The sequence below is a fragment of the Rhamphochromis sp. 'chilingali' genome, assembly GCF_963969265.1.
Source record: "Rhamphochromis sp. 'chilingali' genome assembly, chromosome: 19".
Lineage (NCBI taxonomy): Eukaryota > Metazoa > Chordata > Actinopteri > Cichliformes > Cichlidae > Rhamphochromis > Rhamphochromis sp. 'chilingali'.
In genome coordinates, this window is record NC_137946.1 from 18,549,309 (window position 1) to 18,621,397 (window position 72,089).

At 41.0% G+C, this 72,089-nt stretch overlaps 2 protein-coding genes and 1 pseudogene across 3 annotated transcripts; 1 reads left to right on the forward strand and 2 right to left on the reverse strand.

Moving 5' to 3' along the window:
* The first annotated feature begins 2,132 nt into the window (after positions 1-2,132).
* ubl3a (ubiquitin-like 3a) lies at positions 2,133-39,204 on the forward strand. Its single transcript, XM_080867850.1, has 5 exons — positions 2,133-2,870; positions 30,811-30,919; positions 33,744-33,830; positions 36,143-36,220; positions 37,874-39,204. The coding sequence occupies exons 1-5, from the start codon at positions 2,844-2,846 to the stop codon at positions 37,924-37,926; spliced, it is 354 nt and encodes a 117-aa protein (XP_080723976.1). The 5' UTR covers positions 2,133-2,843; the 3' UTR covers positions 37,927-39,204.
* Positions 3,539-7,411, reverse strand: LOC308387258 (uncharacterized protein). Its single transcript, XM_080867209.1, has 2 exons — positions 7,370-7,411; positions 3,539-4,738 (listed from the first exon to the last, which is right to left on the reverse strand). Exon 2 carries the CDS (start codon positions 4,663-4,665, stop codon positions 4,003-4,005), a length of 663 nt encoding a protein of 220 aa, XP_080723335.1. The 5' UTR covers positions 4,666-4,738; positions 7,370-7,411; the 3' UTR covers positions 3,539-4,002.
* Positions 39,205-62,025: 22,821 nt separating the features above from the next.
* Positions 62,026-63,375, reverse strand: LOC308387269 (olfactory receptor 1500-like; annotated as a pseudogene). The gene is made up of 2 exons: positions 62,768-63,375; positions 62,026-62,148 (listed from the first exon to the last, which is right to left on the reverse strand). The product of its transcript is annotated as an olfactory receptor 1500-like (transcript).
* Between the last annotated feature and the right edge of the window lie 8,714 nt (positions 63,376-72,089).

Genomic DNA, 72,089 nt, shown 5'->3' on the forward strand with positions numbered 1-72,089 from the left:
AGCCAACAAAACCACTTCCACACTTTACTATGCTTGTACAGGCATGCTGATGGTTGTGTGTGTGTGTGTGTCTGAGTGTGCGTAACTCACTTGCCCTCTTCACTCTCCCTTTATAGTGGGGAGATTAGGTAGTTAATCCAGTAGATCTCTGAGAAAAAGCCTCTCCTGATGCCACAATGGATTTCATTCACTCCACCAGAGAGATGACAGACCTGCTGCCGATGCATATCTCGACCCCTGACGGAAACAAGGCCACACAAGTGCGCACACACATGCACATGCACCCACACAAGGCAGAGCACTCCATGAAGGACAGGATATTATATTACATGTATTAGATGTATGCTATAAATAACCTGACAGCTATATTGAATTCATATTATAAAGCTGTCATGTTTTTTCACTTCTTAATCAGATTACTTGTTAAGTAGTCCATTTATTGTATACAGTACTAACGATGTTAAATGTAAAATATACAGTACTGTTTTATTGCTGCTCTTTACTCTTCCCTGTGTACTGAATGTCTGATTTATTGATTAAGGAGGATTACAGGAGGATCCTTGTTGCCTTGTCTCATCGTCTAAGTCACAGCTCACTAATGGAAGTGATGTCACACAGTCCTGTCTGCAAGTGCAACTGTACAACTTTGAATCCCCTACCTTTAACCTTTCCAGAGGGGGCACTTGCAAAGAAGGGTATCAATCAACACGATATATTAATTTCATTTAGTGACAAATGATTAAGAAAGGCTTTATTAACTGAGATTTTGTAAATAAAGACAAAAGAAGAATAAGATTACAGCAATCTGTGCAAGATTGGATATGCCCTATTAGATTTCCACCTTTGTCCCTCCTGTGTGTTCTCTGCCCTTCTTGCTGCTGTGGAAGTGTGATTGGTTATTCTTCCACCAAACTGCACTGCGCTGTCTTCCAATCCACGGTCCCACTACTTTTATTAAATATGTTCAACACTCCCTTTCCTGATCTACCCTCCAAATCTAGCTACTGACGCCATGTTAAATAAAAAAAAAAAACGGCGCCGACATCCGGATATAAGCTAATTCTTACTTCAAAATAAAACAAAAATGAACCCTGAGATATTGGTTGAAAATTTCTGAAGAATTTGTGGTTTTCATAATATATATATATTTTTAGTGCCAATTAGTTCAACCAAAATGTTAACCCTGTAGCAGCCCACTCTTCCATTATTATTGCTCTGTCTATTACTTATAGATAGGTAATAGAGCAATAATAATAATAATAATAATAATAATAATAATAATAATAATAATAATAATAATAGTAATAATAGTAATAATAATAATAATAAGGTCTGGGTTCAAATCCACCAGTCCGTGAGGAGGTTGCACATGCATGTGGAAAACTGTTTTTTCCCACAGTCCAAAGACATGCATGGGTCAGGTAAATTGGCCACAGGTGAGTGTGACTGTGTCTTTGCGTTGGCCCAGCAATAGACTGGTCAAAGAAATCAGATGAATAGAATAACTACGAATGATAACATGAGGCCACTTGTGCCCTACAAGTAAGATAATTTTTCATTTGGGATTTTCAGGTCACGGTGCACTGTCACAGCTCATTAAGGATAATGAAATATTTGATGAATGTTTAATAGGCTGTTGTATAGATGTTCTTCAATAAAATAGCTGTGCAGCTTACATGAGTAGTTTTCCTGAGTAATCAGACAAATTACCAGTGAACAACTAAAACAATAGTATAATATACTATAATAATAGAAAATAGGATTAGTAGTGATGGATAGATAAGATACTTTTATTTATTTTTTTTATTATTGTTCATGAATTAATGTGTTTTATATTTATTAATATTATTACTTACTTTAGTGGGAGGAGACAACCACATAATGTTTGAGAATCATCATTTAAGTGGGAAGTTCTATGATATGAAAAAAAAATGAAATGATAGCTAGATAAATAGATAGATAGACAGATAGAAACCCCAGCATGCTAGACTAATGTCATGATTTGTACATTATTTTTTTCCCCAATTTTTTCAAAGAAAAACTTTCACACAAAAAGCCTTTAAGCGGTTACATTCTTTTATTTTGAAAACCCACACCGGAAGTTCTGAATCGTTGGCTAGCTTTACTCTGACTCGAGGCAGCGGAATGACAGCTGAACGGGTCCTAAAGGTGCAGCAGTGCAGTCTGAAACGCTAACAGCGGTCATACCCGCGTTTTAAAGAGCAGGACCGGCTCATATCACCGTTTCGCCTTTTCACGCCGACCGGCGGACGTGTCCGAGTTTATCAGAGGACGGCAGACGTTAACCTTGCGGATGTTTTTTTGTTCTTTTTCCACCCCGAGAGAACAAGGTCCGCGTCCGGATGTGCCAGCAGTATTGGTTTTTTCGCATGTCGCAGGCACCTCTGTTTTTTCTGAATCGGGATATTGTTGATGTTTGAGGGTCAAAGGAGGCCCTCGGGTCGACAGTTTGCCCCTCTAATCTTAAGTATATTTCCCCAAATCAGTGATTTGTGAGGGAGAGACATTAACGAAATGATTGTGCAATAGAGAGGAAGAGGCATTTTCACACGTCTCGGCTACCTCAGTGTTGTGACTGTGGGAAAAAAAAAAGAAAGACAGACAGAGATAGAAAGAGCGAGTCGCCGGGAATAAAAAAAAATAAATTCCTGCTTTTAAAACACCACAAGGACGCGTTTGTCAGAGCTGCGGGGAGCTTTTTTACAAGTGCGAGAAAAAGGAAGAAAAAAAAGAGAAGGAATATTGGCATCTGCCCTGCGAGGGAGATTGTGAGTGTGTGTATGTGCGTTTGAACACCTCCGAGTACCGGGAGAAGCTTCACGATGACGGGCAGCACCCCAGCGGACATGGTAAGAGAAATGCCTGTCAGCTCCTCCGCTGTTTTAACATTCACACCCATTCATTTCCTCAGGCTTTGGACTTGAAAGCAGACGCGTCTGAGTGTATCCTGCCCACGACCGCTACTTCTGCTTTTATTAATTCAGCTGTATGTGTGACCCTTTATGGCTGATCAAATTTGGGTCTCCAGAGGTTCTCTGGAAATAAAATGTGGAAGTTTAACTTTTTTCTTTTCTTCTTGCTGACTGTTTAAAAGTACATGTTGTAAAAAGTTTTAGGCTGCCATTGACTAAGTGTGAAGCTCCTTTAGCAAGCTCTGGAAGCTTTATACTCCATTTACAATCCATCATCAAGTGTACCTTCATTTTTATGCATCATATTATCTTGCTGTGGTGAGGCAGTTGCATCCAGAGAGAACTTAAAAAGTTAGGAAATGTGAAGAAAGAAGTTGATTGTGGAGGTTAACAGGCAGTTTTGATCATGACACAAAGCTTAACATTACCTGGGTCCAGCTTTTGGAAGAAATCAGAACCTCAGACCTGAATTGAACATATTTAGATTGCAAACTGCTGGACCGATCATTTGCTCCACTTGAGCTCTGGTCGGCACCCTTTCGTAAATCCTGAGGCTAAAGAAAAGTTGAGTTAATTGCACATCAAATCAAATCAAATTCAAATTTTATTTGTCACGTACACAGTCATACACAGTACGATATGTAGTGAAATGCTTGGACAACTGCTCGTGACCTAAAGAAAACAAAAAAAGGAAAGGCTATGAATAAGATAGGAAATAAATATGAAAAATTAAAAAGGGTAAATTTAACTAGGAAGGAATAAAATATAAATTAAGGTTAAAAATGAAATAACTGTACAACACAAATTAGAATGAAGGGTAAATTTAACTGGGAAGAATAAGATAAAATATATAAATTAAAGTTGAAAATAAAATAACTGTACAACAAAATACACAATACACAATATAGAACTATATAAGAATGTATGAAGAAATCTAAATATAAATAAATATATACACAATAACAGCAGCTGTACAAGTATTAACTGGAAATGAAGAATATAGTGACCAGTGTTGTGCAAAACCAAAGTCCAGAAAGTCCAGTGTGTGTGTAAGAACTGTATGTGTGGGTCAGTACTGTGTGGTGGTGTGATTGAGAGACCGTATCGCCTGCGGGAAGAAGCTCCTCCTCAGTCTCTCTGTGTTGGTCTTCAGGGAGCGGAATCGCTTTCCTGACCTCAACAGAGAGAACAGTCTGTTGTTGGGATGGCTGAGGTCCTTCACCATCTTCCTGGCCTTAGTCCAGCACCGCCTGCTGTAGATTGAGTGCAGGTCAGGGAGCTCGGAGCGGATGGTGCGCTCAGCTGATCGCACAACCCTCTGTAGAGCTCGTCTGTCCTGCATGGTGCTGTTCCCGAACCAGGTTAAGATGTTTCCCGCCAGGATGCTCTCTATGGTGCACGAGTAAAAGTTCCTGAGCACCTTGGAGGGCAGTTGGAAGTCTCTCAAGCGTCTGAGGTGGTAGAGACGCTGACGGGCCTTTTTCACCACGGTGTTGATGTGACAGGACCATGACAGGTCCTGCGTGATGTGAACTCCGAGGTATTTGAAGCTGTCCACTCTCTCCACTGGGCACTCGTTGATGACGGGGGTCTGGTAGTTCCTCTCCTGCTTAGTGCTGAAGTCCACTATCAGCTCCTTTGTCTTACTGACGTTTAGAAGGAGGTTGTTCCTCTGGCACCAGTTCTCCAGATTCCTAATCTCCTTCACGTAGGCCGTCTCGTTGTTATGCATTACTCAAGAAAGTTACAAGGGTTTAGAAATTCATCTTCACGCTGCAGAGGGAGCCGTGGAAGACAATGGCATCCTGGAAACGTTAGATGAAGTTTAAAAAGATCAGTACATTTTAAAACACACACAAACGCATGAAAAAAGAAGGCAGTGCATGCACAAACATTTGTAAAACATGAGCAGAAACTGCAATAACCAGCAGCACGATCCTGTGGGAACACATACTTTTAATTATGTTGCTGTGATTTATCGTATTGCGATTACTCTGCATTTCCCAGTTTGATGATACTTCCCGCTCAGATCTGTTCCTCATGCCTTTATCAGATTGGAGCCATCGCAGAAAGCCTGAAAGCACCCTGGAGTTTATAAAATCAGCGTCATACAGCGACATGTCACACCTACTGATGTAGACCTTAAAACAAAGGCAGTAAAAAGTGGTCATCAGCAGGCAACTCTTTCAGTCACTATGACATCTTAACTTGTTTTACACTAGCTTACTGGCTGTCATGTGTATTATGAGCTCTCCTCATAAGGATTTACGTCAGCTTCCTGTCTCCCCACTGTCAAAAATTAAAAGCATCACAAAGTGCATTTAGCTGGGTTTGGGTCTTTGACGTAATGCTTCCCTTCCCGTGGGCATGACAGTTTTATGGCTGTTATCTTTGCTGCCAGCGTGTGGTGGCACTAAGAATACTTACAGGTCTATGTATAGAAAGGATAAACCGTGTAATATGGCCCCTCCGTGAGATCAGCTATCCCAGCTGTGGCCCTGCTCCGGCCTGTCCAAGTTCAGCTGATCCCCTTAGCTGCAGGTCCATAATGTTGTCGGGATATTTGGATAATGCTCTGAGGAAGTAAATGAGACGTCCACTGTGTATATGTGTGTTAGAGCATCTCAAAGTGTAGCTAATGGCGAGATATTCTCACAGATTACAGACATAATTATGAGCCGGATCTTTCATCTTTTGACCTGTGAAGTACTGGAAGCTGAATACTAAAATATTATGTCACCTTGGCTGTGGGTGTGGATATTATTATTTTAATTTTTTTATGGTAGCACAAGAGCATCGTTCAGCCAGTGAACTTTGGTTTTGAGCCACAAGCCTCCTGCTAAATTGTCTTCAAGCAACTCAGTGAATCCCTGCCAGCTGGTTTATGGCTCTGCCTGATTTGTTCTCTGAGAATTTCCCCCGTTGGGGAAGTATCACATTATTATTACATCATTTATCGGCAGTGCCGGCCATAAAGTTCATTTCTTAAGAGGTAGAGTAATAATATTCTTTTCACTTCTCCAAAGTAGTAATCCTTTCCCCCTTTTTTAAATCGTTTTTTTTTATGCCTGCTCCAGGCTTACGCTATTAAAATGCCTGCAGAAGAAACATAAAGGTCAGATTCGCCACATGAGTAAGACACTTCAGGTTTTCTAATCTTCCCTTTTGTGGTGTGGCTCAGTCGATACATCAAACTGGCCCCTTGGGTTCCCCACGGAAATTTGGGGGGAAAATCTCAGCTCTCAGCACTTAGCTGATCCTGTGTGGCTGAAATCAGCAGCAGATGCACATTCTCCCCAAGCCCCCCACCTCAATGTTCACTCAGCCTGAGGAAGAAGCAAGTGTATACACACAGCCTCATAAAGGCTGTATAGAGTGGGAGTGAGAGTAGGAGGAGAGGAGATTGCTGGTGCCAAACACTGAGGGTGAATGAATCTGACAGAAAGAATAGGAGAAGCAATAGTCATGCCTCTCGAGAATGGAGGATGGGATTTTTTTTCCATCTTCGAATGGGAGAAGAAGAAGAAGAAGAGGAGGAGGAGCAGGAGCAGGAGGAGGGGAGGATGGGTAGATAGAAAGACTGCGAAGCATGGGAAGAGGGGCAAATTGCCTCTCTCCGGGCAGATCTTAGAAGTGCTGACAGGGTTGAAATAGTCCCCATGGCAACAGTGAGACGCTTGAATCTGAGTCTGGGTGTGTGTCTGCGTGAAAGTATGTAGAAGGATAGGTCTTTGTGCACTGCAGGTATGTGTTGTGGCAACAAGACGAGACGAGAGACGGAGAGAGTAGCGGGAAGAGGAGAAGATAGCAGCGCCCTTTTTCAGATAAGCCCAGCTGAATGAATACACCACAGATGAGAGTGAAAGGCCCACAGAGCAGAGTGAATTTCAGACATCGCTGCTTTCGATATGTCCCAGCTTAACAGGCAAGACGGGGAGCTTCAGCTTACATAGACTTGTAACAGACCATGAAACAGCAGCATTTGTATGCTAATGCTTGTTTTAAACCATTAACAACAGCAAGTTTTGGTTTAACCTGTTTGCAGACCTCTTAATCATATCGACACATCTCAGATTTTTGTCAGTGATACAGAGGAGTTTTGGTGACTGGGTCAGTAAAGGGTGCTTCCACAAGTCAGCGAATTAGCCATTTAGCTAGCTGCTATTTTAAAGCAAAAATGCAGCTTTTTGAAATCATCCACTTGGTCCTTAAGAACTTGCGGACATTTTCCAGCTATTTTATCAAATAAGCAGTCATTTAGGAATTAGCTGTTTGATCGACACAGTTTTGTATCAACTGCTCCTGCAAATTTTAAATGAATTTAACTGTTTGGTCCTTCTTCCCGGTTGGACGAGGTTACTACTACAGGAACACATGCGATCCTGCTATGAGATGATATGAAGAAATAAAGACTGTGATCACACATACTCACTCACACACAACGAGTGTAGTATTCAGACACCCCGTCATTTGTGGACTGGCGAGAACATGTTAATTTGTGTTGGAGGAGGTGATCGCAGCTCTGACTCAAAACAAACCATGTGGTACAGTACAGTTCTAACTCTCGGGAGTTGGACTGAGGTGGCAGTAGGCTAAGCAGCATTTTCCGGTTCCTCCTGAGTCTTCCCCTGGGCTTCCTCCCAGCTGGGCGTTCCCAGAAAGCATTCTGAGGAAGCCGCCCACCCGGGAGGCATTCTTATTAAATGCCAAACCACCCAAACTGGCTCGTTTTGGCGTGGAGGACCTAGCTTCATTACAACTTAATCATTGAAACAAACAAACAAAAAAAACAACAACATCAGTGTGAGCTCCTAGTCAATAATTACTGTTATTAAGTCAATGAAGTCTTCTGTCTTTTGCCTGGAAATGCTGCTGATGTGGTTTGATGGAGACATTGAAGTTGGTACAGCAGTGTGTGGATGTCATTGAGCAAATCTCAACTTAAAACAGACTTTTTTTTCCACTTATTGTTAATTTTTTTCTTTGTTCTGTCTATTGACTTATGATGACTTGATTAATTGATTCATGGCTAAATCCTTATTGTCGATCCAGTTGTTTTGATTGCGCCACTGTGACTATATTTAAAGCAAAAGAAATGCTGTATATCAGATTTGTTTAGTGGTATTAGGACTGGATAAATCTACTCTGTGTGTGGTTTCGAAAACAGCGCAGTGACTTGTTTGGGTACACACACACACACGCACGCACACACACAAAAGAAGTCAAAGGTCAGGGTCAGAGGCCACTGTGTGTCGGTGGCAGATGAGGAATGAAAGAAACAATGGGTGGGGAATCCTTGCTGCAGAAAACAACACTACCGGTTCTGATGTTCTGATTCCAGCTAGAGCTTAGCTCAGGACGTATGCCACAGTGACAGATCCGCAGGCGTTGTCAGCTTCAGGCTGGAGATGCTAACAAGGCTTTGATTGACACTTTCAGAGGGAGCGAGAACATGACTGAAGCCTGACAGCGCCAGTTGGAGAAAGCATGTCGTTGGATATGTGTGTGCTACCAATGCCATGTACTGCCGGTCTTGAGTCACAGATCAGGATTACGTCATCTTGCCCCCGTGCAGCAGTTGACATATTGACTCTGGCATCGTCACATGCAGGCCTCGCAGAGCCATGGAAAGTTCTAATGGTAGTTCTGAAGGTGCAGGAGCTGTGTGCCTGATTCCTATTAATTTCAAGCCAGTCAGGAGATTCGAATAGATACAGCAGCTAAAATATATATATAAATATTTTAACAAACATAAATGAACCAAATACATTTAGCCGATATTTTGATTGATGGGATTGGAAAAGAAAAAGAGTTGTCAAGTTTTTTATGATCTGTTTGTGGACTGTGTGGCTGTATTTATAGTTAATTTGTGAGGGGATGCTTTGTCGCTGCAAAATGGACTGTATTGCTCTTCAAAGCTGTATTTACAGTTAATGATATTAGAAAAGCTCTTGTCAATGTATATCCCCAGCAGTCCTCTGTATAGAGGTAATTTTATTGCATTGATGCATGTCAACAACACCAACAGGAAGTCCAACTGAGAAGCTGTCATCTATCGATTGGTTATGTAACTGTTTTTTGCTTACGTTTGTCTGCATGTTCTTCATTGTGGCCTGTGTCTGGGCATGTGCATCCTGTGAATGTGCTGCAAATATGTAGTGCTACGTACTTGTTAGTTCTCCCTGATCTCTTTCTCCCAGCTTGTCTGTTTCCTTTGACGTGTTGTTCTATTAAGCAGTGTTGTCCTTGTTAATGTAAAAAATAGGAATTTTTAGAACCTCATGAACATAACCTTTTAAGAAGCTGCAAGTTTTCTTCTATACATGTATGGTATCGTGCTTGGAGAGTTAGTGTAGTGCTGTAAGTGAACACCGTGTTTACATTCAGCTCAACCATAGACTGTACGTAAATGATGCACTGATGGACTTGCATGCAGTATAAAAGATGGATGTAGCATCGATAACATGATCACTGACTTCTAACTCTGCATTTTGAAATCTAACCTTTAGTGCTTTGGGGGACGCCTTGTTCTTTTTTGTTTTTTTTGGGGGGGGGTTGACGCCGGACGTTGTCTTATGGGTGGAGTGATAAAGGTGACAAGCTTTGGTTAGCAAGCTGCATTGATAAACTGTAACTGTCCAGTGCAGATATGCACATATCAGCTAATTAGTGGTAAGGGACAGACTAATAAATACTGAATATCAGTCACCAAAATTAAAGCACAAACGTATAGGCTGGTCTGTAGTAGAAAACAAGGAAGAAAATTAGACGGATAATACTTTAAAAATGCTCCAACAGCACACACACAGAGTGAACAGGTCCAGTTTAGTTACTGGAAGGATGTGGATGAAGCCTAGCAGACACTAATCCGGTGCCATTATTGGGATACCTGTCAAAACAATTTAGCCATGCCCTGAATTTATCCAGGGAGTTGACTTGTCCATAGACTGTCCATAAAGGTTCAAACTGTTTTTGGACCAGGCCATAACCATGCTTTCTAATGCTGTTAAGTTATTCATTTTGGGGATTGGGTGTCTTTTGGAGCCAGCCTCAAGTGACACCTAGAGGACCTGCAGTTGTTGGACATTGCCCACCCATCCTTTTCCATGCCATCCTTTATAAACTGTTATTCTCCCTGTGGGAAAATAATTGACAAACTGAACATAAAAAAGGACTGGCCTTTGGAAAGAATGCAGACTTTTCTGACCTGGAAGCTGGGGGCCATCTTTTATATACAGTTGATGATTAACCTGCTTTTTTGTTTCTTTTTTCTTGGCTGCTCCAAACCAAAGTAAAACATTATGGTTGAAGAATGAGTAACATATGGAGCAGCTGTGGAGGAATAAAAAAACTCCACTTATAAAAAAGCAATCTCATTGATATTTAAGTTCCCCAAAGCAAAAACAGTAAACATCAATAATGATAATCAATTTGTTTTCTGCAGAATTTAGGTTTCCCTTCAGCCTCTGTGCTGTTACAGGTGCTTTTAAACATTAACTCCACAATCAAATACTGTGGAGTATAAATAAAGTGTTACTTCCTCGTTTGGATCCTTATAATAAAGTTAAAGTTTTTTTTTCCTATTTTTGAATTTCAGGATTGTCACAGATTTTATTAAAAGAGGGAATAGTTGTTTAAGTCACCCCAAGGAATTACAAGGAAAAAGACAGATTGTGCTTGTGTTGGGATAAGCACGTATTACGTTAGAAAACCCTCCCCTTTTCAGCAGTTGGTGTTGGCAGGTATGGCTTTGCACAGGCTGAGGAATGCGTTGAACTGCTTCATCATTTTGGGGGCGAGTGGGGGCTGGTAATTCAAGATGAAACTGGTCTACTCGTCTGATTCTGATCCTCTTAATAGTCTTAATAGTAGACAGGCAGCTGTTGCATGCAGTTACTAACTAACACTGAAACTAAAACAGAACATTTTTAAATGACAAAAGCTAAAGTGAATTTAAACGGCTATAACTACACTCAGTTGAAAATACAAAACTGTTTAAAATTCAGGTTGTAGTTGTAAATGTTTGTGTCCTTGGAGCAATAATAGTGATGTGACAACTGTGATTTCTTGGCATTGAGCTCTTCCAAAACAGAAATGTTCTTAGTAGTAGATGCTGGACACAAAACACCTCAGGACAAAAGTAACCCGAGGACACTCTTAGGCTTTTGTGCCAAATGGTTCAGTCCAAGCATGACTTAAATAAGGGGGTATGAATGTAAGTCGTACACAAGCGCTCGCACACTCAACAAATGAATCCCCGTGCGCTTGCAGCTGCTTTTAATGTCGATGTGCATGTTTATTTTTTGACAAATGTGAGCATGTGCATATTTGCATGAAGGAAGCAGCGAACGCACAACCTCTTCTTGCTGTTAAATGTGACGTATTTGCTGTTGGTGTTGCCGGTGGAGTAACACCCACACCAGCTCACCTTTGCTCCAGATCCCAGGACAAACTGGACTGGCTTCAAAAAGCCGCTGTTTGCATGTAATGATGCTGTTCCTGTGCTGCTGGCACTGTATCATTTAACGCCTTATGTCACTGGCTAGCCATACAAAAAGACACTGTGAGTCTATAATCACGCAAATGTCACCAATACATTCAATTATGTTTCCTGTAAATTGTAAATCTCCCAACTTGACGTAGCTAAAGGCCCATCCCATGATGGCGCAAATATATCTCTGGCAGAAAAACACCCAAATGCACAATCCCAACACTGTTCTTCATCTGTTTTAAATCGCCATAAACCCAGAAATATAATCAAAGACAGGACCACAATGTATTTTAAGTTAACGTCTAAGAAAACAGCAGCTTAACTGTAAAAGAGAGATAAGGAGAAGCTGAGCTGCCACCTAATACTAAAGGAATTAAATTCATGCTTCAGCCGGCTGAATTAAGAAGATGAAAAGAGGAAGAGAAACACGAGTTGAGAAAGGGCCACAGAGTTAGACGTGAAAAGGAAGATGAGCAGTCTAACAAAAGCTCATTATAATGTCCTTTACATAGAAAGTCTTGTTTTCCAAAAGGAGACCGAGTGAAAACCTTTTGTTCATTTATATCGTTTTCTCAACCACCCGAGGCACTTGTGCAAAGGGGGTATGATAGCGTCATTAAATATGCTGCTCATTGTCATTTTTTTCCCCAACCGGCAATGTGAACTAATGTGAATCATTAATGCAAACTGGACGCTTTTGTATTTTTCCATCCCCCCCCCCCCCCCCCCCCCCCCGCTGATGAAAATTCTGCACAAACATGTTCATTCTAAATGAGTAATGCATTTATTTCAGGTTTACACCAGGCATTAACTACATTTGCAGACTTTTGGGTCCTCTTATAATGTCATGCTTTATATTTAATGTCATTCAAACGACATTACACGATGAGGACTTTACTTAAAACTGTGACACTGTTGTTTTTTCGGTGTATAATTTAAGTAAATCTAAAAAAAGGCTTACAAATGCAGAAAAATACCTTGTGTTTCTTTAGAAGTATTATGTCGAGTATAAAAAAGGAGCGTGTGTGCTGGTTGTGTGTAGGAGAAAAGGGGGATGGGGTGGGGGTGTTTAACTAGCTCAATAAAAGCGGTCTTTCAGCTACGCTGGAAACAATTTCCAGCTGAGGGGACATTTATATTAAAGCTTCGCTGTGCCAGGACAGGCTCTATGTATATGTGTGTGTCTGCGCTGTTCATGTTATGGAACAACACAATGACTGGATCAGAGACTGCCATGCTCTGCCACTTTATCAGTAATAACAGGTTACTAATAAACTCGTTAATCTGCTGTTTATCTTACCCTATACTCGCATGCATGTTATCGTATGGTAATTCTATGGAGAACATTGTATTGATCTTCCTTCTATTTGAGCCAGCGAAGGTCTCAATCTGTGCACTTGTCGTGTCGTTGTGCTGCCCTGATTGATGCTGCAAATTTCATTGCACTGGCTCGGCTTTGTGTGATGACAATAAATTGAATTGAATAGAACCGGGCATGAATCAAATAGCCCTCTTTCTCATACATTTCTGGACAGGCTGCCGTTTCTACATCAGTGCTTAAATCTGTCCTGATATTCAGACACCCTGTGCCAGAGCACTCAGACAGACAGCACGTACCGAGAGAATTAGAGGGTCAGCGTTGAAACTCTTTGGGCCCCAAACAGGGGAGGTGTGAGCCATGGAGCAGTCATCCAAAGGTTAAGCCTCATTGACTGGATGTTCCAAAAGGATCCGCTGACCTCAGGTCATCAAACACATGTCTTTGAAACTAGACTTGTACTCCGTTGTGGTTGTCAGTCATAGATTTTCCTCTCTGTGTTTTCAAAATGTAAAAAGTCTGACACAGCTTCTTGTTCTTTTTTTTAAATCAACCCAGCCTAGTGTCATTCAGAAGCAGCTTGGGGAGGGCAGTTTAGCCACATCATGATTATGAGGATGAAGATGATTTTATGTGGTATGACCAAGATCCAAGATATGAGTCACGATTCACCCAACAGATTTAGGTCTCATGATTAGCTGTGAGTTTAGATGTGGACTTCAGCATCATCATCTTTTACTGCAGCTGTAGTGGCTGTTTGGCAGTCACCTAGTTCACGGTGTCGTAGAGGTGCTGGTTAGAGTGGTCCTCCAGGTTGTAGGGTATCCCCTGTAGAGCAGACCCATCCCATCACCAGCTTCTGAAAAACACCGAGATCTGGCACAACAGTGACATGGTCAGTCTGCTGGTAGGTAGAGAACAGGGTTAGATAGTTACATATAGCACAGTTAATGATAAGGTAATGGCTTTCTCTGAAAAGGAGATGATATCATGTTTATTGTCTGCAATCATCAGATGATGAGCACCATGCCATGCTTTGACTTGTCTTAATTGTATCATAGCTAGAAGAGGCAACAGCTGATAATTGTTTCTGTAAGCGTTTCTGCTGCTGTGATTGTTTGATAATTGATTCATTTATTAAACAGTAACTTTGTTATGTTATTTGAAAATCCTAAGCTCAGAAGAGTTTCAGAACATGATATTTGTGTGATTATAAACACAGGAAAGAAAAAATTGAGCGGCTGTAGCTAGAAGAAAATATTTGGCCAGAATCAAATCCAACTTTATTTCCGTTTTGCCACTTTGAGAACGGTCACACCAGCATTCCGGCTTTTTTTTTTTTTCCTCAGCCGCTGAAAATCCCCTCCGTGCAACTTCAGTTTGCTGTGTGAGTCCTCGCACCGAGCCTACTAAGAAACTCCTGTGTGTTTGTGTACGGGATGTGTTCTTAATACTGAAGTAATGTCAAGCTTATGCCGAACAGGATGTAACAGAAAATTGGCAGGGTGTGTTTTTGGCTCGTTTTGGGTTGTAATGATGTCAAATTAAAGAGTAACATAATCAGAGTCTTTCTCCTGTCTTTCTGGTTTTAATATATTCACATAGACACAGGTGGTGGAAATGGGCAATGAGGAATCAAGAGGCAGAGGTCATAGAGTTAAAAAGGGAGAGTGCGTGTGTGTTTGTGTGCATGCATGCTGGTTGATATGGGGAATAGAGAGAGGGTATGTTTGGCCTTCATGGTGTCTTGCACAAATTTGTCATTGCATGTTAGATGCTATGGAGCGCTCGATGAAGATCTCTAATGATCCTGGCAGGGCTTTTGTGTGTGCACACTTGTGTGTCTGTGTGTGTTCTTATCTAAACTAGCTAGCAGCAATGAAGCATTAGACCTTGAACTGACGTGACTGAAGGCTTTTGAACTGTTTTTCTCAGTTTCTGGTAATAAGGAACAACCGTTTATGTCGGGGGGAAATGGCAGAACTTTGACTTACATAGAAGACATCAGATATCAACCATGATTTAGGCTAATTACACATCTCTGTGAAGTGGCTCCCGTGTGCCAGATATACAGTTACAGAACCAGTCAGTGGGCCCTAAATTAGTGTTTGAGGCTAGTGGCATTTGGAAGCTCAGATGCTTGTGTGTGTCTGTATATATAAAGCTGGCACATTTCAGCTAAGTTTAGCTGGCTTTCATTTAGCACAGACTCCTCAGTCAGCTGATGTTGGTACAGTGGAGTTTAAAGCTCAGACGAACCATTAAGGCTGAGAGGCACAGTAATCCTGTTTAATTTTTAATCTAAAGGTCACAACATTGTATAAAAAGCACCCTTGTTTGTGAAAGCGTGCTGTGCTTCGTTCTGAAATGGTTAACCAAACTTCTGCATCTTCAGCCACTTCTGTCATCTCAGGTGGTTATGTGTGACGCAGATTCCTTTATTGTGACACGTGTGTGCCATCATCTCAATTCTGCTTACATTACAGAAGCAGCACAACATCCCTTAACCTCACTCGGGCGTCTGTATCGTATTGGAACAATATGAAACCTCATGAATCCCCTCCCCCCTCTGTCGCTATCCTGTGCCTTCCTGTTGTTGCTTGTGTAACTGCTTGCCTCCACTGTCTCCCCACAGAGGCTTCCTTTTTCCTGTTGTGTACAAACGAGCATAATCGGAGGCTAAAAGCCTTAACCAGAACAATGAAAAAATAAATAAACAATGATGAAAACTGCCGGTGCATGTCTTATATTCTGCAGACACAAAGACGTGCTAAATTTATGTTTGTTTTGATCAGATAACTAATACATTTTTTATTATCACTTAATTGAAGTTGTAGGAGATTTCTGTTGAGGTTTTTGGAAGTTTGGAACGTTTAGGCTATTGTGTGGGTGATGCAAGTAAATGCATCATGTTAATGGGCGGGAAGGGGGGGGACTTTTAGTCTTTATTATGACAGGGCATTTGAGAGTGGCGAGGAAAGCTGGGAGACAGAGCCGGGGAAGAGACGCCTCTGCAATAGCCTTATGGCCTCTGGGCCCCCCTTCTCAACCCGGTGAGCTATTGTAACATCCGATGCAGTGTTATTTAACACAACAACACCACGGCCCTTCTCAAGAAATGAAACAAGACATAAATGTAGATATTTCCCCAAACAGCAAATGAGCATCATGGAGATAACATTCATCGCAGAGCCATTGATTTGTTGTAAGGCCATTTCATTAGATTGCATTATGTTATACAGGATTGTATGGTATGGTGAAATCTCTAATGTGCCTAATCTTGCACTCCTCTGTCTGTTGTCTCGCTTTATGAGGCTTAGTGCTAGTTGCATTGTTAATATTGTGATTGCCTAATAGTCTGTTTTTAATTGCAAACAGCCGGATGACCTCAAGTTAAATTTTGCTTTAGGCTCATTTTAATAATTCTTTGGTTTCTTACTGCATAATCTTGTGTCAGAATTTAATAACTTTCTTTAATTCTCATTCTCAAATAGGCTCAGATAATGTACTGTGTGTGTGTGTGTGTGTGTGTGTGTGTGTGTGTCATAGCCCTGGTTTCTGTCCAGTACCATCTGGTGAATTCCTGCACAGAGGGCATTTTAGCTTGCCAGCTATGTCTCTGTGTGTGCCTCCCTCTCTTCCCCTCCAACACACAGACCCACACACATACACAGACATACACACAGACACATCCACACAGACACACAGTTTCTCCTCTACACACACTCGGCATCACGTGAGTCGTGACTACAGGGCAGTGCTTGTTTCTGAAGGAGAAAAGAAAATGCAGTGTCGTGGATATAACTGCTGTCTCTGGGCCGTTTCTACTCTCGACTCTGTTGTCCCCCCCTCACATGTTATATCAGTTGGTCTTTAACACTCCCGCTAAGCCTTTACTTCATAAACATGCACTTTTAATTTCAAGACAAGACTGATTTGCATTAATCTGCTGCCTGCAAATACCGCCAAAAAGATTTTTGCAAGGAGGAATGCCAATAAATCTGTTGATGGCCATTTCCTTTTATTTTGTTCACTTAATCCTCCAAATTTTCACACTCTAGAAGCGACACGCCTGCATGTGTAGAAAATTAGAGTGAAAGAAAGGAAAAAATCCAAACAGAATCCAGTGCTGATTCAAAACAAGACAACCATGTATACACACACATTATAGTATACATGTAAAAGATAATGTAAGTCATACATGTCCCTAGAGTCTGTTGTTCCAGGCAGTTTCAACACCTGTAGCTTTCAGTTACACTGAATGCAAAAAAAAAAAAAGGAAACACACACACACAAATGTTGGTTTTGTTCTTTAAGCACACCTTGAGAGTTGTTGACTGATAACAAAACCCTGAAAAACCTTAGTGGGAGCCAAAACAAGGAGACAACACCCAGTGTTTTCCGTGCTGTTTTTCGTGCTATGGTGTCAGTGTTTCCTAATGTACTTGCATTGTGACCATTTACTCATTACCTACACCAGTTTAGGTTACAGTAGAGCACAAAAGGCAAATAGTAACCCACACACAGCTCATATCTGAGACTGCTCTTAAAGTTTTAGCTTCAACCTTTTATTTTTTGACTGCGATGTAAACAAGAGTCGTTAGCTTAGTCGTCAGTTACCGTCAGTTACGACGTGACATAGCTGCACTGACAAACAAACAAATAAGGGTCTAGGTGGGCTGCGCTGTAGTTGAATGTGACTGTGTAGTTGTGATATTGCGTCATCACTTCTGCAGCAATGTGTTGCTTGTCTTGAATTCTGTGCATTTCAATGTGAACTGAGTGTGATGCTATAACACTGCAACCTGCTGTGGAATAAAAAAAGACAGAAATCTCAATTTCCAATAAAATTTACAGTTAATAGAGGCTAGATAAGTTAGTTTCTTGCTCACTAAGCCATTTATTATATTATTATTATTACTGCTGTTTTGTTTTTTGTAATTCTGTACCTTAAAATCTTTATACTTCTGTTCATGGTGTTTATTACAAACACTAACCTTGAAATTTTTTTTTCTGTCAGCATTAATTGGTGAACAAGTTGATAGTTTTTGTTGTTGTTGTTGCTTTTTTTTTTTGAGCCTCTTCAGCAACGGTTTCCAAGAAAAAGACAATAAGGCAGTACACTGTAACTTTTAGAGGAATTCACTTGACATTCAGAGGATAGGAAACTGTGCGTATACCTGTTAAGAGGGTTAAGGTTGTGGTTTCTTTGGGTAAGATAAGACTGAAGTTAGAGGTGGTTAGTTGTTCCAAAAGCCCACATTTCAAGAAAGAAATAAGTTGTGCAAATTGAATGCAGTTCATGTAGGAGAGAAAAAAGATGCATGTTTTTATAGATATAGATTTCCTAGAAATGCAATCCTTTATACAAGGAGAGTAACAGAGACAGTATTTAAAAAAACCCAATAAGAGCAAGATTTATGAAGAGAGGTTTCTGAGGTTTCGTGATGAAGCATGCATTGCACCTACCGTATAGCCTTTTTCCGGAGGAAAGTTATAAATAGCTCTGTTTCTTTTTGCTTTCATGCAGAAGCACTTCAGAAATAGGTGATGTGTATTAACCCAACACGCGGGAGCGAGTCGTACACGTGGGCAAACAAATGTCTTGGTGAACTCTTTATCAGTTCCGGACGCATCATTTTCAACTTCTTTCTCAGCCACGCAAAGCATAATTTCATCACAGCTTTGCGCAACCAGTGATATATATTTTTTTATCACTTTATCAAACATTGTACCTTGTAATCTCTTTTTTTTCTGTCACACTTTGCCTCAAATTTACCCACAAAGTGAGAAATGGATAGTCGAGAGGTTCACAGGTGGATCAGAGAAGAATCGATTGAAGCGTACAAGAGTAATTTGACATCTCTGCCCACATTTTTAAAACCGGAGCGTCGCCAGCTCCCACAGCAGTCATTTTGAATGCGCACACAAATGTTTGTATGTTCATGTGTGTGCATATGCTTTAGTGGTGGATACATGAAAGTCCTTTTTATCTCATTGTTCACCATCATGCTTCCTCTTCTTACTGCCTCTATTTCACCTTTGTTGATCCTGCTTTGGGCCTCTCTGTCTTTGCTGTGACACTGTCTCATTTCCTCAGTACTATAAGTGTCAGGGGTTCCTATGTATGCTGTGGCTTCTGACTTGTCATTGTCATCACTGCATCGGACCTGCATATTGGTAATGTTGTGGGATACAGGACTCTGCAAACCTCTTTTTCTCTCTTGTAGCTTTAAAATTTCTTCCAGTTGACAACTTGTTTGTGTTTTTTGTCTTTTTTTCCTACATTTCTTTCTAAAAGTATTTAGTGGAGTTTTGTTTTCCCTGTTGAGATGATGACAGTGGAGCCTCCCCTGGATGAAGGGTGAGGATAGGGCTGTTACAGAGCCCTAAACTGTTACAGATGCTCACAGACACTGGGAAGTGACACTGAAAATACTGTTCGGATATTTCTGTGAAACAGTCATCGTTTTTCTCTCATTAATGTTTCTGCGTACCGCCCTTCACAGTCTCCTCCGTTCTTCTGTTTATTAAATGCGTAAAATTTTTCCACACAATTTTTTAACCCCGAGGTGTGTTGCGCACTTTTAATTAAAACACTTTTATTATTGTTTTTAAAAAAATCAACATGGTGTATTTCATTGTGGAAAGAGCATGAAGTGACCTTTGACCTGCATATAACAGCCATCCTGTACCCTCAGCCTCACTACAGTAGAAACCATGTTGTCTTTATAATCAGTTGATACAGCTGGTTATGAAGCTGTTTTCTTTGAATCTTTTTACCAAAAGTAAACTATAAACAGGGAAATTTTGAACCCTGGCTGATAAATCAGGTGCATGGTCCTGTCTGTCAGCTCTTACACCATCACCATAACATTTTCTGACTCTTATATCATTGTTGGATAAAGATCTCTTTGACCTCTCTGCTTCACATTCAGCATACAGTAGCCTGTTAGAGTGTGGGCTATCTGCAGGTAACTCACTGCCTTTCGGTTATAGTGTTGTGCACATTTGTCATGCTAATTCATTTGTTCCTGATGTGTTGAACAGCCATTTTTAAAGTGTGAAGTCCTTAACAGTCACACGGGACGCAGGAGAAAGCCGCAAGAAGTAAACCTTTGTGTGACAGCTCCGAACACACAGAGAAAGCATAGAAGGAATGTGTGAACAAAGGCACCTACCTGGTGCTTATAAGAGAGAGAGGAATGTAGCTGGTGCCTATAAGAGAGAGAGGAATGTAGGTGTGTGTGTGTGTGTGTGTGTGTGTGTGTGTGTGTGTGTGTGTGTGTGTGTGTGTCGAGCAAAGCAGGTTTTCAGAGAAGGCTGGGAGGAGTATGATGACAGCATGAAAAGAAGGCCCTGCCTGTTTCTGGAGAGAAGAGAAGCAGCTGATGGATTAAAGGCTGTCAGGTACAGCACAGGAAACGGCTGATCTTGCTTGTGACAGGAAGGAGAGGGACAGAGAAAAAAAAGAAAGAGGAGCAGAGCAGATTCTGGCTATGATGAGGACGTCGTCATGTCAAAGGATGGGTCTTTTTGAATGACACTACAAAGGGACAAGGGCTTGGAGAGAGATGCGAGGCATGATGGGGCAACTGTGTAATCAGACATGTGACTGGTAGTAGTGGGAGCTGCCGAAAAAGCGAGTTTTCATCTCTCTTGGATTGGATTACCCTTGGATTCAAAACCTGGAGGTGTAGTGAAGCTCCATAGATGCAAATCCAAACCACAAGGTCAGCGCTAAAGTCAGGGAAGAAAGGCCTTCAGTGTTATACAATGATCATGGAATAACCTTTATGAATTTTTAGCCTTTGCAGATGATCTCTAAGCAGAGGGTGTCTTTACTTTGCCCAATCAAACTGCTGTAGAAAGTTTGAGGATGCTGCGAAGGAAAGAAAGCACACTATTACAATGCTATTAGTACTGTAATGCAGCCATTAGCTGCCTATACTACAGGAAGTTAGGAAGCAGCCTAAGAAAGGGCATCTGATAAAGGTCTGTGGTGCTTTTAAAATCGCTCTTACAGTAGATACTCTATTTAATGATTAATGTCCCCTAATAGAGTCCAACAGGAAATAGGGCGGTGTTTTATGGTCACTGAACAAGCTTCTGCCTATATTGAGGCAGGGAGATGTATGATTTTCTAAACACTTAATTATCAGCTTGTTATCATGTTCATTTATGTTAAGATTTGAGAACATATATGATGCTTTTTAAAAATGGCATAGCTGTTCATGGCTCCGGATGTCCTAAAATGCTTTCCTTAAGGGAATTCTTCACATTTAGTGCATGTATGTGTTTGGATTCATAAAGTAACTCTTTAGACTTTGACTGTTAAAGGTCAAGGTCTCTGTGAGACCTCACTTCAATCTCATTCTTTTTAACACAATGTATTTCAGGTATTTCTGTGCATCTGGCACACAGTTTGAGTCAAGGATGAAGAGATTTGATTGTGTTGTTCAGAGGTGAAGGATGATGAAATTTCTTGTCCATATGTTTGGATTCTATATGTTAATTATGGAAAGATGAGGGCAGCACTGGAAGGTCCTGGGTTTGAATCCAGTCAAATGGGTTTTTTCTGTGGGGAGTTTCCATGTTCTCCAGGTGTCTGTGTGGGCACACTCCCACAGTCCAAAACATGCACAGGGTTAAGTTACCTGGTAATTTTAAATTGTCCATAAGTGAAGCGAGTGAGTATGAATGGTTGTCTGTCTCCCTCTGCTAGTCCTGTGATAAGCTGGTCTTGTCACTGGGTACAGCCCTTCCCACATTGTCTTGAGGAAAACAAAATGGGTGGGATTATGACAAGATAGCTCCCTTTTCATACCCAAGACACCATAATTTTCAGTGGAAACACCTCTTTTATTACATTCAACAACGTAACTCGGAAACTGAGTTTATTTTTGAAACAAGCAAGGTTGGATACTGATTGGTCCACAATAATCTTTGGGGTACACCTTGAAGTTATGGTGAAAGTACAGATCAGGATTGGGGGTCACATGAGAAACCAGGGCTGTTGTGGAACCGTTCTTTTTTATTTTCCCACATTAAATTTTTCAAAAACACAGAAGACACAAAGCAAAACAAGAACAAGTCAAATGATTTTTTAAATATATTTTTAATATATTTTGCATCTATATCAGAAATCAGAAGAGTGGCTGACGGGACTTTACAGCACAGCTGCACAGCTAACAAAATCTACGACCCATAGTTCCTCTACTGAGATGAGGAACAGCTACATTAAACTGTCAAATGTAACACAGAGGTAAACTGCATCTTGACTGGTCTGTGGAGACATATAACAGGGGAGGGGAAATGCTAGTTGCTGTTTGAAAAACTGTGAGGATAAGAGTCTCTGAAAGGATAAATAACAGAGGATAAATCACAAGTCCCCTGTTCATCAAAAGATGAATTTATTTCACAGCAGCAGTGCTAAACATGTGTTCTTGCAAAATGTAGCTAAAGGAGCAATCGGGACACAAAAGGAAAAAATAACCAAAATTATTCTATTCTAACTAATAACAGCAAAATAAAACTCAGCACCGTCAGGGTCATTAAATAAATAAACACCTGTTTATTTATAAATAAAAATAAACACCTGTTGCCCTGTTGTTTCCTTCCTGTGGTTGTGCTACAGTGGGAAAAAATAAAAATAAAGCGAGGTCTGAAAATTCCATTTAAAACAGGAAATGCAAGCAAGGCTGAACACTGTCAAGGTTTCTTTCTCTGTTCTTACTGCATTCAGTATTCAAGACCACAAATATGCAAATTACCTAAACAAATGTGAGAAAAGAAACAGAGCAAGCTTCAAGAACCATAAAGCATGAGCTTCGAGTACACTAAAAGGGCGAAAGGTTTAGGACACTGATCTTAAACTGTGAATTCAGGTAGGTAGCACCTGTCCATGCAGCGTGCCTTTGCAAACATTTGTGAAAGAATGGGTCGTTCTAAAGCGCTCCCTGGTACTGTGATACTGTAACAGGATGCAGCTGCTGCAGCATGTTAGTTTGTGAAATTTCTTCTGTCCTAGATATTCAGATATTCGATCAGCTGTAAGTGGTGTTATTGCAAAGAGGAAGCCACAACAACTCGGCTTCAAAGTGGCAGACCACATAAAGTTACAAGGTCGCTGAGCATCTGTAAAAGTCACTGATGCGCTCCTGACTAACTGCAGAGCCCCAAACCTCCTCTGGCATTAACATCAGGACAGAAATTGCGCACCAGGAGCGCCTATTGGTATGGATATGGGCCGAGCAGCTCCTGTAGGTGTAATGTCCATATACTTTTGTCAATACAACGTGAGAAAAGAAACAGAGCAAGCTTCAAGAACCATAGAGAACCAACTCTCCTATGTATTAAATAGGTACAAACTTGACTGCGTTTTGTAGCTCGCGTGCATCCTGGTCAGTATTTTTGTCGTTCGAACACAGAAGAGGAGCACCACAAAACTAAGTGCATGTGCCACATTTAACTTCCAGCTTCGAGTCTGCAAGGACTTCAGTCAGATGGTGTTTTTATTATTTTGTACACTGATTACATGATCACAGAGAGGAGCTCACATATATCCAGAAAAACAGAACAAAATAGCACAGATGACTAACAAGGCCCCTGTTTACCACAAGTGTTGACATAGCAGCCATCATAGCATGGCTGTAGGCTAGGGCTGAACGATATATCGCATTTGCGATAATATCGCGACATGATCAAGTGCAATTTTCTAACCGCAAAGGCTGCGATTATACTCTGGACATGTCCAAATTCATGGGCTGCATCCTCCTGAGGCCGCATTTGTAGACCGATTACGTCACAGTGACGCGCCGAAGGCTGTCCAAATTACTACCATATCCCAGAATTCATAGCGCGGCCCAGCCAAACTCCAGTTTCCAGCAATGGCGGCCGCTACTAAGTTTTAAAATTACTCATACTAATCTTTCTGGGTCACAAAATAAACTTTTAACATATTTTCAGGCGAGAAAGTAGTTGTGTAAACATCAAATATCTGCTCGGTTTATCAAGATATCCCATATTTGCAAAAGTGCTTCGACGTTTTCAGAGGCGTCTGCTACCCACCAGCTCGACAGCTAGCCGGGAGCTCGAGGGTTACTGATGCGGCCGAGAACGGCACAACTCCCGGCACATCATTTTCAGATCACCGCGGAGTTTCGCTGCTCGGGTTAAACGTAATATATAAGTCACTTAGACAACCTAAAAATGTTATTGTTGGGCTTTTTTCAGTGTTTTGTTTGTTCGTGAGTAAATCGGTTTGGCTGAGATTAAAGTTATTAGATTAGATAAAATAAAACTTTATTAATCCCCCGGGTGGGTTCCTCCTTGGTTTTCACACAGCTGACTAAACGTCAAACAGAAAACTTATTAAACAGAAGTATGAGACAGTCGAGAATTTACACCAGTGTCTGGTTATATTTTAGATAGCAAGAAGCAGACGGCCGAGTTTATTAAACTCCACCGAGACAGCGGTGACGCTAATCAGAACTAGCCTTCTGATTAGCTAATCAGAAGGCTAGACCGTCCAATTTCACGCCTTTAAACTTTAAAGGCGTGTTTGTGTGTGTGTTTATACAATTGCTATTATGTTTGCACTTTATGTGTAATGTTACTGACTGCAGAGATCAGTAAGATGTGTGTATTTTTTATTTATTAGTTTTATTTATTTAATATTATTTTTTAATTGAATGACTGTCTAGTAGTTCACAGATGTCGAAAAACTGAGTGTGGTAAAGCCACTGATTTTTTTTATGTATATTTCTGCAATCTGCACATTGTACTGACTTTCATTTTAATGTTTACACCAGGGTTCCTTGTCAGCACTTTATGCTCAGATGTTTGTAAGCTAAAAATAAACTATTGTGTATGTTCAAATATACTGTTGTGATTGAAGAAGTTAAATAAAAATGTCAGTCATCAATTCATGCATCACCTCATGTCATCATAACAGAGGTCTGTCTTCCAGGAAAGAACAGTTTAAAATTAATGTAATATAGTATTGGCCATACTATATGATGTATTGCTTGTCTTTGTTTAATAATACAGAAGACAAAGACCTTAAAAAATAATCGCATATCGCATCGCAATCGCAATATTGGGGCAAAAAATCGCAATTAGATTATTTTCCATAATCGTTCAGCCCTACTGTAGGCACAATCAGCAGTGTTGGAATAAATTTTGACCAGCCAGACTGCTTTGCTGGAGCTTTCTTGTTGCAAGAGCAAAGACGACAATTTCTCTTAACATTAAAAGTTTGGAGGAAGATTAGGTTTCCTCTCAGTCTGGCAACTGCTTGAAAGATTCTCCCTCGGCCCCTTTCTGCCAGTTTGTTTGCATCTTGTTGGCATGATGTAAACATGTAACGATAATGACTTCTTCTTGGCTTAATTTATTTTCAAAGTGTATATTCTTGTCAAATTATCTTTCTTTAACCTTAGCACCACTGTCTTTCGTCTGACCTCTCTCTGTTTCATGGAAACAATACCTATCTAGTGTTTGTTGGAAAGCCATGTCAAAACAAAGCATGACACACCAGCAATTGTAGATATGTGGTCTATAAAGATAGCAAAGTTAATAATAAACATTTCAACTGGGTAAAGGTCCTTCTGCTCTCTTTTCCTACAGTGAACATGCTGATATCCAAATTTATCATCTGCACAGTCATGTCTGTATGAATGTGCATGAGTGTTGCACTGTTTCTTAAAAATATTTCTTAAAAATTATGTTAATCCATATTTCTTCTCTGTCCCTGAGCCTAATTATTTCACCTTTTCACTTAAACACATCATCATTGCTTTGCCAGGGAAACATTTTGTTAAAATGCAGTCAGTTAGTCTATTAAATATCCAGTCACGATTACGCCACAGTTTTTATTGTTTTTATCGCATCACTAGCAAAGAAGTTCATTGACACTGGTTAATGCAAAACACAAAAGACGCCCACATCTCCTGTTGTTTCACATATTGTTTTTATTTTTAATAAAGCCACATTTGTTTATCGCAATTTATCCACCTCCCTTAGTGGGGAGAAGTCATTGCATGTCACCCATTCATTAAAAGATAAAGAAGTAAAGTTGGCCTGGCTATTGGTGCACCTAACAAGCTGGTTCACCAATCTGTTGCCTGGCACACCCTTTGATGAGAGATGAGATAGCCTTTATTTGTCAGTTGCAGGTCTTTTGCCCACAACCGAGGGCAGGATCCTTGAAATTCAGCATAATTTCAAGGATCCTGCTTGAAACTGCTAAACTTCAGTTTGCAACGTTTCAGGTCTGAAAACAAAGATTAGAGGTAGCACATTTTAGGGAGGAAAGAAAGATAAGCTTGCAAAAGCTAACGTTTAATGTGATTAGAGCATTACCCCCCCCCCGAACGCTGCTAGACGCACACATGCCCACAGAGACTCAAAGATTACAAATCTTTGCTTTTTTGTATCACACATTTATAAGTCAGCCACTGTTACGTAACGACTGCGTTTGTGTGTATGTGTGAACGTAACAGAGGGAACTCGTGCAAGCGATAAAATACCTCTGTGTAGAATATTGAATTATGTCAAACTCAAAATGAGGCTCTCTGACAAATCGAAAGAGTTTGCTTTCCCATGCGCTCGCTTACAGTTTGCACATGCGCGCAGATGAAGCTCGCGGCTTTTAATACACGCATTTAACCAGCACTTCCAATATGCACAGTGATTTTCTAAAAGCGCTATCCCTTTTCAGCGTGTTTTTAATTAAAGAAAATAAAGGCTCCTGCGCATAATTTATACGATAATGGAGACTAACATTGTGGTTCTTTTTTGTGTCTTTGGAAAATTACTGAGAGCTTGCAACGCTGTTTCTTTTTCACACGTCTTTAAGTCATTTTAAAAAATGCAACAAATGTGTTACAGGTTACCAGAACATGGCCTATTCTGTAGCATTTAATATTTACAGCCAGAGAGCAGTGACAGAAAGAAAAGTGACCTCTCCGCAATTGTCTGTGAAATCACTGACGTAGAATTCATTAGTATTTAAAGTGCTGTGCAGCTACATTTCTCAGGTTTACAGCCGAATTTTCTCCAGATTTAACGGGCAAGTCAAAGCGAGCTGGCTGCTGGATCCAGCTGCCTCGCTTTAAACAGACCACAGCCGGGTTAATCACCCATGTCCTCTCTTAAATTCATTCATGCAGTTATGAATCCGCTCTGACAGCAGCAGCTAACCTTATTGCGCAGACTACATATAAAGCTGCTCTAATATATTCCCACAGGATGGCTTCCCACTCTGTAATTTGTTGACTGCTGCAGAGGGTCTAAAGAGCAGCAATACTCTTTAATGCACTTGTAAACATACACACAGACACATGCGTGCATATGCACACACAACAGTGCCTTGAGAAAGAGTTGAGAGCGGCGCTCAGGGAGGAATAATTATAGATGGCATTGAGTTTCCTGCTCTCCTCCGTGTGCAAACGGTGTTTAGCTAAGAGGGCTTGCTTGCTCACATGTTTACGGCATGGCATTTGTTGGCAGCCGGGTCACATTAGTGTTAGACTTTGTGAATGTCTGGTCTGCAGTGGAGCAGAGAGGCTCGACAGGCAAAAAGCTGTGTCACCAATTTTCCACATAAGTAACCTGTTTCTTTATTGTGTTATTTTCAGAAGCAGCCAGGAATAGGAGCAAGGATGCTTCCGCATTCTGTTACTGGAGCTTGCACACTTTCGCGTCTCCAACGGGAGGGCATGAAAGTGTTTGCAAGCTCTGCAAACACTTGCTAAATGACTTCTTCTTCTTCTCGCAGCTCTACAAGCTCTGCAAGCTAGTGAAATGTTCACAGTGCTAATTTCTGGCATTTCAGAGTGCGTCTGGCAGTGGGTTAGGATGTAGTATTTGTATGCATGAGTAACTAGCAGTCTGCCTGGAGATATGTGTTTGTACTGTGATTACGCATGAATTGTTTTCCTCCCCTTACCTGGAGCAATTGTATTTGTTAGAGAGAATAGACTGTAATTGAATATACTTCCCTGAGCTGGCTGTGCAACCTCATTACCTTGCCCTTTTACGGAAGAGAGAAAGGCGAAGTGAGCCTCTGAGAAAAGGGGGCAGGGAAGGGAAAAATGGCAAGGGAGAGCTGAGATCTCGACTCAGGTGAAATCAGAATTAGAACAGAGAGGGAAAAGGGGAGAAATTCATCTGTAGCAGCATAGCTCAATGTAAGGTCTTACACCACCATGAGCCACCAGAACACAAGGACTGGTACTTTTCATTGATGTCCCTGAAGTGCACACGAGTCTTTTGTAAAGATTTTTTCTTCTAATTTTATGCTCTGATGTTCCAGGTGGCTTGCACATTGTTCACAAGTCCTGCAGGAATTTCAGTTCTGTGGAAATCTGGCGGCTGCACTGGCCATAGCATGAGATTTTTGCATAATTTTGATACGCAAACCATTTCAAACATTCTCAGTTGGAGTGGAAACATCTGCATCTGTCATGCATTTATTTTTTCTAATAATTTGCATTTTCCAGGAAGTACACTGAGAGAAAGAGACTTGTAAGAATAGAGAAAGCAAAGAAAAAGAGACAGAGAAGAGAGGCAAAGGCAGAAATTCACCCTTGTGCTGACATATATAAGAAGAAAGGCTTAGTTTGCCTTGTTTAACCCAGGCTAGCTCAATTCTTCTTGTTATTCCGGCCTTGTACATTTCTCCACTGTACGCTGTACAGAGCCAGAGATTGATGGAGTCAGTGAAAGAGACAGAGTGAGTGAGGTGATGCAGAGACTGCAGCAAGCATGGGAAGATGGTTTGATGTGACACAGCAATGGAAAATGGGCAGGGGTTGGGGGTGGGAGGTTGAAGTGAAGCTATCCTGTAGGTGTTATCAGGTTAAGCCGCTCACCACTGGCTGTCGCCATGGTGACACCATGGTAACTACCAGGTGTTCTACTAGGAAGGAGCAAAACCTCTCGTATGCAAAGGGGATTCCTTTGAATCTCACTTTGTGCTCATTTCTGCTTCTTTTCTGCATTTGCCTGTAACGTTCAGGTGTTTGTGTTTATAACAATCAAACAGATGGAACAGTGTGCATGTTTACCTTCAGGCATCTGCTCAAAAGCTGATGCAAATTCATGCTTTTATGATCTGTGTCATTAAAGTTGTTAAAGGTATATTTTGTGAATCACAGCCGGAAGCAGCAGTGAATTATTTCTAGCGTTTCCCAGTCGTTAAAGGTGTGTTTGTGTGAGTCTGTTTGCCTGGATGCATGTGTTTGTACACAGTGCACCTGCAAATAGATGAAAAAAAAACACACACACACAACTGAAGCTTGAAATTATCTTATCTCATTATTAAGTTGATTTAATCTCTTAGAGGCACATTTACCTGTGTTTGTGCTCATTATGTTTATTGTACGTGATGTTTTGTGTATGTCATATATATATACACATGCTTCTGTATGGCTCGTCCATGCTTAAACCTATAAGCTGATTTGGTTACGTACTTAAAGAGATCTCAGTTTCAATCCTTTGGTGTTAGCTCTGTTACATCACTCCACCCGGCTCCGTGTGTGTGTGTGTGTGTGTGTGTGTGTGTGTGGCACTCAGCAGAGTGGGTTTGGTAGGACACGGGGTGTGGTGTAGAAGGCTAACAGATACTTGGCACATGGAAACACACTGACAACAATGACACACGTGCTCGTGCCATGCGCACACAGGGGCCCAGCCACACAAATACAGTAAGCAAAGGCAAGCACACACCACTGAGTTCTGCTCTTAAAGGCACACTGTACCACTGCTAAACACATATCAGGCCTCTCATCTGCATCCTAGTGCTCGGCAGTTTAATTGCTCTGCAAATTAACGGTTCTAAATGTACACCCCCACGTGTGTTCAGTTCACTTGTGTACATTTTCTCGCTGGGAGCTGGTGATCTAAGGTGAGAGAAACAAAATCATGTGGCTGGAAGCAAAACACGTGTGTCCCTCTCATTTATGTGGTTTTTTTTAGATGCACAATCACATTGGTGAATAATGACCTTGTCTCTACGCGGGGCAGAGATCACCACTGAGGGGTTTTTTTTTTCTCTCTCTGTTAAACTGCAAGTATGTACTTTTTTCAGTACAGAAGAATTCAGTGGATGTATTTTTGTAATGTGTCAGCCGAATTATCCAGTACACATAATGAGAGTTTGTATTCAGTAATAGTGAAGTTAGGTAGTCAAGGTCAAGTTTATTCAGATAGTGCATTTCCAAACAGTCCATGCTGCTTGCAGTGCTTAACAATGTAAAATGCCACTAAAATAAATAAAATGCACCGCAATGATGCAGTAAAATATAGAGAAAAAACAAATAAATAAATAAAATAAGTCAATTAAAACAACTAAAACAACAACAACAATAACTAAGACTGTTAAAACCAAAATGTTTAGGTCAACATGTGCTGTGGTAGTGTTTAAGTTACTAAGGTGCTTCACAATCTGATTTATAAATAGTATCAATCTAAAGTTACTCAGTGATTGCACATTGGAGGGGTTAAATTCTACACACAAATCCAGGAAATTAACCTAAAAAATACATACATGACATGACTGTGGAAACGTAATTAAAAACACAGGTGACTAACTACATAAACTACAGTACAAAACAAACATGGATACAGCATTTCTAATTTCAGGTAAAGGTTTAAGAAAATCTTTAATTTTAGTTGCCTGAAAAATGTCTCGCTCAAACACCTACAGGGACAAAAAAATGAGGAATGGTAAGCGAGAGACAAACTTCCATTCAATTTCAGACTTGGGAACCAAAGACAAAGAAATACAGTTTGAGGGAATTGAGAAAGCTGAAGAGGAAGTTGGAGAGACTGATGGGAGTTCATCCAACGGAAGGATGTTCCTCAGGGTCTTCATATCCTTCTTCTGTTTCCTATTAAATTACTAACTTGAAACCGTGTGCTTCCTGACCCAGCTCTATAATCTGACATATGGGACAGCTGTTTGTTTGAATGTGCATTTTTCTCTGTCTTCATTTTTTGTTTCTCACATTCACTAATGCTGTTTTTTTGTTTTTTGTTTTTTGCTTTTACCTGTGTTGCAGATAAACCTGCGGCTGATTTTGGTCAGTGGAAAGACGAAAGAATTCCTCTTCTCTCCCAACGACTCTGCAGCAGATATCGCCAAACACGTTTATGACAACTGGCCAATGGGTGAGTAGCTCAATTATGTATTGCTATTCACATCAGATACATGTGCATCGATATGCAGAGGTATGAGTCTGCTATAAATGTATGTGCAATATAAATATGAAAGCAATAACAAGTTCCTACGTTATGAATAAAATCATTGTGGTCTAAGGCAGTCGCTTACAGTACAGTGAAAAGGTTTTCACTGTACTAAGCACACCCCAAGATTCAGTAGCTTGTAGAGCCACGTTTAGCAGCAATAACACAAATCATTTTTCTGCTTGACTGTAGTCCCATTCTTCTTTACAGCATTGCTTCAGTACGTTGAGCTTTAAAGGTATTCGTGCACATCTCTCTTTAAGGTTGTCAACATTTTAATTAGTTTGAGGTCTGGACTTTGACTAGGCCATTGCAGCACCTCGATTATTTCCTTTTTCAGCCATTCTGTTACAGATTGGCTGCTGTGCTTGGAATCATCGTCCTGTTGCATGGCCCAATTTCAGCTAAGGTGCAGCTTTCAGACAGATCTAACATTTGACTCTAGAATACTTTTGTATAGAGACGAGTGCATGGTTGACTCAGTGACTCAATGACCTGATACCTGGGTTCTGTGGCTACAGAATAAGCCTACCTCTTAAGCCCTCCACCACTGTGCTTGATAGAGGGTATGGGGTAGTTGTGCTGATATAGTGTTTTTGGTTTTCACCAAACACGGAGCATTCTATTGTAGACAAACATCTCCACTCATTTAGAGGCAGCTTTGCAAAGCTAGTCTGTGCTGCCCTGTTCTTTTTAGTGAGAAGAGGCTTTTTCCTGTTTACCCTTTCAAACAAAACCATACTTGTTCGGCCTTTTTAAACTGTACTATTGTGAACTTTGACATTTAAAATGCTATCTGAGGCCTGTAGAGTATGAGATTTAGCTCTCGGGTTCTGTACAGTTTTTTTTTTTTTTTGCATGGTCTGACGTTGGGGTGAACCTTCTGGGACATCTCCTCCTGGGAAGATTGTGGCTTTGTGTTAATACACACCTCACCAACAAACTGCCAAGACTTTTGTTTTTATGGACGTGGCAATGCACTCATGATCCATACAGCAGTACAAGGGTACTCCTGGAAGCAGTCAGGGCACACTTGTTTTTTCTCTCTTTCCTCTTTAAGATATAGCTTTTCATATATTTGATTAATTCTTACAGACATCTACAAACTTATTTTTACAGTAACCACATTTTCAAAGCTGATTGACTTTTTTTAAAAGTGAAAAAGCAGGTTAAATATATATTCTTATAATAGTAATCTGTAGCAAAAGAAAAATATCATTGTTTACCTGTCCAGCCTGCAGTTGTACTTTTTCAGTTCACTTTTTTCAGTATTGGAAGTTTTTTTTTCATGTTTGACATTTAAAAACTAAAAAATAACACGTGGAAAATGTACCTGCTCGACACCAAACAGTCAGCAACGAGCTAGCGAAGACGGTGGATGATTGTGGAGCTGCTCTAGCTTGTAATGTGCAAACAAGATTAACGGACAGTTCAAGGTTTAGGTTAACAGCAAAATTAGCATTAGAGTTGACTTTCTTTCTTACCTCATTACAAAGGTGCTTATAACACAGTTGTATTATTTATTTGATTTACATGAGAAAGATCTGGGTTTTCACATCTGCTTTATACATGTCAGATTTTAGCATCAGCTTTGGTTTTACTTACAGTTCTATATTCTTTAACATTTTTGCATTTAATATGTGGTGTTTAATAAATATTATCATTATGCAGGCACAGCTACCGAATCTCTGTAAAAACTCTAATTAAACAATTTAACTGTAAACAAATATTTGTTAATTTACTTAGAAACTACTTGATCAGACTTATTGCTGTCAGACCAACTGCTAATTGCTTACATGCAGGTCTATATAGCAGTGTGGGGAATGTGCATATCTTTGGTGTAGGGTAATTAGAATGAACTCCTTTCAGCCTGATTATCATTGCATACAGGAATGTGGGATCACAGTGCAGCCGCTTCCTTTCTGTAATACACCCACTTGCCTCGCTGCTGCTGTGCACCAGGGTTAGAATTCATTTGATACTGCCCACCTTACGTCACCTTCAAAACTCTAGCTTTTTCCCACGGTGCCGCTAATGTACTCCAGTTTAAGAGAACTCCACGATGCATGAAAAACTACAAATTACACAGTTGGACTCAAATTCTCCTCGACAACAGAAGTTTTCCGTTCAATCCCGTCAGTGTTGGGAGCACCCTGTGTTCCTCCCAGACAACCCATCTGAACCCTGAGAGACCCGGAGCAGGCTCTCAGTCAGCAACAACACCCTGCGCTTAGCTAGAGACAAACATCTGGTGGCCAGACTCTGTTGCTGCGCAACTCCGCACTCTCGTTTCTCTCTCATTTAATGCGTTCACTTTTGTCCTTAGCTCTTCCCGAGCCACACCTCGTCTTCTTCTTTTGCCTCGGCTCTTTCTCACGTTCTGTAGGGCATCCCGCAAAGCCCAAATATTATACATTCTGCCTTTAAGGATTTAAAATAAAGGCCCTAAATGTCTTAAAATATCTTCAGTGTGGTTGTCTGTGGTTCTTCTTTTTTTTTTTTCTTTACCAGGCAGCAACTGATTTCTTTTCACTACACTGTGTTCAGCATTTTCATCACGCCGACACGACAGCTTTTTATACACAGCTTTAGGATTCTTGTATATTGTGGCTTTTGAAGTACATTAAATTGTACTTGTGAAATGTCAAATTAATACTTCATGGAAAACGAGTAAAATAAGAGGTAAAAATGAACCAGCAGGGCTCCTTTCTCTTTAACTGTCTCCTCCTTTCTCTCTGCTTTCCTACAGACTGGGAGGAAGAGCAGGTCAGCAGTCCTAACATCCTGAGGCTCATCTACCAGGGACGTTTTCTACACGGCAACGTAACACTAGGAGGTGAGAAAACACTGAAGCTACACCACCCAGAGAAAATGGCTCATTCGCTCATAGACATGCACACAAAATCACAGCCGTGCGCTGCTGGAAAGTTCTTTGCTGTTCTCATCCTTTTCCTGAGTCACAGAACAGAGGTACCTCAGTGCTCTGGACAAGCTTGCTTTGACAGGGAAAGAGGGAGGAGAGAGGAAATAGAGGAAAAAGAGGGGAAAGAGGCTGGTCAGGAAAGAGGGAAGACTGGCGTTTAAAGGAGACCTCAAGTGGTACAAAGGAGAGAGAGAAAGGAAGCGAGAGTGAAAGGCAGAAAAGGACGTCTTCTGTTGTGGAAGGCCAGTTCACTCTCTCTGGCTTTTAGGCTTTTTATCTGCCTAACCCAATTTAGACTTGACTGGTGCTTTGTGGTTAACAGTGTTACAGCGCACCCTAACCCTTTTGCAGTCTTCTATCTGCCATCCATCTGATAATTCCCTTATCTTTTAGCATGTTTGCACATTAACACAGAATCCTTGTTGAGTACAGACACACACATTTTAAAGCACACACACAAGTTGCCAACTATTACATGTTAACAGCAGTGTGTAGTTTTAAAAGTTATAACTATATATGAACTTATGCGAAGCGGTGAGAGATCCTGCAAATTTTCCTTCTTATTTTGTGTATTCACGACATTTCTGGGCTCCAGCCTTTAGGCAGTGGTTGTTTAACCCCATGCCAATTACAGCTGTGTGTGTAGTCTGAGGACTTTGTAAAAACCTATTGAAATAGACTGTGCCCAGCTCCAACAACGAGGTAGCAAAACTCTTATTTAAACAGAAGCAGGGTTGCACTGAACAACCTGTTATGTTATGCACCTATGGCAGTCTGTTGTGAGCGCTACCTTTTCAACTTGCTACTGCTGACGAGCACTTCTGACACACCTACCAAAGGCGAGGGCATACCACAGCGTCTCATGGAAACATTTAGATGAACCTGGAGGCACCATTTCAGACTGAATGTGCTCCTTTTCCATCTCTCTCCTCTGGTGTCTGTGTCATGGATTTTAAAAAGAGCAGCAGGTCTGTGTGTTTGTGTGGCCAAGGGCGAGGCTGTGCTACACACACACGCATGCAGGGCCGAGTGGCGTCAGTAGACAGGATGAAGCGTGCATTTATGCTGCATTCATACAAAATCCGGTGGTGCCTCACCTTCCTGCAGGGTTGTTCCAAGGCGTGTGGGTGGGTTGTGTTTTTTTTGTTTTTTAGGTTCGTTAGAGTGCTGTGAGACAATAATAAAATAATATTTTACAATCTTATTGGCTGCGTTTTCCTTGCTGATGTTGCTGATTTACTTTCAAGCGCACTGATCGACCTCTGATTTTACTCCTTTTGGCTTCTTGACCCAGGCTGCAGGCGCCAAGTTGGATTATATTATCTCTTTAAGGGGTATCCAGCAGCTCATCTATTGGTTTTGGTCTATTCGGTATTACAAAGTTGTTGTTTTTTTATTGATATTTCACCTGCCTTCCTCATAGCCATTGCTTTCCATTATTTTTCATACTAACATGAATGCCTACCAATAAAGGGACAGGCAAAAAACAAAACAAAAAAAAAAACAAAAAAAAAAACAATAAAGCTCAACTGATATGTTGGCAGGGCAGATATATTGGCTTATAGTAGCTAATATATCAGTATTGGTAAATTAAAATTTAAAAACTAAAGAAGAAATGGGGAAAAACACCCTTCAAACATGTTACATAGCATGTCTACCAGAGGGTGCTCTGCAACCTCCACATTTGTGTTTTCTCACTTTTGTCTGCTAACTAATCCCGTTGAACTTGAATCCACTGTATACATGTGCATGTACATACTACACTCTACACGTGTGTCAGATATTTTGTGCATTTCTTTTTTAATTAATCCTTTTTAGTGTTAAGTATCGTTTAATTTGCACCTTTATTACTGGTAATTATGTTGCAATATTATCTGCAAATAACAATAAAACTTGGAACCGGGTCGTCTTATTCAAGAGCAAGAAACTAGCCGCTCCTTGAGCCGCTTGTGAACAGTGTTTTAAATGATTCAGTTACATATGGATTCAGATTGCCAACAATTTCAAGTGATTATTATTCTGCAATCCCACTTTAATCGCATAATTTGACAATTTAATTTTCTCTATGTGTAGCTCAGCATTATCCAATCTATAATTTACACTCAGTTTCAGAAAGCTGTTAAAAAGTCATGTTATACTTCTGCTGAGTGACACTGTGCAGGCAAATATAATGTAGCGCACTGAATAACCTTTTCATCCTCTCCCTCCTTCTCTCCCTCTCTCAGCTCTCAAACTGCCCTTGGGGAAGACCACAGTGATGCATTTAGTTGCCAGAGAGACTTTGCCTGAGCCAAATTCCCAAGGTAACCAGCTCCCCGTCTCCCCTTTTTCCTTTCAGGAGGCTTTTCACACGCTGAACAACGTTAAATGTTCCGCTCCCAGCCATTATTTATTTCTGCACATGGCTTCTGTTTTAGGAGCAGCCACTAGTGCAAATAATTGGCTCCTTGAAGTGTATCCCCAAGATACAACACACTGTGTAGAGTATAGCTAATATAAATCATGCCAGAAGATTTGCTTCATTTTTTTATGACTATGACAAGCGAATAGAGTTCAAATGGACATCAAGTTCTCATACTGGGTATCTGTGAGCCCATGTGAGGAAGAATGAATCTGAATGAACTTTTGTTATGTGGAGAAACAGTTACAAAGTTAGATTTGAAGTACTCTTTATGTGAATTGTACAAAAGACCTGAGTCGCCCCTCTTTTTTTAATTTCTGGTCTTGTATGTTTTTTTTATAGTGCTCTTGAGCAGCAGTTCTCTAGGCTTTTTAAAGTTTGGTTGCTTTTTCAGTCCAGTCCTTGTACCTGACCATTTTCAGAGAAATGTTTTTTATGTTTATCAAGCCTTAAAGAATGAGCCAGCGTTTCTTTAGTTGAATCTATGAAAAATCTCAAAGACAACACAGTCTGAGAGACATAAAATAGCATGTTTGCACCAACAAGTTGATTCCCAAAGAGCTGTTAGGCAGATGTTTTTAAGGAAGTGAAACGGGGAGAAAAGGCTGAGATATGCCAAACTGCACAAGATCTTGACTGAAAACCAATGGCAATGGAGTAATGAATACAAATGTGACATTTTATAGTTCAAATTGGTATTAATATGTACGTTGGAGGTCAGGAGAGAGGTACAACAGTGACTATCTCCAAGCATCTGTAGAATTAGATGACTGTGGAGGCTGTGTCATGGTTTGGGGCTATATTTCAGACAGTGGTGTTGGAGATCTTAGAAAAGTGCCATCAGATTTTGATCCACTATGAAGTACCAACTGGAAAGCATCTGACTTACTACATTTAATACATTTTCAGCATGGCAATGATCCCAAACACACTGCCAAAGCAGGAAAAGCATTAAAACACAAAGTCAGGAGCACTATCACTCATGAATTGGCCTCCCCAACCTTATTAAAGCAGTGTTAGATCATCCTGCCTCAGAAAGTTAAGCCTGTGGTCATACCAAATCTCGATTTTCAAGATTTTTATGCTGCATTTCCACATTTCAGTAAATTGCAGCACCAATTTCCCATTTTAACAAAATGTAAAGAAATGAGAGATGGGTTAAGACTTTTACACAACACTGTAAGTGTAGATTTCAAGAGTCTACATTTAAAAAAAAAAAAAAAATGAGGCAATGTTGCTTCAGGTACCACTAGGAAATGTAACAAACTCAAAGAGTTTGAGCAACAGATCCAGTCTCATGAAATCCCAAAATGCTGCTCAGCTGTAGGAGATGGAGATTTAGACCTTCTTTAGAACATTTATGAGCTACATATGTTATATGGTTGTAGTATATCAAAAGTATTTCCATGCAGTGTTGCTGTATCTGAACTTGGCCTACCAGTATGTTTCTAAATCTGTCCTTTTGAGGTGATGTCTGACTATTGAGCTGAGTAACTCTGTGACAGTGCTGTGTGGGTGTTTGTTTAATCATGACGTTTGTGTGCTGTGTGTCCAGGTCAGAGGAACAGAGAGAAGACCGGGGAGAGTAACTGCTGTGTCATTCTGTAAATACACACCTCCACCGCCACCCCCTTTCATCCTTTGCATCCGTTCTCGCCCTCCATGTCCTGGACCTAATGAGCTTGTACCTTGTCCTGTAGCCTGTCTACGCTGCGAATACTCATAGAGACATTTAACGAAACAAACAAACTCGCACTTTCTCTGTTTTTCCCCTTCTCCCTCATACACATGCATAGAAGGACAGCAGGCTCAGGCTGATCCAGGACAGACTTGGAGAGCAGTAAATTGATTAAAGATAGAGTTGATTCCTTTGTTGTACTTGATTTGCTGTCATAACTGAAAATGAGAAGGAACTGGATTTGCATGTTTTTTTTCTTTCTTTCTTAATGAAATCCTTTTGAAGCCTTCTGCCATACACATGCATGCACACACACATTTGCAGTAAACACACACACACACCTTGTCGAGCCATCCTCAGGCGGTCTCTTACAAGTCACCTTTCTAACTGGCTCTTTACTCTGGCCGGTTGTCATTGTAATGCAGTGCCCAAATTTGTGCGTGTGGCCTTGTTTTCTCATACAGACCGCTGAGAATTTTAACCACTAACAGCTCATCAGCATACCAACAAACGCGCACGCTCCGACTTCCTGTCCTCACATCGAGCCGCGCGTGCTTGCGTGATACCCCTTAGTGCGGCAGACAAAGCGCAGACGTGCCTGATCAGAGAACTCAAAACATGACACGCACACACACACATAATAACACACACGTTTGTGCCCTCTTTACTGCCCTCCTCTGCATGTGCCCTTAAAGGTCGCAAGAGAGAAACGATTCCCTTTTTTTATGTCGAGAGCGACACATCCCACTCCTTTGAGTCCGCTGTATTTTAGCCAAACGAAGCCTAAAAAGCAAACAAATAGAAAACAACCATTTTTTTAAGGTCTTGTTTTTCGATATTTGTTTGTTCATGATTTTTTTTTTTTTTGGTGACTGTGTTTTGACAGTCCACTCATATTATCGACCGACTAGTGTTGTGATTAATGAAACATCATGCCAATTTTCTTTCCGTGACACGCCGTCGCTGTCTCACTGTGCCCCCCCCTCCCTTTATTTTTATAGCAGTATTGTGAAGGATCTCTCAGACAGTTGCTTTGTAAGCACGGACATTAACTCAGAAGGAAAAGGGTCCTTATTTGTCTTAATTTGCCTCTTAAATCTGCATTAATAAGTCCAGTTTGCACAACTAAAGCATGTGCTCCTTCATTAGATTAAAACAAATGTATAAAAAGCTTTGTTTTATTTTATATTTTTCCAGTGGAAGTAATGTTCCAAACTAAGGTAACATGTGTAGAATATATTTAATATGAATCTTATATAGAAAATGACGACTTTAGATCTTGGTGATATACATTATATTGGTGTTTAGTCTATGATTGTGTATACGGTTAGCTTCTAGCCAGTTCACAGTCACTCTCTGACAATGTCTTGTGCTTAACAGCAGCAAATCCTCCCTAATCATTTATGGACTGATGGATTTTTGTTTTCTTTCTTTTGTTCTTTCTCTTTTATTATTCATTTCTTTTTCATTTGTTTATAAAGTAATATAATCCTGTTTCTTTGTGGGGTTTTGTTGTTTTTGCTTTAAAGAATCGCTTTGTAACAGCACTAGGTCTTAAAAAAATATTGTTTATATTGATCAGGGTTCAAATCTGTACAGAGATACACGTTTTCAAACCAATTGTAAATAGCACTAATGCTCTCCCCTCCCCCCCTGCAAACTTCAAAATGGAATACATCTGTAAACTAAATAAAAGTTATTGAAGTGCGCTACCTCGTTGTCATGATTTATTGCACGTGAACTGTAATGTTTTAAGCGCCACTGACTAATCATTCTAACAGCATCTTAGCTCACAGTCTGTGGGACTTTAACCAGAGGGCTGAACAAGACACCGGACTCCAATCTTCATCTTAACAACTTCAGCAAATTATTCTAAAAAGAGTTTTTCTTGTTACAGTGACTCTGGTATGTTGAATTTCACCTTGAAACTATCACTCACAGGTTAGTGTTGTAAATAGAGGTGGGCTTAAATTTAGATTCTTCAACTTCTTGGAACAAGTAAAACACATTTAGTCTCTTTTGAGCATCAATATCACAATAATTTAACAAAACTGTAAAATTTGGGATGATGGTGCTGTTAACAGAGAAGCTGCAGAGTATCCAGGTCCTGTGGCTATAAACACAAGCCCAAATCATGACTGCTCCACCACCATGCTGAAAGTTCGTACGAGGTGTTTGTGCTGATATGCTGTTTGATTTTCATTGAAGAACATCGCTCCAAAAGTCTTTTGGTTTGTCCAGATGCAGCTTTGCAAACCTAAACCATCTTGCTGTGTTTTTTGTTTTTTGAGAGAAAAGCATTTCTACTGGCCAAAAAAAACAAGCCCCGTAGTATTTTTCTAATTGTACTGCCATGAAATTTAGTGTTTAACGTGCTAACTGAATTCTTTAGACACAGCTGAATGCTCCAGATCTGCAAACTGTCCAAACCTCTGTTTTTATAGGTGTGCTCACACTTGCTGATGATCAATTAAACAAGTCCATTTAATTAGAAGCAGCTGGCTGCTACTTATCCTTATGGAAGCAGTAGGAGTGTACTTCAGATGACTCCATAGAGCGCTATGAAAACTTTTTCACATGACTGTATGATGTAGAATAGTAGAAACCAGTAGCGGGAGCCTGAATGATTTTATCTGTTTTCTGAGTCATATCAAGATATCACTTTAGACCTCCTGAAGCTGAAAGCTCCTTATTTTCATGTCTCTGTAGAAAAGATGAATGTGTACCAAGATTACACATCATCACAATCTGGTGGTGGAATCAGACAGGCGGTACAAACTAACAAGGAAGCAACACTATCACAGTACACATTGGGGGAAAAAAAAGTAAGTGAGTATGTGGGAAACATCTTGCGGTATGCTGTGATGCACAGAATTTGCACGGCTTCATTAAATATACAAAAACACATCAGGTGGGAGGTTAATCCACCAATTTTAGCAGTGGTAGAGATGTTTTAAGTGTTTAAGGCTGTGCTACACAAATAAGAAAAAAACTCAATAGATTTTACTTAAATTTGTAAAAACACTCTTGTAATAACAAAGCTGATTATTCAAAATGATGCAAAAAGTCTAATAATATAATAGCAGTGCCGCTGACACTAGAATTTTATTGTTTTACTGAAAGTTGTTGTTTCAGTAAATGATCCAAAGACGTTTTCAACTGATGTGTAAGATTGCTGCATAAGTTATTGATGCACTCTATAAAGCAATATTTTCAAATTCAACATTATTGTCAAGTCTGCAATTTGTTCAGGACGCACACACAGGATCGAAATGTTGTTTCCTCCTTTACTTGTTTTAGTTAAATGAACTTAAATGCTTAAATGAAGTATCAGCTATAAATATGAATAATAACATATTTATAGTTGATACACGCAGTAATGATGCGCAATTATTGCTGCGTTTAAAAATCTCAGGTGTTTAAAAATGTGAGGGGTACTGCAGTTTTTTGTGTACAAAATATTAAGTATTATTAAGTATTACAGTACATCTTATGACACTTCAAAAATGAGTATGGGTACACTGAAAGAAAAACACTACAGATGCAACAACTAAGCATGTCTGTGTGCAGGAGTATGCTTCCTGTGAGGTGACAGTCAACAGTTTCTCACTGGATAAAAACCCCTGATTAATGTTTGTGTTGTTTCTCGTGTTCAACACGTCAAGTAAGTCAGAATGTTTACTCAAAGTTACCGATACAGTCGTACACAGCGAGAAAGAATAAACTCTGATTTGTAAAACAAAAAAAACAAAAACGTGATGGCATTGAGTCACTTGTCGAGTTTGCTCAACATCGAGTAGACCAAAGTGCAGCAGGAGGAGCAGCACAGAGAACAACCCAGCCTGCTGCCCTGGGAGAGTTTTGCAAACGTGTTAAACGTCATGTACTCGTCTACTAACCACACACTGAGCAAACAAAATATGTTACATGTGTTATTTGCTCAGTGGTTAAAGAAATAAAAGATATGTGTCTGAGAATATCACTAGGTGTAAAGCAGTGCAGTGTAAGAGAAGCATAAAGAGCTATTCAAACTGAAGATGCTGACTGTTTCTGTGTTACCAGTGGAGTCCTGTGTAGTTTTTGTCCCTCCTCTCCTCCCTGCAGCCATGCTGTGTCACAGTAACGCGGGCCACATTTAACATGAATACAGCTATTCTTTCTCGAAGAGACTGGGTACAGACAGAGCGGGCTGTGGTTACAGTAGTGAAAAGCACCACTCTCTGTGTGTTTGTGTGTGCGTGTGAGGCATTAACCATGCCAGCATCACTTCTGCTTTGCTTCCAAACAATACACCAACAGTATTTATACAAATCAGTGTTCCCAAGGAAATCTGAGTCTCCGTAAGAACTCCTTATAATTTGCAGTATGAGCTAAATATCTGTGATCTATACAAATCCACATTTAAGTGTTGAGCTTGGCTGTAAACATTAATAAAACATATCTCTCATGCTTACTTCAGACCACAACAACAGGGTTAAAACCCTGGTGCAGTGATATCTTCTCATGAAGCTTCTCTCAGCATTCCTTTATTGTGCTTACATCGATTATAAGGGAAAAAATAAAATTATGGAAAAAGATCTTTCAAACAGAGTTGCAAGGCAGGAGTTGCCTGAATTCAGCGGGTGAATTCTGTTTGCAGTAAAGATTGAGGATGATGCCATCTTCTGGCAGAATACTTCTATGACAGCTCATCGTTCCACACTATAAATGCACATGTCGTCTGATAGCTTTGAGTATTTATTTATTGTGTGTGTGTGTGTGTGTGTGTGTGTGTGTGTGTGTGTGTGTGTGTTTATATATATAAATAACTATAGGTTGGTGGATGAGTTTTAAGATCAGCTCTGATGAACATGCTGTACGGTACACTTTGGTAACTTCTTTTTTTTCTCACTACCATTTGCTTTATTTATATAATGAATGCATTAATTATTGACACATTTAATTAATAGATAATTTGTCACGGCTGGGGCAGCAGTCGTGTGGAATTATTTAAGGACCCAAAACGCAGGCACTTCAGAAGTGAGGAGGCTTTATTGAAGGAGGTGGAACTAATGCACAAGGCCAGGGAGGCAAGAAACAGAACAGAGTAACCTAAACTGGGAAAACGAAAAAGCAAACCTGAAATGATAACCGGACGGGGAGAGGGACGGCAAGGGACAGAGAGACGCAGGGAAACCACTCAGGGTGACGGAGGACATGAACGCAGACGAACCGGCAACAGGCAGGAGAACACACAGGGCTTAAATGCACACAGCAGTGATCAGAGGATGGGAGACAGGAGGGGAACACACCTGGAACAAACCACAGCTGACGAGACAGGGGAAACGTAAACTGAACACACCCACATGAGACAAGGACCTTCAGAATAAAACAGGAAACTAACAGACACAGAGGACCTGACAAGACCCTGAACTTAACAGACTTACAAGCAGACACCGTGGACAGACACAGGCAGGCATAAAACAAAACCCAAACACATAGCAAACCTAAACAAAAGACATAACAGAATAAACAAGAACATAGGATGATATAAAGAAACACAAAACACTGAGTCGTCAGACTAAGGACCATGACATAATTATTTATTTTATTCATTCATTTTGGCATTCAAAGCCCTCCATACCCATATATCACAAAGGTAAAATTCATGCAATAAAGAGAAAGCTATTTTCAGTTACTCCCTTCCCTCACAAGAGGTCGCCACAGTAACATTCATGTCATGCATTTTTCATGTTAATGTTTCAATGTGTTTCAATGGAAGTGAACAATCAATAATAATGTTGCTTTTGATGTTTGATTTGGTTATTGCTGGACATACTTCATAGACATGTTGCTCTTTTAGCTCAAATATTAATCCATTTATCTGACTCATTTGGAAACACTGGAAAAGAGATTGGTGGCTATACAATATTTAGGGTTATTATCAGGTAAGAAGAAATTTGGAAGAATAATGTAAAGCAGAAAGGAAAGTTGTCGACGACAGATGGCACTTCTGTGGCAGCTAAAGATCTTCTTTCTGCCCAGAGGGGAAAAGACTTTTATAGAAGTTCATGAATAATATAAAAGGCGTGAATGCAAAGAGCCTGTAATATTCTAATATACAAGCTGTAAATATCAAAGACCACCTTAGGTTAGGTGAAACTCAGCTCTCCAAAGGTCATGGTTACGATTGTGGTCAAAAGTTTACATCCACTCACCATGGAGCTGAATGTCATGGTAATTGTATATTTTTTATATTTTGTATATTTATATATTTTATTTATTGTTTACTCTATTTAATTTGTAAAATATGTGTACACACACACACACACACACACACACACACACACACACACACACACACACACACACACACACGTAGGAAAATATTTAGTATACACATCCAGAAATGCATATACTATTATATATTGTACATATATTTATTAGTTTCAGATGTAGCCATTCTTGTATTTTGCTTGTTTACATTATTGTATTTTGAACAACTCTGTTGCTTGTGAAGCTCGCACACAAGAATTTCACTCACATGTGCTGTACCAATGTACCTGCACATGTGATGTGACAATAAAAGTGATTTGATTTGATTTGATTTGATTTGTGGTGTTTTATTATTTCTTTGAACAGTTATTTTTCCAGGGTGGAATGATTAAAAATGATTTTGGATTTCCGCTAATCTACGCAGGCCTAAAAGTACACAAACAGACTGAAAATTATACATGCACCCTCACTAATATTTGATGTCCTTCAACAACTTTTGCATCGTCCTGTCTTGGTCAATATGAGCAGCTGGGAGTGTCCTGTGTGGATCCCTGCCTCCTCTACTTGTCTCGGGTCGAGCCTGCCATTCTCTCACCTGGGCAGCTCACCTGGACTTAATTTGTGGCAATCAGCGGAGGGTATTTATGGCCAGTTTCACCATTATTTCACTGCAAGTTCATCAACCCACCTAGGTTGGTAACAGGCTCACACTCTTAGCTCGAGAGCCAAGTTCTTATTTGCTTACCTTATCTCCTTTGCTCCTAGCTCCATTGGCTCGCTACGTCACGACAACACCACTAAAACTCACCTCTTGGATTCTCATCACAACCCTCATAGTATTTCAGTCACACTCCAGGAAGTAATTACCAATCACACTAACCTGCCTGCCCTCCTGCCACCACCACTCACGCAGATCCTTAAAAACTCAGGTCAGAACATCTAACGCTCCTCTGCCAGTCACTCAGACCTCCCCCTCCAAGCCTTAGCCTTCACCTGCTAAAGTGAGCCACTCCATCTCAGTATCCACTGTACCTCTGGCCCAATCCATGCACCCACTAACTCTTTCTCTTACTCTTCAGTGTGCCCCCTGAGCACCACTCCACCAGTCACCCATTATGTAACATACCTCAAGCCACCATGCTAGTATTCCCTTACTAGTATCATATTAGGTATCAAGCCAAGGTTCTAGGTTTTGTTTTGCCTTTTCAATCCAATGTCATTGTAAATAAAAGCTTCTTTTTAGTTAAATTGTTATGCTTCCGCACCTCAATCCTGCACTTGAGTCCAGTTCTTGTACAGGCCTCTGCCCCCCTCTCACACAACCTGTCACGGTTCTGGGTCCGTTGGACCCAGTATTTTGAGTTTATTATGTTTTGGTTTATTTTTGCATTATGGATTGTTTTCTGATGTTCTGGTGCTTTGTTTATTATTATCATTATAGATCTGTTTCTGTTATTCTTGGTGAGGGATCAGTTCTTAGGTTTTGGGTTCTCATGTGTATTACAGTTTCTGTTCAGTGTCTAGTCTGTCTCTCAGTGTCATGTCTGCATCTGGTTTAGTAATTCTTGTTTCCTGTTTTATTGTGGAAGTCTTTGTCTTATGTTAGTGTGTGCAGCTTAGCTCCCCCGTCTCGTTAGCCCTGATCTCCCCCAGCTGTGTCTCCCTTCTGTTGCCCATTCCCTCATTACTACCCTGTGTATTTAAGCCCTGTGTTTTCCCATGCTCGGTGTTGCGTCGTACCCTCAGATCCTGCCTGTGTGTTCCAGTTAGTGTTTTCATGTTTTGGTTTCTGTTTTGTTGGTGCCAGCAATAAAGCTGTGGTTTTCAGTTATATTTCCGTCTGAGAGTCCTGCACTTGGATCCACATCTCCACCTGCCCGCACACAGAGCCCTGACACAACCAGACACTTTGGTAGCTTCTGGCATGATTCTAACTGGATATCTGACGACTTTTGTCACGGTCCTGAGTCTGTTGACTTAGTGATTTTGATTCTGAATACTATTATTTTATGTTTCAGATTAATTCTTAAGATTGTCTTGTTCTTAGGGTTTGGTTTCTGTTTTGTGTTCTGACCGCCTTCTGTTCTGTGTCTATGTTCCCTCCCTGTTGCCATGTCTGATGTCTCTGTGTTAAGTTTACGTGTCTTGAGTTTAGTCTGCATTGCTTTCTGTGTCTCGTTAGCTCTTGGGACACAGCTCTCTTTTTGTTCTTACTTTATGGCTTTAACAAATAGCAAGATATATATATCGTATATCGCCACCCAGCTAAAGAATATCGAGATAAGAATTTTGGGTCATATTGCCCAGTCCTAGCTACAAGCATACTCTGATGGGCAACATTAAATGGCAAACCGTCATACCTACTTAAATTTGTGCTAGAATTACTCTGTGACAGCAGAAATGTGCATAAACTATTTACGGTAAGACGTTTTGCCAAAGTAGGGCGGCTCATTCAGTGAATTTTGATCAGAGCGTGGTGAAACTTGGTGTTTGGAGTCAGTAATAGCTCTGGAAGATAACCAGCCTTTTTAGCCGATTACATGAAGTTTGAAGAATTTTTTGTTCAGTTTTGTTTGTTTAGCGGTCTTGTGCGCATTTAAACGCTGCACGGTCATACTCTCGCACACTCCATATTACCCATTGTTGATCCACAAACATCTGTTACTGCTCACACATCATTGTCATCAGACACTTTCACAAACGAAATCACGGTTTAGTAACGCAGTAACGCAGCCTTCTTACAGGAGAGTAACAGTAATGTAATTGCTTTTTTGCAATAGTAATCCCTTACTTTACTTGTTACTTAGAAAAAGTAATTGGATTACAGTAACACGTTACTTTTAACATGTGATGAGGCCTAGAGGAAAATGGAGATGGAATAAGAAAAGTAACTAGAGAAGATGGAGTTAGACAATTCATATGTGGGCCCTGACCTTCTGAGATTTAGGTTATCATAGGTATTAATCCGAATACGTGAATTATCCTTCTGCATAAAAATAGAGTTTGGGTTAGCACTGGGCTTGTCAAGACACATACTAACACATATAATACCTTAAGATTATGGACACAGTTGATATTATACTATAGATGTTATTATGATGGACACTGTGTTGATGTAAATCTTCGAGTTAAACATGTTTTCATATATCAAAGTATCTGTATTAAGAGAAAACCAACGAAATAAAAAACTGGAAAACAAAACAAATGTTTAAAACATATCCTGGCATTTTTTCCCCCAATATTTTAACAGCCAGAGATAATTAGATCACATTTCTAGATCAAATAAATCCACTATTGTGGCTCTGAGGTTTGTTGCCAGTTGTTTCTATTTCCCTGTCTCCACCATCCTCTGTCGTCTTGTCAGTGTCCTGACAATCAATCTCCAAAATGCATCTAGAGCATAGGTGTCAAACTGTGGCCCGCGGGCCAAATTTGGCCCGCAGCCTACTTACACTCAACAAAAATATAAACGCAACACCTTTGTTACTGCTCCCATTCCCCATGGGATGGACGTAGAGACCTAAAATTCATTCCAGATACACAATATAACCATCCCTCCCAAACAGTGGTCACAAATCAGTCCAAATGTGTGGTAGTGGGCACATCTGCCATATTGAGATAATCCATCCCACCTCACAGGATGCTGATCTGACATCATGAGTAGTGCACAGGTGTACCTCAGACTGCCCACAACAAAAGGCCACCCTGGAATGTGCAGTTTTGTCTCACAGCAAAATGCCACAGATGCCACAAGCAATGAGGGAGCGTGCAATTGGCATGCTGACAGCAGGAATGTCAACCAGATCTGTCGCCCGTGCATTGAATGTTCATTTCTCAACCATAAGCCGTCTCCACAGGCGTTTCAGAGAATATGGCAGCACATCCAACCGGCCTCACAACCGCAGACCTCGTGTAACCACACCAGCCCAGGACCTCCACATCCAGCAGGTTCACCTCCAAGATCGTCTGAGACCAGCCACCCAGACAGCTGCTGGAACAATTGGTTTGCACAACCAAACAATTTCTGCACAAACTGTCAGAAACCGTCTCAGGGACGCTCAACTGCATGCCCGTCGTCCTCATCGGGGTCTTGACCTGACTCCAGCTCGTCGCCGTAACAGACTTGTGTGGGCAAATGCTCACATTCGATGGCGTCTGGCACGTTGGAGAGGTGTGCGCTTCACGGATGAATCATGGTTCACATTGTTCAGGGCAGATGGCAGCTGAGAATGTCTCAGTTCTTGCATGGCCAGCATACTCACCGGACATGTCACCCATTGAGCATGTTCGGGATGTGCTTGACCGGCGTATACGACAGCGTGTACCAGTTCCCACGAATATCCAACAACCTCGCACAGCCATTGAAGTGGAGTGGACCAACATTCCACAGGCCACAATTGACAATCTGATAGACTCCATGCGACGATGTGTTGCACTGCATGAGGCAAATGGTGGTCACACCAGATACTGACCGGTTCTGGGTCCCCAGACCCCCAATAGCGCAAAAAACTGCACATTCCAGGGTGGCCTTTTGTTGTGGGCAGTCTGAGGTACACCTGTGCACTACTCATGATGTCAGATCAGCATCCTGATGTAGCACACCTGTGAGGTGGGATGGATTATCTCAATATAGCAGATGTGCCCACTACCACACATTTGGACTGATTTGTGACCACTGTTTGGGAGGGATGGTTATATTGTGTATCTGGAATGAATTTTAGGTCTCTACGTCCATCCCATGGGGAATGGGAGCAGTAACAAAGGTGTTGCGTTTATATTTTTGTTGAGTGTACATTTGGCCCGCGAAGCCATACCAAATTACTATCAGAGCTGGCCTACTGGTATTATACTAGAGATGGACCGATCCGATATTCAGTATCGGTATCGGTCCGATATTGACGTAAATTACTGGATCGGATATCGGAGAGAAATTTAAAATTTTTATCCGATCCAGTGAATATCACAAAAGCACCTCAAAAACTCGCTAACATGGTATAACCATGCATAACCTTAGCACGTCAGAGCAGTATGCGTCACGTGATCGAGCGGTTATCGTGTGGGAGAGCTCAGAGCCATCATGTCATCAGTGTGGACTTATTTCAAACTAAAAGACGAAAAAAGCAAGACTGCCGAATGCAATTTATGCGATGCAAGTGTTTCGCGAGGTGGTAGCAGTGTGGGGAATTTTAACACCACAAACATGATTAAACACTTACAGAAACACCACGCAAAGGAGTACGCGGAATTTAGCCTGGCCTCCAAAGCTAAGCAGAAAAGTGTACCATATCAACAAACGCTTTTGGAAAATATTCAGAGACGTGAGAAATTCCCTCCGGAAAGCAATAGAGCGAAGCTGATAACGGAGAAAATAGTTGAATTTGTTGTGCTTGATGACCAGCCCCTTTCCGTTGTGGAAAATGATGGTTTTCGACGCTTAATTGAGCATTTAGAGCCTCGCTACATGCTGCCAAACCGGCATTTCATCTCGGAGGAAGCTATCCCAGGCAAGTACAAACAGGTGCGCAAGTTCATCTCCGAAAGTTTGGAAATAATTCCCACGTTAAGCATGACGACTGATATCTGGAGCTCGGACGTTTGTCCGTTGTCCCTGCTAAGCCTGACTGTACACTGGATAGACTCGAGTTTTACAATGCAAAAAGCAGTGTTGCAGGCCAAAGAGTTTCGTGGTTCACACACAGGAGAGTCCATCGCTGCAGCTATGGAGGAAATGTTAAATGTGTGGAAAATTCCGAAGAATAAAGTCCACGTTGTTTTGCGAGACAATGCCAGCAATATAAAAAAGGCAATGGACCGGCTAGGTGTTGCAAGTTTGGGATGCTTCGCGCACAGTTTGCAACTTGTGGTGAATGAGGGACTGCTTGCACAACGTGGTGTATGTGATGCTGTGACAGTGGGCAGAAAAATTGTGGGTCACTTCAAACACTCACCACAGGCATATTCGCGTTTGGAGGACATTCAAATGGAGCTGAACATGTCACCCAAACGTCTGATACAAGATGTGCGAACAAGATGGAATAGCACATATTATATGATCAAGACCCTCACAGAACAGAAGCGAGCCTTGTGTGCATATTCTGCAGAGTATGATCTGCCTGCCACACTTAGTGCACAGCAGTGGGGGTTACTGGAAAAGGTCCTGACAGCTCTAGCTCCCTTTGAGGAGTTAACAAAGGAGGTAAGCGCATCATCCTCATCTGCATCTGATGTCATCCCTATTGTCTGCGTCCTTAAGCGCGTGCTCTCCCAAGAAAATGAGGCCGACGATGGAATAAAGAAAATGAAAGGCACTCTTCTCGAAGCGGTTAACAGACGCTTCAGAGACGTGGAATCCGAGCCACTATACACAGTTGCAACACTGCTGGATCCAAGATATAAAGACAGGTATGTAAGGCTTCACTCATGTTATTTTAACAGATCAACTTGTTTTGTGTGTGTGTGTGTGTGCGTGTGTGTGTGTGTGTGTGTGTGTGTGTGTGTGTGTGTGTGTGTGTGTGTGTGTGTGTGTGTAAGTGCATTAGAGAGAGTGTGTCAGAAAATGGTGAGGACATTCTAGATTACTTGTGATAGACTTGTCATTCAGTCAGGACACCACCATTGTGCATTATAACATGTATTGTCTGATTCAGAGTAGTACAGCAAAGTATGTTGAGGTCTTTATAATGGGCATGGAATAAATAGCAAGAATGAGGAATGATAGTTTAATCACACTGCTGAATGATACTAATGATAAATTTAATGATTGTTTAATATTCAAGTTTGGACTTTTTTCATTTCAGGTACTTCACGAGTGTAGAAACCTCAAAACAAGCTAAAGATGCTTTGATGGCAGAGGTGAGGAAGATGGAGTTTTTGAGAACTACATTAAACTCCTCAGAGCCAGCAGAGGGGACATCAGCAGTCTTGGAGCCAGCAAAGAAGACTTGAAAGTGTTTTTGATGAAATCCTGAAGGAAAACACTCAAGATCCTGTTCCTCAGTTAGCCACGACAAGTGCACGCATTGAAGTGCAAACTTACCTTAGTGAGCCGACCATTCAATGCTCAGATAATCCACTGCTGTACTGGCAAATCAACAAACTTAGATTTCCCACTCTGGTTTCTACAGCAGCTAAATTTCTCTGTGCACCTACCACAAGTATTGAGAGTGAGAGACTCTTCAGTACAGCCTCCATTATCATTAATGAAAGGAGAAGCAGGCTGACAGCTGAGAAGGTTGAAATGTTGATCTTTCTGAAGAAGAACCTACCTCTCATGTTAAAGTGAAAAAAAAAAGTTACAACTGCATTATTACAAGAATGTTGTTTGCTCTGCTAAAATTGCACCTTTTTTCAGTACCAAAGGGGTTTTGAAATTTGCATAAAGTTGCACTTTTATTTACTTGAATTTTACTTCAAATACTTCAAGATTTAAAGTTCTGCATAATGTTGCACTTTTATTTTGATGAATGTTACTTTAAATACTTCGACATTTAAAGTTCTGCATTATGTTGCACTTTTATTTACTTGAATTTTACTTTAAATACTTCGACATTTAAAGTTCAGCATAATGTTGCACTTTTATTTTGATGAATGTTACTTTAAATACTTCGACATTTAAAGTTCTGCATTATGTTGCACTTTTATTTTGATGAATGTTACTTTAAATACTTCGACATTTAAAGTTCTGCATTATGTTGCGCACTTTCAGGATGGATATTTTGATAGTGGTGACAGCTAAACAGTGCTAAAGTTTAAATAAAGAGATATGCATTGTTGAAGTGAGCAATATTTTGGGTGCAGTCTTTTTCTTGCATGCAAGTATAAGAGAATAGCTTTAGTGTTTTGTCTTTTTAAATTTGACTTTGAACTTATACAAAAACAGTTTAAAAAATAGATATATCGGATTTATATCGGTATCGGCAGATATCCAAATTTATGATATCGGTATCGGTATCGGACATAAAAAAGTGGAATCGTGCCATCCCTATATTATACAGCTAATATATATATTGTTTAGTACTAAGCTTTGCTTGTTCCATATTCAGTTTTTCAGCAAAACGTGTTTGAGTCCATAAGAAAAGATTCATTCTTATATCTGGAGGAATAAATATATTTCAATAAATATTAACGTTAGCCCGCGACTTTGTTCCAGTTTTGAATTTTGCATGCACACTGTACTGTACACAAGAAGTCAATGTGGGCCCTGTTCATTTTTTAAATAAATAATTAAGCTCAACAATCTGCAGTGGTCATTAGAGCAGGGTGATATGGCCAAAAATATTTCTCACAATATATATTTGAAAATTTGCGATAACATTATAGCTGACGATATAACTAATGCCAGACAAAATACAACTCCACAACTTTACTAGCGCAAAAAACCCATCCATTTATTTTCACTTAAACAAGCAGCTGTTTTTCATGTGCATTAAAGCTATATAAAATATTAAAAGTGCAAATGCAATTTCTTGCTGAAAGTTTAACCAAAAGGCATTTCCAGTAGAAATGGGCTGACATATCCTGAGCATAACCATGTATAATATCCACTGAAGTTAAAAAGAGGTATGCGTATGTTTTGGACCATAAGGTGCACGGGATTATAAGGCACATTATCTGACTGCTTTGTTTAGCTTAAATCAAACTTTATTCAACTCATTCTTCTTGCTTCCTCCACGTCTGTACCATTGATTCATTAATGCTGTATTCTGTCACAGCTGCTCTATTCTCATGTTGTTGCAGTATATTAATGACTAACTTCGTACTATGAATGGATTATCTCAGTTGTTCTTCTGACTGAAGTTTGGTCCGTTTACAGCATCCTGCCATGCAATTGCATTTGTCTCTAACCATCAGGAACCCTCACACTAACTTTTATCGAGTGGAAAAGTGTTAGCGTTCATCCTGCAGCTTCACTGTTTATGTCATGCTAACATAGCTGTTTCGCTAGCGTTCAAGTTGGTCATCATTATATACCACCTAGCCCAACTTCAGTAACCCTACAAACGTCACTGCTGTTTAGTTTCCTGTCTTCATTTATGTTGGAAGTGATAGCAGAGCTGTACGTTTGAATCTCTCCGTCAGAACATGGTATATCATGCTTAGGTAACTAGCGAAACTAGCGAGCTAACTTCTAACTCCGTTAAATGTAATGAATTCTGTTTTCACGGATGCGTGGATGTTAAACTTACGTGTTACACCTGGTAAAGCAGGTCATTTTATTAAAGTTGAAAGAATTTAGACAGTTTTGGGGCGATCGTGGCTAAGGAGTTGGCAGTTCGTCTTGCAATCGGTTTGAGCCCTGGCTCCGACAGTCTTGGTCATTCTGTCCTTGGGCAAGATACTTCACCCGTTGCCTACTGGTGGTGGTCAGAGGGCCCGGTGGCGCCAGTGTCCGGCAGCCTCGCCTCTGTCAGTGCGCCCCAGGGCGGCTGTGGCTACAATGTAGCTTGCCATCACCAGTGTGTGAATGTGTGTGTGAATCGGTGGATGACTGAATGTGTAAAGTGCTTTGGGGTCTTTAGGGACTAAGTAAAGCAGTATACAAATACAGGCCATTTACCAGTTACCATTTTCAGACCTTTCAGACCGTTTTGGACCCAGATTACTCCCAGATTTACGAGCACCTTAGTCCGACAAATACGGCAATAACGACGGCCCGCTTGCATCTTCCACAAAAAAATGTGCTTTGGTGGGTATCTGACAGACAAACACCAAAGCAGTTCCACATCATTGAAGTTGCACCATTTTTACAAACCAATTCTGGTTCATCCGTTTCACTCAACAATCCCCTTTCCCCCTTCTCATTCTCCATTGCCGCCTTGCTTTTTTGGCCATGTGCGTATGAAAACAAAAGCACTGCGCATGCACGTTTTACCCATATTCTATCGTAATATTTTATTTTCTTATCGTTGCCAAACATTGTACCGGTATTACCATGAACGTTATAATATGGACCAGCCCTAGTGGTCATAAACTGAGCAATTACACCACATTTCATAAATATGCTTATAAGTCTGCACAATTCAATTTAATTTTCAACATACTGTAGTCTACAATTACTTTCATGGTTTAAAAGAGTTCAGCTATCAGCCTTAAATGTTCATCAGTTTCTTCATTTTTATTTAAGAATTTATGATTTCTATGGTATTTAAAACAAAAACTTTACATTGTGATATTATTTTTGTCTCAGTTTTCTAACACACTCTGTCCTCATCCCTCCCACTACCCTCAGGGCAACCGTTATTTTCCTTTTTTCTTTACTTCATCATCTTTAACACATCTTCCATTTCTTGTATGCCACACAGACAGGCCCTCTACAAAAATCAAGCACACAAGTCTGTTATGAGTGTAGGCTTCTTTCAGCTGTTTTTCAACATGTTTGGTTCAAGGGACAATTACAGCACCAGCAGCCTGAACCATTTTCTTTCCATTGGAGGTCAAACCAGGTCATCATCACACCATAATTGCAAATTATGCAATGATCCTGATAAGTGTGAAAGTTGAAATAAATGTCCTTATGCACATGTGTTTATAAAACATCTCAATTTCTCAGTGTCTCAATTTCTGCTCTGACATGTGGATTGTAGGGTCAGAATTTTTTTTAAACAACATAAAAGCATGAATCTATTCTGCCTTGTATCAATGGTTCAGGCTGCTAGTGCTGTAATTGTGCCGGGATATTTTCTTGTCACACTTTGGGGCCCTTCGTACCACCCAAAGCTCACAAAGCTCAAATCATCTCAAACTGTTTTCTTGAACATGCCAAAGAGTCATGTTCAAGAAACCAGATTTCACCAGATGACAGTCCAATAAGCATCTCTGGCAAGTGCGCAGGACATGCACACCTGACAAATCTGCAGCAACTGCAAATGATGTGTCCAAAATCTGCGAAGATTGTTTACAGCACCTTGTTTAATGAAGAAGAATGAAGTTAGGCCTAAAGGCAAAATTGTGGCAGTTATAAAGGTTATTTATTTATCAAGACAGCCTGCTACATGTAAAAGAAGCCATATAAGCCCTTCTTTCATACTGTTCTTTGCCCCTTGTGATTTTCGTTGTTTTTTCCTATCAGCCTACCTTCTGACATGTCTGCCCAATGTGATGTTTGTGTAAAGTTGGTCAGAAGGTTCCTTTGTAAGTGCGCATGCGCCATTAGCGTGCTGCCTGCTGTAACCCTAATTTCCCTCGGGATTAATAAAGTATTTCTGATTCTGATTCTGATTCTGAAAATGTAATTTACCATCAATTATTTGGGGCAGTTGACTATATTTCAAATGGGGCCTATACCAAGGCCTATCACAATACGTAAAGGTCAGTGGAGTCAAGTGTCACACCTTTTATCTTGATTTATTGTGTAACCATATAAAACTCTGATGTATTGCACATTTTGGCGTAATTGGAAAGTCTGAATTTTATTCCCATTTTGTTACAGCAGGGCCCCCGCCAGCCCATGGTCTTTGGACCCAAAATGAAGAAGTGGATTGATCATTGTGACCCTTACAAAGCATTGAGTCAGTGAGTATAATATTATGTGAGTTATATGAGATAAACTGAAGGGAATTCATGTGTTTTGATTTAATGTGAGGATTGGCTTCAAAATTAAGACACTACATGAGGCCACATAATGAACATTACCAAGACTGTGTGTTTTGCTGCAGGCCTTGTAGACCCTGTGCAGAGAAGCACGGGCTTTCATCTAAAAGTCACTAATTCTATTATTTAAAAGAATTTAAATGAAAATTCTCTTTTAAGAAAGAACACTACCTGCTATATTCTGCCTTTTTTTCTGTTCCAGAGCAAAAATCCACAAAAATAATAAATAAGATATAAGCTCAAAAACCAAAATGTCATAGTCAGATGTGTAAGAAAGACCCCTGTGATGGAAGCATCTGAATGCACCTTTAAAATGACTAGAAAAAACAAAAAGTTCTTGAACAATTATAAGTTGAGCCATCTGTGTGATAAATATTTGTGTTTTTCTCTGAAGCCTCTCAGGATCAATTAGTCAGTTTGGTCATAACAAGTTTAGCAGACAACAGTGTTGTCCTCCAAGGAACAGCCTATTAGGAGTAGAAAAACAGATCAGGCCTCTTGTGGGGGGAAAATGAGAAGATACAGTGGCACTGTGGTGGGATTCCTCTGGGATCAGCCTGAAGAGTAGTTCACAGACCTCTTTGTAAGGATGGAAAGTAAGATCATGCTAATTCTGTAAACCTGTAATCTTTTAGGGCCTTTTCACTTATTATTCAGGCAACTCAGGCCTAGGGACTGTATTATACCAAGTGATTTGGTGAACAAACTCACTGAAAGAGTCAATCACAGATCAATAATTAGGCCCAAAATTCATCAGACAAATACACACAGTTTTGTCTCTACGTCACCACAGTTGATTAAATAAATCAATATGTGACTGGTAGGGGTGCAACAATACATGTATCTGTATTGAACCGTTCAATACAGTGCTTTGGGTTCGGTACGCATATGTATTGAACAATATAAAATTTTTAATTTATTTGATCAACTTTTCTTCTGATGATGCCGTCTGTGTTGAGGGATCAGTGGATCTGCGTTTGATTACTCCGCCTAGGCTGCATTGTCGAGCGCAGATCCACTGAGCGCCGCCCATATGCATTCACTCAAGTTAGCATGGCAACTGCCTCAACGCTACCCAAAATTGAACCTCATCCACCGTCATTCAGATCTGGCATTTGGAACCGTTTTGGTTTTCATGTTAAGTAAGACTCTACTTCAGCACGTCGTGGACAAAAGTACAACAGTATGTCGAATGTGCCACGCAATGCTCAATTACATTGGTCGGAACACAACGAATATGACTGCACATTTACGCTGACATCACGCTAATGCAAAGACAAGTGGAAGCAGACAAAAACAACAATAAACACGCATGCTACAAACTTTACCCAAGTTATTTAGACAGCCGTTAGCACATGATTCTAAGAGGGCAAGAGATAGACAGGGCAATTGTTACTTTTATTGCTGTCGACAAAATAGCTTTTATTTTGGAAAGAGCAGTTTCTCTGTAATAAACTCTTTTCCACAGATGAGTGATTTCTCCATCAGATAATTTTTATTTTTTATTTTGTTGTTTCAGCAACATTTAATTTAGAAACTATACTTTTGAGTTAAAAGAAATAATTTATAATTTGAATAACTTAAAAAAGGCATGAACATTTTTTTTGTATCAAAAAAATATCGAACCGTGACACCAAAGTATCGTAACAAACCAAACCGTGAATTTTGTACATCGTTGCACTCCTAGTGACTGGAGCTCATTCATTCAGGTTAAATCTAAGCAGGAGTACATAAAAATGCCTCCAATACCTGAAAAGTTAATGTAACACTTCATACAACCTCTTAAATGAAAACTTAAACTCTCCATTTGAATCATATCTTGACTGTTTTAATATCTATTATGGTGATGCGTAGAGGCAAAACTCCAAACACTGTCCAACATATTGTGAAACTAAGTGTAAGTTACAACCACAGTGCTGTTTCAGTTTTCTTGGAAATCATTTTGATTACAACACAACGCTACAGAATGTAGATCAGTTTCCTGTAGGCCTAAAGCAGTCTGTTATTTCTCTCTGAGGGATTATCTGAACATCTCTAATATACCCAGGGAACTAATTTCTTTTGTTTGGCAACAATAGCTTATTAATATGTCCCTTTGGATAATATTCAGTGTAATAGTTTGAATTTAGAGCCCCTGGAGATTTAATAGTCTCTGGAGTATTTTCTTTTTCTTTTTGGCATTGCTGTATAAGAACTGTACTGTATGTGAATGTTTTTTCTACCCTGGTGCTTTTCTTTCTTTCTTTGGTAATTGATCTAATCAGTCGCAATAGTCAGAATGAAAAAATAAACAAAAAACAAAGTTAACAAAGTTGTAACCTGTGTTTTCTGTGTTTTCATCTAATCAAATTTTAGTGTTAGATGACATTACTTAAACCAGCAAACCATTAGTTTTATGTTTTGTATTCTGGCACAAAATGGAAGTTCTGGTGCCTCAGATGAATCAGGAAATCCACACTGACTAGCCTCAAGTAACATAAGTTTGGGAGTATTTTACCCTTTTAAAATAAAAAAAACTAAAAAAATTATTTATATTTGCCTCTAAAAGTCCCTCTGACTGAGATACCCTCAGCCCCTGAACTACCCACCCAAACTACTTTAACTAGCCTTAGCACTCAGGACATGGAAGTGGTATGATATGTTCAGGATAAGAGATCAGCAATCATGAAATCACTGCCTAATAACCATTTAGGAAAATTGAGTCACAGTTCCTGAAATATCCCTCAGATCTCTGAGAAAGGATCAGGATTAGTTCCTTTGTCTTTCCCTGTTTTTCATTGGTAATAAATAAAGATTCTTAGACTTTATTCTTGACTTGACTGCAAACAGCTTCACAATTTCCAGATTATATACATCAGTATATAATCCTAAAATATGAAAAATGCTAAATATTGCCCATCAGTTTCCTGTAAAGCAAGGCGTGGGGATGCACAGTGTCAACGCAATATGCGGTTAGCTCGTTAACGTGTTGACGACGTGCAGCCCCACGCACAGGGCGATCCGTGGTAACTCGCTAACAGAGATTTGCCGCATTAATGCGGTTAAGGTGTTAACGTCATTTTAACGAGATTAACGCTGACAGCTCTAATTTTGTCATGTTGCTCTTAGAGAAAGCCAACAATTCTCTAAATGTAGATTTCTAGTTTAATCTGTTGACCATACGGCAAATTAGCAGACAGATTAAGGTTAAATGCTATTGCGGCAGTAGGTAGAAAAGACTAAAACTGTTGTTTAAACATCAATTTAATGAAATACTAATAATAATCTGTCAGATTCGCCAATGTCTCAATAAGAGAATTGTGATAAATCTGTCAACTCACACAGCATTTTTGCCAGCTCTCCTTACTGGCTTGAAGTAAGCTAAACTTTATTAATATAGTAGGTTTTTTCAATCTTACTGACTAAAGGGCTTAAAGAGCTCATGCATTTTAATAATGCTTTTAATACTAAACTCCCGTGCAGTGCAAACAGGTAAACACACACACATACACGCATCACAGCTTTTAATCAGCATTGTATGCATTTAACATAAACATATACTATGGGGAAAATGTATGAACTTTTTTTGTAAAATAAGCCACTTTCCTGCCAGTAAACTTACTATCCAATCACCATAATTCCGATTGGTTAAGTGCTCCTAACACTACACTTTCATGTAATTGTATTGAGGAAACTGTGTGTTCACCACCTCCGTTTGTCCTTCTGAGTATAAAATATCATTATCAACACTTTTCAAGTCAGAAGTTAATTTAGTTTAAGTAACCTGTGAATTTGCCTCATCTGTCTGTGTGGAATATGACATCCTCTGGCTGTAAATCCAATGTCATGAAAAATGTTTACCACCCTGTGTATATTAGCCCTGTGTTTTCCTGTGCTCATTGTCGCGTCATACCCTCAGCTCCTGCCTGTGTGTTCCTGTTTGGTTTCATGGTTTGGTTTCTGTTTTTGTTTCATGCCAGCAATAAAAGCTGTGGTTTTCAGTTACATTTTGTCTCGGAGTCCTGCATTTGGTTCCACATTTCCACCTGCCCGCACACAGAGCCCTGACAGTGTGTATACATAGACCAGTCATTTGTGCGTTGAATCATATATCGTTTGATCTTTGCTTCATGTATATATTAGTAAAAAGTGCAAAAGAAAAGTCCATATAGGAAGCAGATGTGTTGGTGCAAAAGATTACAGTGCATCCAGAAAGTATTTGTACGGCTCACTTGGTCCACATTTTATCATGTTATAATCTTGTTGCAAACCATCCATTCATCTTTCATGGATATCACCACTTCCAGCACATCTGCGGGGACAGTCTTTCCCAAGGTAGCCGAGAGATGTAATCTCTCCAGCAAGTCCTCGGTCTGCCCTGGGGCCTTCTCGCAGTAGGAGATTCCCAGAAGACATTATCAAGGTTTTCTCTCTCTCTCTCTCTCTCTCTCTCTCTCAGGAAGACCACAGCCACCCTTCAAAGCAGATTAATTTCTGCCATTTGTAGCCATGACCTCATTCTTTTGGTCATTATCTAGAGCTTGTGACCGTAGGCAAGGGTAAGAATGCAGACTGACTGGTAAATCAACAACTTCTGCTTACTTCTCGTGAGGCCTGGTATCAAGATGAGTTCAGGCCTGAGTTAACATATTTAACTATTCCATCCTCGCTCCTTTGTGAGAACCATCTCACACCAGCCCAGAGAGCAGATGTTGCTGGATTGCAACCGTAGTTTGCAGATGTGTTCTCCCTCTGCCCGGTTACACCACACTCATAGAGTTCTATTTGGATCGCCCTTTCATTCTGTAGACTGATTCCTTGAGCAAAGGGCTGACAGTTGTTTCGACCCAGCAAGGGGATCGAACAACCTGTGGTTTACATCAGCCGAAAACTGTCATCCAGGTCATGGTAGTCTAAAGAGCTTGGAGAGAAAAGCGTCTGGACTTCTTTAAGGTGTCACAGATAAATACAACAAAATAAAATGATACAACCAAGACAAAATTTGTGGTACTTTGTAAATATAATAATAAACGTGAAATTCACTGTGTAATTGTGTAACTTTATTAGCAGCATCCTCCTGAACTGCGCCAACAACATTGAGAGAAACGTCCACCTCTCTGCCCCTTAATGCTATCTGGTTGCTATGGTAAGGTGTAAATATTCCTTTCAAAATAAGACACACAACTACAACACGGGGAAAGAACCAGGAAAACTGGGTTAACGATAAAAAACCCGAAAACCATAAATTTCACACCCGAGCTTCAACTTTCGTGGCCCGGGGGTTGGGGACTGCTCCTTTAAATGGCACATATTGTAATACCCAGAAATTCAAAATTTGATGTGTAGAGTGGTACTGAAGGATATTGGAATACTTTATCATTTCGAATCCTAAATCCTTATCAGTATTTTTCTGCAATTCTAAACTGCGCTCTAGTTTGTAACAACTTCTTTAATGACTCTTTGATCTCCTGTGTCTGAAGAACATAGATAATCGGGTTTAACATGGGAGGCAATACAGTGCTAATAGAAAGGCTTATGATTCTAGCATTTGGATGTATTATACTCCCAAAGATATACACAAATGTAAATGTAACTCCGAAATGACAACACAGGCACGGCTTCTTCAAGACGGGCGCTTGGCTGCATTTATTGAACGCCGTGAAAACTACAAACATAAAACACAAAGACTTTAAGCGCTTCAGTCTATCAAAATTAACACTTGTGCTTTAACAACGAAAATTACCTCGTGGCCGCCTGCCACTTCGGAGGTCCTAGAAGAATAGCTTTACAGTCTTGTGCATTCTAAATTAAAACATAAAATAATTAGAACACCATACATTACAAATTTTCACAATATCACAATACAGTTATGGCAATGACAAATACCTTGTACCGCTGGTAGACTAACCAGGCCTTTGCAGAGAGCTCGCTGAACTCCTTAGCGTGATTATTAAACGTGGGCTCACAGCCTATACTATCACGCCCAAACCTCGCGATAATAGCGGTGTAACAAAACTTGTTCTTTGTGACAAGATAAACACACCCTTACAATATTGGCCACAGAAACGTACAAGCAAGAACATTTTAACTGCTGGAACCATCTATTAAACTTCTTTATACATAAGCCATTTCTGTGACACTTACAGTAAATGGAAGGAAATAAATTGCCACTAATGAAAGGTGACCTGTGCAGGTTTTGACAGCTTTCACTCTTTCCCTAAATGTAGAAATTTTTGACAAAGAATAGCCAATAAAGCAGTAACTTCCTACGATAAATGCCAGTGGAAACCGAAGAATTAAGATAAGATAAGATAAGAGATAAGATAGAACTTTATTAATCCCTCGGGTGGGTTCCTCTGGGAAATTCGACTTCCAAAAAAAGCACAGCAACGACCAAAGTTACAGTTACAGAACTGTTATATATATATATATACACACACACACACACACACACACACACACACACACACACACACACACACACACACACACACACACACACACACACACACATATATAAATACAGAGACAAATATAAATAAAATATACAAAGGGGATAAATAGAATAAATAGGAATAAAAAAATAAAAATACAAGTGAATTGCACATTTCAAGTATTGAGTCTATTGCACTGTTGACTATTTACAAAAAGTATTGCACAAGGTATTGTACAGTGAGGTGCAGAGGCACTACAGCTTAGTTGTTCCCCCCTCCTTTGTCCTCCTGTTTCCCCTCCCTCTCCCCTCCAGAGAGGAGTTAAACAGTTTGATGGCGTGTGGGACAAAGGAGTTTTTAAGTCTGTTAGTTCTTGTCTTGGGGAGAAGCAACCTGTCACTGAACAGACTCTTCTGGTTGTTTATGGCCGTGTGCAGAGGATGCCCAGCATTGTTCATAATGTCCATCAGTTTCTTTAATGTCCTTTTCTCTGGTGCCAAACCAGCAATTGCACGATTGGGGGTAATATCATTGCAGCCAAGACGATACATAGGACCATGATCACAGAAATAGCTCTGAATAACAACAGACTTACAAAAAGAAAGTCTTGTGAGAAGGCCAACTACAATGAGTACAAGAGTTATGGCAAGAAGCCAGAAAAAAAGCGATCAAAGATAAAATGAGCTTGTGGCTCACTCTCATTTGATAGTGCAGCGGGTACATGATAGCCATGACTCTGTCAAAGGACAATACAACCAGATTAAAAGTTTGCATCGCATAAAAAGTAGAGCAGAAAAACATGAAAGTCAAGCAGTCATTGTAGGAAATATAATAATGGTTTAACAGAAAAATGTCAAGAACCTTTGGCATCAAAGCAGAGCTACTTAACAGGTCTGTAAATGCAAGGTTAAAAACAGCAATATATTTTGGACTTCTCAACATGTGATCCAATGTTATTACAATCATCACTAATGTGTTTCCCACCACTGCAAGAATGTAAATAAAACACAGAAAGACAAAATAATATCTAATATTAGGTATGCCAATAAAACCACTTATAATAAAATATGCAGGTCGCACAAAGGTGATGTTGTTCTCAGCAGCTGAGTTAATCAATGCCATGTAAAGAGCTTCTGTTAATCTTCTATAATTCTGTGTGTTTTATCGTTTGTTTAGGGAGCCTCTATTTTGTGAAGGCTATCTACAAATATAAGCAGAGCAACATTGTGCTCTGATACTTATAGCAGTGCTCTTTTCCCTTGTGTCAGCTGTAAGCAGGCCTGGGTTCACAAATGTTTCTATCGGCCCATTTGAAAAAAATTAAATAAGTCTGCCTCTTCTCTTCTCGATAGCTACATGCCAGTCTCATAATTCATATTTACTGCTACTTGCTAAGGTTTTAGAAAAGGTTGTGGCCAAGCAGCAGCAATAAAGGAATCTTGATCATTTTCAGTCTGGCTTTGCAGACCTCATTTTACAAAAACAACCATTTGCAGAGTCCAGCGACATCTTCTTTTCAAAGTCATGTAGGTAAAAGCTGAACAACATAAGGGCCAGAGTTACTTTCCTGAGGGATTGTAACATTCTGTACTTCACTGAGACAGGGCTGACCCCCATCTGTGCCAGACCATGCCATAAATCTGTTGGACTGATTCTCAGTGTTCTGTACGGACAGAATGGGAGAGTTGAACAAAACCAAAGGTGGAGGGGTGGTTCTCATGGTAAACAGAAATTAGTGCAATGCCAGGAGCATTTCTACTGTCTCCAGTGACTGCTCGCCTCATTTGGAATACTTGACAATTAAGTATCACCCCTTTTACCTGTGTCGTGAGTTCACCTTGGCCACCGCCTATCCCACCCCACGGTGGACACAAGTATGGCTTTGTCTAAACTACATGATATGCTGAGTGCGTTTCAAAACCAAGATCCAGGTACAGCCCTCATTGTGGCAAGAGACTTTAATAAAGCAAACCTCAGAGAAGTTATGCCGAACTTTTACCAACACATTACGTGTCCGATGAGGGGAGAAAGAATTTTGGGCCATTGCTATACGCCATACAAGTAGGGCAACAAAACTGTTTCACATCCAAATCTGACCACAACCCCATTTCCTCATTCCTTAGTATAAACAAAACATACATATTGATGAGTAGTCACGAGGGAGGTGAAATGCTGGTCTGCCCAATCAGAAGCTACGCTACAGAAAGCATTTAAACACGTAGACCAGGACATGTTATCAATGACATTAGCGAGTTTACGGAAGTAGCAGTTAGCTTCATTAGCATTGTAGCAGGGGAGATCATCCTTACTGTAAGAGTCAAGATACTCCCAAACCAGAAACCGTGGTGGACGGATTGATTCGCACTGCAGTGAACACCAGGACAGCCACATACAATGCTGGTCTCGCCACTGGCAATATGAGCGCCTAAAAAGTGGCTTTGTATAGTGGTGAGGGATGCCAAACACAGGTATCGGGAGTGCGTGGAGTCTCACTTCCACCATGGTGACACACAGAGCATGCGGCATAGACTGCGCAACATCGCAGATTACAAAGTCAGGGACACCACGACAATTAATGTCGATTCTGCATTTACCAATGAGCTGAAAGAGTCCTATGCCCGTTTCAAGGTTAGCCAGGTGGCTAGTGCTAACTACAGCCCGACAACAGAGGACGGTGACGTCAGCACCGAGGAACAGGTAATCAGCATAGTGGAGCACGACGTCTGAGCGGCATTGAGGAGAGTGAACACCACAACAGTGGCGGGAACAGACGGCATCACTGGCCATCTGCTGCATTGCTGTGCTGACCAGCTTGTAGGTGTATTCACTTCTATCTTCAATGACTCCCTGGTAAAGTCTGTGGTCCCCACATGCTTGAAAATATCCTCCATTGCTCCGTGCCCAAGAACAACAAGCCAGACTCTAGGACTTAAGAGGCATCTATGTGCATGTGTGTTGGACTTCCTCATTGGCAGATCTCAGGTGGTGAAGGTGGGTAGGTGTGTCTCTGAAAACATCACTACCAACACGGGAGCACTACAGGGGTGCATACCCTCACCACTGGTGTATTCCCTCTATACTTCTGACTGCATGGCCACTCATGGCTCCAATACCATTGTTAAGTTTGCTCCATCAACAATCCTATTTGGATGAGGTGAAGAACCTGGCATCGTAGTGTCGGGACAACCACCTCCAGCTGAACATCTGACCAAGACCAAGGAGCTGGTGGAGGACTTTAGAATGGGTCAGCAGTGAGTCTATCATCAATGGAGCTCCAGTGGAGAGGGTACTGCCCTGAAGTATCTAGGTGTTCACATTGCCTCAGACCTGACATGGTCTGCTTGCATTGAGGTCCAGTCCAAAAAGGCTAGGCAGCACCTGTACCATCTCCGATGGGGATGGGGTCTCTCAAATGATCCTTAGGACTTCCTATTCAGGTGCTGTGGAGCGCATCCTCACACAGAACATACTGGTATGGGAATAGCTGTGTTCATGACCAAAAACTCTTCAGAGAGTGGTCCGTGCGGCAGACCACTGCTGCAGGTCTGTTCTCCCTTTCCTACTGGACAGTTACCACAGGAAATGTTGGTCCAGAGCAGTTCGGATATTAAAGGACTCGTCCCATTCCAGTAACAAACTGTTTCCACTTCTGCAATCAGGCAGAACGTTCCACACTATCAGGACAAAAACGGAGAGATTCAAGAAGCGCTTCTATCCTCAGGCCATCTGAGTCCTAAATCGGAACATGCCCCCACTCCCCTCATAGCATCACCATAAGGGTCTGGAACACAACCTTATTATCATATTCTTTTTTTTTTTTTTTTTTTGCCTGTCCCATTTGGTTCTTTAGCCATCAGAATTGTTGTCTGAAGACCAACAAGGATACCCAATGGATTTACTTTGCCAAATGGATCATCGTGGCATTGCCGTATTGGTCCATTTGGTCGATCTTTGTTTTTATTATTTATTATATTTTATTTTCAGATGTTACAGACGGGACAGACATGAGTGAGGGATAGGAAAGGGAGAAAGAAAGAGGAAGGAAAGGAAAAACAGAAGGGGAGAGGGACAGTGAGAAAGGGGGGGAGAAAAAAAAAATCTCCTGGATCACCTGTTGAGAGAAGAATAGAAAACAAGCAAAAAAACAAAAAAAACAAAGCAACATACTAAACACAACACCATCGCATTAATCTAGGTAAGTGTAAACAGCAGTAAATACTAAATATTCAATGTTGTTTGTGCAGCACGCAGGACAGATGTGCTTCGAAGTAGCAGCCAAGAAAGGTGTAATTTAAGTCTACGAGCAGTGAACACCCGTGTGCATACCTGTGTGGATCAGCGCGCTTGTATTCCAAAGGTTTCTCCATGTAACGATCTGCTAGGGAGTGTGTGGGGGGGGCACAGCCCCGTCCTCCAGGGTATGAAGCAGGTATTATTATCATATTCTTATCATATTTCATAATTCTCACTGTCACATTTCATATTATATCTGATTTATTATTACATCACACACTGCTACACTGATCATACTGCTTCACTGCTTATATTACTCTGGTTATTCTGTTCACATTACTCTGGTCACTCTGTTTACATTACACTATATTACTCTGGTCACTCATTCAATTACTCTGTTAAATTACACCACTTACATTACTTTGGTCATTTTGTTTATTCTACTTGCATTGCTCTGTTAATAGATTGCTGTGGTAATATGGCACAAAGCACTTTAACATTCCATTTGCACAATGTACATTTCTAGTTTTTTAATTAAAAAATTCTGGGTGTTTTAAAAATTTAAATTTACTTATTGTTTATAATGTTTGCACAGTCAAGGAGCAGTTCAGGACACATTTCACTGTGGGTTGTACTTGTATGACAATGCATGTGACAAATGAAGAATCTTGGAATATTGGTAATGCTTCACATTATATCTGTTTTACATTACACATGACATCTCGCTGCAGGAAGGAGCGCTTTCGCAGATCATCCCAACAGCAGTTAGACTCTATAACTCCTCAATCACAATGTCATAAGTCACTGGACATTGTGGAGATCCACAGTCACCATTTCATGCATAATGCACCTACTATGTGTATGGGCGTGTGTGTGTATATATATATATATATATATATATATAACAAAAACAACACCCAGCACGCCCCTGCGGGCGGTTTATCCTTCAAGCTCGGGTCCTCTACCAGAGGCCTGGGAGCTTGAGGGTCCTGCGCAGTATCTTAGCTGTTCCCAGGACTGCGCTCTTCTGGACAGAGATCTCCGATGTTATTCCCGGGATCTGCTGGAGCCACTCGCCTAGCTTGGGAGTCACCGCACCTAGTGCTCCGATTACCACGGGGACCACCGTTACCTTCACCCTCCACATCCTCTCGAGCTCTTCTCTGAGCCCTTGGTATTTCTCCAGCTTCTCGTGTTCCTTCTTCCTGATATTGCTGTCATTCGGAACCGCTACATCGATCACTACGGCCGTCTTCTTCTGTTTGTCTACCACCACTATGTCCGGTTGGTTAGCCACCACCATTTTGTCCGTCTGTATCTGGAAGTCCCACAGGATCTTAGCTCGGTCATTCTCCACCACCCTTGGGGGCATCTCCCATTTTGACCTCGGGACTTCTAGGTTATACTCGGCACAGATGTTCCTGTACACTATGCCGGCCACTTGGTTATGGCGTTCCATGTATGCCTTGCCTGCTAGCATCTTGCACCCTGCTGTTATGTGCTGGATTGTCTCTGGGGCATCTTTACACAGCCTGCACCTGGGGTCTTGCCTGGTGTGATAGACCCCAGCCTCTATGGATCTTGTACTCAGAGCTTGTTCTTGTGCTGCCATGATTAGTGCCTCTGTGCTGTCTTTCAGTCCAGCTTTGTCCAGCCACTGGTAGGATTTCTGGATATCAGCCACCTCCTCTATCTGCCGGTGGTACATACCGTGCAGGGGCCTGTCCTTCCATGATGGTTCCTCGTCTCCCTCCTCTTTCTTGGGTTTCTGCTGCCTGAGGTATTCACTGAGCACTCGGTCAGTTGGGGCCATCTTCCCAATGTATTCTTGGATGTTCCTTGTCTCATCCTGGACTGTGGTGCTGACACTCACCAGTCCCCGGCCCCCTTCCTTCCGCTTAGCGTACAGCCTCAGGGTGCTGGACTTGGGGTGAAACCCTCCATGCATGGTCAGGAGCTTTCTTGTCTTTATGTCAGTGGCTTCTATCTCCTCCTTTGGCCAGCCTATTACCCCAGCAGGGTACCTGATCACGGGCAGGGCGTATGTGTTGATGGCCCGGATCTTGTTCTTACCATTCAGCTGACTCCTCAGGACTTGCCTGACCCTCTGCAGGTACTTGGTGGTTGCAGCCTTTCTAGCGGCCTCTTCATGGTTCCCATTTGCCTGCGGGATCCCCAGGTACTTGTAACTGTCCTCTATGTCTGCAATGTTGCCTTCTGGTAGTTCAATCCCCTCAGTTCTGACTACCTTCCCTCTCTTTGTTACCATCCGACTACACTTCTCCAGTCCGAACGACATTCCAATGTCATTGCTGTATAGCCTGGTAGTGTGGATCAGTGAATCGATGTCTCGTTCACTCTTGGCATACAGCTTGATGTCATCCATGTACAGGAGGTGGCTGACAACTGCTCCGTTCCGTAGTCGGTATCCGTAGCCAGTCTTGTTAATGATCTCACTGAGGGGGTTCAGGCCTATGCAGAACAGCAGTGGGGACAGAGCATCTCCTTGGTAGATCCCGCACTTGATGGTAACTTGTGCTATGGGCTTGGAGTTGGCCTCTAGTGTTGTACGCCACATCCCCATTGAGTTCCTGATGAAGGCTCTTAGGGTCCCATTGATCTTGTACAATTCTAGGCATTCCAGTATCCAGCTGTGGGGCATTGAGTCATAGGCCTTCTTGTAATCAATCCAGGCAGTGCACAGGTTGGTCAGTCTGGTCTTGCAGTCTCGGCTGATTGTTCTGTCTACCAGTAGCTGGTGTTTTGCACCTCTGGTATTCTTGCCAATTCCTTTCTGTGTCCCGCTCATGTATTGACCCATGTGCTTGTTCATCTTAGCCGATATGATGCCTGACAGGAGCTTCCATGTAGTACTGAGGCAGGTTATTGGTCGGTAGTTGGAGGGGACCGCTCCCTTCTTGGGGTCCTTGGGGATCAGGACCGTCCGACCTTCGGTTAGCCATTCCGGGTGTCTCTCGTTAACTAGCAGCTGGTTCATTTGTGCTGCCAGACGCTCGTGGAGTGCAGTCAGCTTCTTCAGCCAGTAGGCGTGAACCATGTCGGGCCCTGGTGCTGTCCAACTCTTCATACTGGAGACCCTTTCTTGGATATCTGCCACTGTGATGGTTACTGGACCCTGTTCAGGGAGGTCGCTGTGGTCTGCCCTCAGATCCACTAGCCACTGAGCATTGCCGTTATGGGTTGCATCCTTCTCCCATATGCTCTTCCAGTATTGCTCCGTCTCCAGCCTTGGTGGTGCTGTTCTCTTATTGTTCCCTTGCCACTGAGAGTACACCTTTGCTGGTTCTGTGGAGAACAGCTGGTTTATTCTCCTGCCTTCTATCTCTCTGGTGTACCTCCTCAAGCGGCTGGCCAAGGCTGTGAGTCTTTGCTTGGCAGTTTCCAAGGCCTCAGGTATGGACAGCTTGCTGTATTTCTTAGGCACCTTGTTTGTCGCACCTTTCTGCAACTCTGTTAGTTGGCTAACCTCCCTCCGTGCTACTTTGATCTTGCCCTCTAGCCTCCTTCTCCATGGAGGGTACTGCCCCTTGTGGCTGTTCAACTTGTAGCCAAGCATCTCACTGATCACTGCTGCCGTATTGTAGATCAGCTTGTTAGTGTCGGTAATCGTGGTTGTAGGTATTGCCCGTAGTGCTGCATTAACATCATCTAGCAGACCTTCTGAGGGTACTTCACGTAATCTTGGTAACCGGCTACGGGGGATCCAGGTTTCAAGCTTGGCCATGATCCTATTTTTCAGGTCAGTTCCTCTCGCACTCAACGATCCTTCTCCTATCGCACTTGGGGCTATGTACCCAATCTCGGGTGGGGGTGATGATATCTCCCCCCTGACCTGGCGTCCTGACTCCTCCTTGCCGTAGCATTTGTGTTGTACCTCGTCAATCTCTAGCTGTGAGAGCAGTCCCTTCTTTCGAATGTTGGAACACTGAGCTACTAGTTGTTTCGCTGTCATTGTGGATGTTGGGTATCGAAGAATCCATAGGTCCCTCATCCTATTCATGTAGCCCCTTCCGCCGGGGTTACTTGCGTAGTAGCATTCCAACAACGCCCTGTTTTCGTCCCTTGCCCACCGATGCCTTCTTGTTCCAGTAGCCCACTTTTCGTCAGGGTGCCCTGGTTCCTCAACACCTGACGCGGACCTTGTTGATCCGGGCGACGTCCGAGCCGGCATGCCTTCATATTTATCTGTCTCGCTCATGTCTGCGGTAGGCTTGCTTAGCATAGGGGGTCTAGCCTTAGGACCCTTACTGGATACAGACGCCCCAGGCAGGAATCGAACTTGCGATCCTCTGTTCCAAAGGCGTGTAGTTTAACCACTACGCTATCCAGCTGCTATATATATATATATATATATATATATATATATATATATATATATATATATATATATATATATATATATATATATATATATATATATATATATATATATATATATATATATATATATATATATATATATATATATATATATATATATATATATATATATATATATATATATATATATATATATATATGTGTATGTATTTTGTATTACTTTTCCCTGGAACATTCTCTCACAGTCTGCTCTCTAAAACCTAAAAGAGGAATTATGGATTTGATCCACTGGTCCCTAAATGCAATTGACACCCCTTTCTCAACGAGAAGTTTGGGCTTGGGTGAGCCTGAGTGCTGAAGATATCTACCTATTCTGAACCATGGTAACAGGGTTCTGGCTGATCGGAGCTGGCTTGGCCCTGACTTATGGAAGAATTAAGAAAGCGGAACCGGCTGTTCAACCCCCCACAAGGGTGCCCGCTGGGATTGAAACGATGAAACTCAGAATAAGATCTCTGAGTGCAGACTGGATTACATCTTGGAGGGCGTGCTCGGAATAACATCTCTGAGCGCAAATTGGATTACATCTTGGGGAAGCTCACTGTGGTCATGAGTTTTCAGAATCGGCTCTTTGAGCACAATAATGACAACATCACAGAGCGCAAGTTTGATAACAAATTTGAATTTGAATTTGGGAAGCTCACGGCTCTCCAACGGGAGATTGAGAGACCAGTGTTGGACTGTTAGAACTGCTTTGAAATTCATATGAGCTGTTCGCACTAAAGTAAAAAAGCACCATCACTTCATGCGGATACCCTTTCGGCACCAGCTGCGGTTGCAAGGCTGGAACTGAAAACCCCCCCCACTGATAACGACTGTGTTTAGACTGTTCCTGTCACGGCCGAGGCTGCCTGAAAAGAGAAAGGACTCAAATGCTGGACGCCGAACAGCACGTAACTAGTTTTAGAGACAACGTTTATTTTCTTAGTAAGTGTTCATAAACAGGAAACTGGAATGTGCGTTTAACAAGTGCAAAATGCCACAACTAAACCAAAGGGGTTTTAAGCAGCCTGGGCTAAGTAAGTAATCTGGTGTTGGTCAGTAGAAACAGCAGTTCCAGGGATTGGGCTGGAGGGAGAGTCAAACTGGGTCCGGGGTTAGGGTCAGAGCCACTGTAATTAGAGTACAGATGTTCAGGTATGGTTCAGGAGGAATATGGACAAGCAGTTCGTTCTGAATTTTCCTTCGCACTGCGTACTTGC

Coding starts and splice junctions, on each gene's coding strand:
- ubl3a (XM_080867850.1), top strand. CDS start 2,844: ATGACGGGCAGCACCCCAGCGGACATG. Junction 2,871..30,810: donor GCAGCACCCCAGCGGACATG/GTAAGAGAAATG, acceptor CCTGTGTTGCAG/ATAAACCTGCGGCTGATTTT. Junction 33,831..36,142: donor CGGCAACGTAACACTAGGAG/GTGAGAAAACAC, acceptor TCCCTCTCTCAG/CTCTCAAACTGCCCTTGGGG.
- LOC308387258 (XM_080867209.1), bottom strand. CDS start 4,665: ATGCATAACAACGAGACGGCCTACGTGAAGGAGATTAGGAATCTGGAG.